This window comes from Mytilus trossulus, chromosome 3, assembly GCF_036588685.1.
Source record: "Mytilus trossulus isolate FHL-02 chromosome 3, PNRI_Mtr1.1.1.hap1, whole genome shotgun sequence".
NCBI classification, from domain to species: domain Eukaryota; kingdom Metazoa; phylum Mollusca; class Bivalvia; order Mytilida; family Mytilidae; genus Mytilus; species Mytilus trossulus.
Window position 1 is genome coordinate 39605066 of NC_086375.1, and position 72089 is coordinate 39677154.

Below are 72089 nucleotides of genomic sequence, written 5' to 3' on the forward strand. Positions count from 1 at the left end.
GATAATATTTACGATAGTTAATTTAAAATAAATTCAGGTTATTTTAATGTTATATAGTTTTCGAAATATTTATGTCTGATCTTTAACAGTGCTGTCTTTAACATTGAGTCTCTTTTTATTTGCTTCTCAAAAGTCTGTTTTCAGTGTAAAATTAAATGTAATTGTTGTCTTTTTGACACATTGCCACTTCTATTCTCAATTTTATCTTAAATGTTATTTTCTAAATATGGAAAGAGAACATTCATATAGCTTTTTGATATACATGTATCCCATCACTGCATATTTTAGCCAACAGAGTATATATTCTTCAGATGATTTCTGAACAGGTATGAGAGTTCAACGGGAATACAGTTACAATGTATGCAGTTTTGCAATATTTTATTAAATATTGCCAGCCAACGGCATCTGTAAAAACGAAAACATGAACGTTATTATACTTTTCATGTTGTCACGACAGGGAAATCTTAGAAAGCTGATGAGGCTCCATGAAAGAGAAATAAACATGAAAACACATGAAGATGTTAATCTGGTAATAGAAGTGTAACATTAATTATTCATAATTTCTTGTTATTTGAATAAAAGGGTTGCTAGTTTGTTGTTTATGGAATATTTGCAATTGATATAAGTTTTTCATATAAAAAAGATGTGGCATGATTGCCAATGAGACAACTCTCCACAAGAGACCAAAATGACACAGAAATTAACAATATATATATAGGTCATCATGTCTAGATTACGACAACTAGCGATATACTCCCATGAATGATCAGTCTTATTTATTATGAACAATGAATTCAATATATTTTTGCGGTTAATATTTTATAATACTTGAATCCTTAGTCTACATAATTACAATTAGGCCTATTTCACATATATTTCATATTGTATACTTGTCAAAAAGGGAATTTTGATAAAGTGTGTCGGATTTGGTTTCGCCGTATCTTTAGAAATATACCCAGACTTCAATGATTGGGAATTTTTGATTATTTTGATTTTTATCTGCCCATCTTGCTTTCTTTGTTTACACTAACGGTTTTTAAAACTTAATCAATAAAGAATTGAATGGTTCTTGCTGAAAATAATGAAATAAGGTATATACAATCTTCGTCTTTTGTTTTAAAATAAGGTGGTTTATTTAACGCCATTCAAATTATCATTGCATTTTATAAGGAATTAAATTGACTTGAAATATCAAATATCTACTCCTCGGTTTAAGATTTCGTTTTTCAGGTGGTTTTGCCTTTCACAAGGTATATATTGAAAGCAACTGTCATGCCATTTTGGGTTTAATTTAGTTATAAAATTGAACATTTCAAAAGAGAAACAAAACTTTAGATTGTAATGATTGGATTGGTTTTCTGTGTGGTTTGAATGTCATAATTTCCGGGGATCTTAAAATAAAAAAGTGTGTGTTAAAAATATATAAAAATTCTGATAGTTCGTATATAAACGCATTCAACAAGTGCGCTTGTCTTTCTTTGAAACGTTGTGACGTTAGTCAAGATTTTCTCGCATCGGTGTTGCATGTCTCAGTTAAAAACAACAGCTCCTATCATGCAATTATACTGCACTTAATTATGAATAATTATTTTAAACAAATCTGACATTGGTTATCATATATATGAGTGTTGCTCATTGTTGTAGGTTGCATTTCTGTAAATATTTTTTCTATGAATATTCTTGATCTCCCCAAAAGAGTAGTTGTTTGAGAAACAGCTGTATTTACAAAGTGCAACCTGTAAGCCAAACATCACCTAAAGTATATATACATCATTATCCTTTCGTCTTTGGCAGATGGTTTTCTAATTGACGGGTGCTTCATGTGGAGCAGATCTGCTTACCACTCCGGAGAACAGGTAAGTCATAATTTTCTGTATTTGAAATCTTGTTCTCGTTTTTGCTCAACCTTTGTTTTTTTCTGTGTTTGGTTTGTTTTGTATACATCTGTCAGTCACTTAGTCAACTTTTGTTTTGCCATGTCGTTGTTAGTTTGTTTTTCGACATATGACTTTGAATTTCCATTAAATAGGTAAAGTTAATTATATCATATCTCTTATGTTGTATACTTGGTTTATATTTAAATATTAAAAAAAACACTACACATTGTTTATAAATATATTTTATTCTTTATAATAAATACAATTGTCATTTTATAATAAATACAATGTTGTAACAACGCTTCATATTCTTACAAAATAGTTCAGTAGCACTAGTAAATGCATTTTTATTCCATTATCCCAATTTGGAAGAAATTAGTCATGTTTGCTTTAAAAGAAAGTTACATACAGTCTACAAACAAATTTTATTAGATTGCTGCCTTTCAGGAGTAAAAGTTTGATAAATCCGTATTTTAACAGAAAATGAATGAATGTGTTCATGTTTCCATGATGAATAAGACTTTAGATATAATTTATATCAACAATTGAAAGACTGTTAATTTCTGTAGCTTTTGCATCTTTTTAAACACATCAGAATTTTTTTATATGAATTGACATACTGCATTGTTTTAATACAAAAACCATCATTACACAGAGTTGATAGCATATTGAAAACTCTGAATTTGCCGGTCTGTTACATTTCGATAGCTTTACACATATTGTAATGGGCCGACCATTTCAGATACAGACATAATTATTCAGTTTAACAACTATAATCGTCATGTAAAGTACTGATAACAAATTTCAAAAATATGCTTTACCATTTCTTCAGTATACAACAAACATACTTTTTTCCAAATCAGAATTTCTTAACGTAGCTATTACTTGGCAGTAAATTTGATTAAATGCAAACATATAAGTGTAAGTAAATTGCTTCATCCAACTCGGATGAGGTCTATAAGAAAATAATACAGACATGACAGAGATATATGTTTGATGGTTTTCGTGCAGGAGTGCAACATATATACCATTATTGCCGTCTTCAGAATAGGTCAGAAACCTAGAGTTATTCTATCTTTTTTACTTTAAAGTTTTATTCCAAAACCATTCATACTATATCATTTTATTTTTTTGTAGTAATGTATACAATATACAATAATACTAAAATGTCATTAAATAAGATGGAATGTACGTGTATATATATGAACAAATACATGCTAAGTAAGAAATGGAGAAGGTATAGATACATTCGCAATGTGGACACTACCACTAGTATCGAAATGAAATAAATAAGAAGTATTCCAAAACTTCGCTTAACTAGGCCGTTTCTTCTGAATTATATAAGTATAATGTGTCTTGAAACATGAGAAAGATACTATGTCTGTTGGGCCACGGAAGGAAGCTTTTTTGTCCCATCTAAAATTTGACTCTCATTCTTTTTATTCATCTATCGCCTGGAAACAATGTGTTTGTCCTGAGAATTTGGTGTTGAAGCCAATTATGTGATAGTCTTTGAGAAATTTTTATGTTAACTCTAAGCGTTTTAGAGCTTCGCTTATTTAAAAGATAGTTGTTTTTGTTGACGTACGTTCGTGTCTTTTGTTTGCTGCTTAGATACTATTTTAGAGACTTCAGTTCCTACTCATATTCCTTCTTAATTGTTCGTACTTTAACGAGCATATTGTATGGCAACAAATGATAATGTACATTATGAAACATACGTAAGGAGTGTCAACACTCTGTTCTTCAGGTTGATGTTGTTTGAAGAAACAATGTATTTAATTAAAGTGTACATAAATAATTGTATTGGGAAATGAAGTTCAGGTATTTCAGGATCTTTTGTGATGTATTGTGCATTCTGGGTTAAGTGGGTAATTTAAATGCAGTATCTAATTTTCTTGACTTTGGTACACTTTGATCAAATGGAATACTTAATGATATAGAGTGATGAAAATGGGGTGCAAACAAAATTTGATTCTTTGAGGTGACGAAATTACTGGCAATGTTTTAGGTTTAATCTGCTGTGTCATACATAAAAACCCGATAAGTGGACTGTTTTGTCTGACGTGTCAGACTTGTCTGAATTTGAGGATTTTCTGGAATTGTCCGAATTTGAGGATTTCCTGGAATTGTCCGAACTATCAGAACGTTTCCTGTTAATGTCCAACGATTTTTCTAGCACAGGTGTCGGACAACCAGTCACTTCTAATATAATTGTATTTCCATCATGGTCCATTGTTTCCCATCGAGTATCTGATAATGGTTTACACACATTTGGAAACAACGGCACAATATGTCCTACTTCCGGTACTCGGAACTGTAATTTCACACAATATGGAGGTCGTGGTTTAGTTTCACCTCCTAATTTCTTTAATGCAAATTGAATGTCATAATGAATGTGAGTATGAACTGTGAACAAACAGAAATCGTTTCGATGCAAATCCGGTTCTGATCCGATTATCAATTTATAAAACCGCACCATATCGTTCCAATTATCTTCACTAGTGAACACAACCATCCGTATATGTTCTTTCCCATAATGCACTTGTCTGACAGCCCAAAGAGGTAGATCGTCTGATGTGTAATAAAAGTCCTGACTATTATAAGGGTAGGGGTTTACCCTTCCCCTCGCAACTTGTTCTGAATGATGAAATTTCCAAGGTGACCTTTCAAAATGTCGTTTTGCACCTTGAATACGTTCACAACCTAACATTCCTTCTTCGTGTAAAAACACCATTATAGAAATACTTGGTATATGTGATGTATAAACATCTAAATGATTTTCAGTGTTTCCGTTTGTATCTGTCATTTCCGCAACTTTGACCACATGGAGATCTGGGTCAATCCAATCAATAACTGGTTGGTATATGTCCATCATTGGGTAAATCTCGTGAGAGTCTGTGAGACAATGGATTGTCAGTCGATACGGATCACTGAGCATTATTGAATCTGTATCTGAGGTTCCCGACAAACTAACACTTTCTGCCTCAGTCTCTGAACGCATTGAGCTAATAGAGGATATGCTGCTGCCTAAAAAACATGAATTTGGATGTGTAAAATATATAAGAAAAGCTGTGTTTTTAATTGTTTAAATGCCCAACATTCTTACTTTCTTCCCTTCTTAAATTGAGTGTCGTGTCACACGGTGTGTATAAGTCGCTTTTTCCTTGTTGCAAACATACGGCTATGTGCAATTGTCAGTATAAACTAGTGATGCCCTCTTAAAACAATAAATATAATATATCGTGCAGTACAACAAACATTCATTTTATATGAAACTATATGATATATTATACTCTCTCTCTCGGAAAAATAAATAAAAAAATAAATTTAAAACCAGCGTATTTACCATATTATGATGAACAATGATGAGAACTGTCAATGACATGTCTATTTCATTGTATCTTTAGTTTTCAACCTATCTTTAAATATTCCATTGTGTGCTTTCACGAGTTAAGAAAGGACTTCGAACATATTCACATATTACTCTTTTTTAAATTGAAAGTAATAAGAAACTAGTCAAACCGAAAAGTTCAAAGAGAGCCATTGTTTGGTTTAAAAATAAAACTTTAATTATCTTCTTATGTAAACATTATTATATTTTTCGTCGTAGAGCCTATTTGAAACAAGATTGAAAAGATTAGCTTTAAGATGTTATCTTTGACGATTTGTATTTTCTTTTTAACCTGACCGAAAGAGGTGTTGATTGTTGACAAATAGAAATACAACAAAAGACATGAGTAGATCGGTACCCGTAGATCATAGCTTTATGGCAGATAATTGGATAGTCATCATTAGAACTACTGAACTCGCCGTCTTGTAATAAAAGTCTTTGTCCAATGGAATTAGTATTTTGCCTTTGTCAATTTGTGTATACGGATTATCTCTGAAGAAAGAGAATCGTTTTCTTTAAGTTTTACCACAAAATTAAGTATAGACATCTGGCAATCCGTAGATTTAAAATAATTAATAAGACGAGGTTTCATGAAACAAAACAACAGTAAAGTCATGGTTCAAAATGAATGTTCGTTTTATTGATAATTCGAAGATCTATACTAAAATGTAAGGTCACAATTACTAACAGTACAAAGGATAAGACAAAAAATAGAAATTACTAACCTTTTCGATTCCTCGTATTAAAATATTTTCCTTTATGTTTTTCAGATATTTTTAGTCATTAGAACACCACAAAAACAGTAGTGAAAGAAGCAGAAGTGCCATATGTTTCATAGTTTTCTATAAAAACAGCAGCACACCACTTGAATATCTTTATTTCTCATAATGTGTAAACTGACCATGCATATAATGTATAAAACAAATAGAGACGGCTAAAGAAAATATTATTGAAAGCCTATTTATAAAACTCATGTTGGTAAATTCAGTAAATATTTTTCTTATTTTTATTTTACTGCATTTTTGTCAGTTTCTTTTTTATCTATTTTTTTGCATTGAAAGACTACGTTTCGTCGAAAAACTTACATTTACGCGTTTAGCTGCATTTTCGCTAGAATCTTTTAAAAAAATATATGCATTTTATTAGATTTTTCACGGTTTATAATATTATAGTACTTGAGAATATACACCATTATAAATTTATACATACCGTCATTTGAGGAGTTTGATGCAGACGCCGATAAGCTTCCTCGACGTGATCTGAAATTAAGCAAAATATTAATAATCAAGAGATAAGAAAAAAAAGAAGAAAAAGAATGGTATTTAAAGTGGAGAAATAATGTTTAAAGATGGATCCATTAACAAAATATACGCTTTAATAGCTCATTACCAATCTATCAGCATAATTTGAAATTTGAAAGTAAAGTGTAGAATGTAGATATTAACTATGAAACAGCTCATTTTTCCTGCGATTCGGTAATTGTAACAGAATCGAATCACTTTGTTCCATTCAAGAGTTATATATCTCAATAGTACGCTATATTTTTTCCCTACTACATTGATAGTAAATTTGACAACGACATTATTTGCGTTTCGATCTTTAATACCAGCAGGTGCGCGGCAAACAATAACTATAACATATAACTGAATAAATGGAATACAATGCTAAATCTGGTGATAAATATCGATGTAAAAAGAAGAAAAGATTAAAAATATTTGCTCTATAATTGTTTCTTATCAATATCTAACCCAATTTCCCTTTTTGCCAGGTGGGAAATTCTTGATTTTTTTCATCGGTGTTTATTTTACACTTTATTATTAAATATTTATATTACTCTAATTAAAACCTGTTTCAACAAAACCAGAATTGAAATTTAAGTAAGCATTGTATGAAATTGTCAACGTTCGTTTATTCAATAGTCCGTTTTGTTTATTTCAAATAGAATTTTTATTATGGGATATCAATAGATCTAAGGTTACGACTATGGTCGGTCATAAAAATTTATTTCATGGTATCAAATCACCTTAACAAAGTAGCATAGTATTCATCAGAATCCGTCTGAAAACACGATAGCTTGTTTTGGTATTTCAGTGATTGTGCTTTGTGTGGTCTTATCATTTTATTAAAGAGTAAATATAATAGTTGATATCGATTATAAAAGATTCGCAAACATTTGTATTTTGTTATATTATTCGGAAATAGTTTGTGTTTTATTCTTTTCATATAGCGTATTTTATTTTGCTCTTTCTCGACTTGTCGTGAACAGTCATTCTGTTGATATGAAATACCAAAATTCCTTATAAGAAATGGACGTCTGGAAATACTTTAAACTATACGACCAACAAACCATGCTCGAACAACATTCGATATGGAGTATTTGCACATTCTATTAAAGATCTAGACCTTGTTTTCTGGTATTTTCAAATCCAAGATGCAGGAAGACACCCTATCTACCTTAACACGACAAACTCTTAATAATTTTATTGCCAACTGTCTACTTCAATGATTGACATACTTAAAATATATCACCAGTGTTTGAAAACAATTTGCAACGTTTGCAAACCGTAATCCTTTATTTGGACCATAGTGATTTACATTTTTATGGCCATAAAACACCTGTTACAAATTTAATTTCGTAATCATCCCACTTCTTTGTACCATTTCCTGTATATTTTAAATGTGCTTGATAATTTTCAAATAAAAACGGCGAATAAAAAAACTATGATTTATTTTGCCAAATTATAGCCATGAATAGTAATGTCATTTATATCACTGCATTGGGTAATCTTGTCAACGCACCACTGTTGTTTACAATGGAGAAGAAACCCCATATCTCGATCCAAACAAAGAACACACAGTCTTAACAGATAGCCGTTTGCTTCAAGAAAGAGAACACCAAGGAAAGTTCAACGCAATAAATCACATAGGCCGTAATCCCCAAATTATACCTTCTTTACTTAATACATTCACTTTCCTTTTACTTTTTACAATTGGGATATGGATTGTTGAAAACTTTGTTGAGCATTGAAAACAAAAATGATATTAGTTCGCGTGATTACTACCTATAGTTGTAAACATGTAATTTTGGTATTAAAACCATTAATTTACAAAACAAGGATTGTAATCACGCACATAAAAACTTGTATACCAGCCCACCTGCTTGTTCCTTTGATAGGGCTTATTAGATGTGCGTTTTCCCTTAAACGGTCTTAACTGGTCAGTTTACCAATCCATACTATTGACAACTTAAAAAAGAACAAGTCATGTATTCGACTAATTTGATATTTGTTTGCTTCCTTGCTGGCTATTATAAAATGAACATTCGCAAAGACATATTTTATTTGCTGATAACAGACCTCCACGATCCCAAAAGATGTATAAACCATAAGCCCCACGCCCCAAACTTTGAGAAAACCAAAGTTTATAAACATGAGAAACCTATTGCAGTGCCCACCAACTCGAGTTTTTAGCGCAGCCTTTATCAGACAGACTCACGATTAAACTATTGTGAAGGAAAGTACTTGAAAAGTATAGGGAGTTCAAAACTTAGAGATCATAAAACATGACAAACTAAATCGTCTAAAGTTAGTACTGTCTTCTTGGTTAAAGTCAAATCATGGAATTATCATTTCATTTTACTTCCATGGTCAAATTGCATGTAAAAAGATCACTAACAGCCAACTTTTTTTTTTGTTTAAATCATACTAGTAATTATAGAACTTTTAATAAGCGTACACCTGCATGCATTTAGTTTCCACTGTATATCTCCTTGTTAAATAAATTTAATTAAAAACAAAAGGAAACACAACAGAAGTCTCAACCATGCATGCAGGCACGTGATTAACTGGATACCTAAATCTTGTAGGAAGATCTACGTAAATCAAGATTAAAAATTACTTTGAAAGTGAATTGAAAGAAACACTTGAATTTTAAAGTTATATATTATGACTCATTTTTCTTTGTGTTAAACTGTAAGCAATTTAGACAACTTATTAACAAGAAAGATTCATATCTATCACGGAAAAGCAATAAAGTATAAACATATATACATTTTGAAAAGACCATATCATACGAACTCCTACCTTTAAAGCAGTTTTACGTTCATTATCCTTCATTTTCTCAATTCCATAATGACTTAAAATGTAAAACACACATGCAGTACACAACAGCCAGAAAACAAGTTAAATGTCCGAAATAGTTTGGTTAGGCGTTCAGTAAATAGTGAAACATGATGTCCAGTAATAGTTTGTCGTGTCACATACCTTGTTTAAAGAAATACTTGTACAATACAGGTCAAACTTCCATTAAGTGCTCTTCTGACATCTTAACATCATATTACTTTTAACTTCCGGAGTAAAGTAGAATAAAGGGACACTTCAGGTAAAATGGGTTAGTTTATTCATAATTTTCATATGTATAGAATATGAGAATTTAAATTGTGAAGTCAACCTTGGACCTATTTTTATTGTAATTCGGCACACTATGCAACGTATGGATTAAATATTGTTTACACAGGCCATTTTATAACTGTTACCCCCAAAACATGTTTATTCTTCGTAAATCCATACTACTAACTTATTTTATAGTCGTCTATTACAGGCTAAAATATATAAATACACTTGCTATTATATAATATATATTTATTTTGTTTAACATGTAGTAATACACATTGATTCAAATGTCAGTCGGGTGTATGCAGTATTCAGTGTCTTAAGCTCTGTTCAGTTAACCAGAATTATGATGGTCCTTACGAACTCAGTCTCTCACAAATACTTATGAGTCAATTACTTCGTATGTCCATTAGGTTACAGGATGTTTAAAAATACAATTGAAAAAAAATCTGACTGCTCTTTTTTCAAATCTTTCTCCTTGTAGTTATTTCTATCTTTTTAACAAGTGTTTTAATAGTCTGTCTTGTTATCTATAAGTTTCATTTAGAGCCATTTCAATGCACCAAGGGCGAATTTAAAAAAAAAAAACCGCTGTAACCATTGTAATTAAGTACTACTAGTACTTTAAATGATCCATTTCTAACCTTAAAGTAAACCAAGGCTGTCTCTCTCTATACGTTGTTGGAGTATTTGATATACATGTACTTTAATAGATTACGTAGTTGTAAATGATAATATTTGACAGTAGGTCTGTTTTCATACTTTGATCACCTGAATGGGATCACAGCAAGTTATCAATTACTGAAATAGGCTATTAAAAATTTCAATGGAACATTTGTACGATCCTGTCAATTTAATGACGTATCGACGTTTTTAAATTTCATTTTAAAAGTAATAATGAAATGTCATAACTCCGATTTGTTTGCTGGTTATGACAAACATTATTGCATTGTGCATATATCGATCATTAATCATTGTAACAATAAAACTTTCGTCTATACAAAACGTTATTGATAACTCAAACTGACACCGAACTGCAACTGCAATGCACATGATAACTTCTGTATTTAATATCAAATTTCATTTTTTTTTAACAATCAGAGGAATTGCACTTTTATACAGTCGCTATGTGGTCTGATATCGTTATGCGTTAGTCTTTAAAAAGCATTCATTTTGGAGGAATGATTTAATTTACGACGGAACCACACATGACAAATTAAAGGACACGATCATAGTAACATGAAAACCTTTAATACGAAAGGAAAATAATCTATTGAGGCTTGCTTCATTTGTTTTCCACGCCAATGCATATTGAAATAGAACATTTTTTTTGAAAAGGTAACGTACCCATGCAGTATAGCATAAAGACTGCAGTAAATAACCCTTTATTAGGTTATTAAGATAAATATTACACCGTTTATGATATTATACGGAATGGAATTTTACAATAGATTTATTATAGCAGAACATATTTATTCAAATTTATTGAAATGATGTGGTTTCTTGCATTTTTTCCCTTTTTCTCCTAGTTCTATTTCAATTCATTTTACCATTTCATGTCTTACTTTTTTTTCTTCTTACGATGCCCATGGAAAGAACAATTAAAGTATCAAAGCCCCAAAAGATTTAAGAAATGCTGTTTACAAACTCAAATGCTAGAAATTACTTTTCCTGTTAGAAATATAAATCTTTGAACTACCGGTAATTGGACTTCCTTAAGTGTTTAAAAAATACTTTTCTTCCTCTTTGAACACTCAAGATAAAAACCAAAGTGCTAAGGCACCAACAGTGATACTGTTTGCAAATTCTAATGCTGCACATTACTTTACGTTTGCTCTTTCAAAAAGTAAAATAATTAGACTTCCTGGAGTGTTTTAAAACATACAATTTCAATTTTACTCTTGACTAGAAGTAAATACAAAAAATACTAAAACCGAGAAAAAACTATTTATCAAATTTTCAACCTGTTGTGTTCAAGTGTCATGCCAATGTCAAGTGTCAACATATTAGGACCAGCATCTTTAAAATCTTAAACATTTTGATAAACTACCCCTGACAAATCAAATTAGAAAGTATTTAGAGTCATACATGTGTGTAATGATGGTCAAGGTATGAGTACCTTAATTGGTGGTCTATTGACTGGTCAGAGTTAAGATTTTGTACTATTAATACAGTCGCTTTGTGGCAGTTCATCTTAAGAAATATTTTCGTCGTAATCACCTTTTTGTTAGCTTTTGACCAATTATTCACCTATCCAACCGATTAATGAAGGAATTCCGCGCATTCATAGTTTGAACATGTCCGTAATATATAGAAAACGAACCGCTGTGGGTCTCATTAATACTTTAGTTACATGTATATGTGTACCAATTAGTAAGATAAATGTTACACTGACTGTTTATTAAAATGGCAATATCTATAAACGTACTTCATTTAGTTAACTTATGTTTTAGGTCATTCCGTGTATTGATGCTTGAATTCCATCTACATATTTAGTCCGATAATGTTTACATTTAATGGGAACATACTTGATAGATTGTCTTTAAATAATGTATGTCTTACAATTACGTTACAATTTTTTAGGAAAGATTATGTTGTATTCCACTATTTGTTTTCGTAAATTCGCTAAATGTAAATATATGCGACAGTAACCCTACCATTGGCGGTTAAAGTGTGGGTTCCAGGGTTGGACACCCTTTTTTGTTTGCTTGAAAGATAAATGCATTTGAATAGGGACATATGGTTGGATCCAACGTTTTATCTAGGGTTCGGACCATCTCCTTAATGACGATGGCTAGATAATCCCCTGCCTACCAAAGTTGAAACAATATAAAAATCAATAATGAACGGCTTTGAGACAACAGACACGAGTCTAAACCGTACAACATGCCAATATATAAGGCAAACTATCGGCGGTCTTTCTTTGTTAGCTATCTTTTAAATACACGCAAGTTACTACATAACATTTCTTGCTGGCCGAGATGAAACACCCAAAGGGAAAGTTGTATTGTTTCACATAGAATAAACGGTGCCTAACTGTCCATCCTTTTGATAAATTTCTACAGAAAATTCCCTTCTAACACATATAAAATCCTTTCTTCTTACCTTTCATATAGACACTTACTGGCGTCAAGTCACAAATACTTTTATTGATATCGGAAGTACAGAGTCGGATCTACTCAATAGTACTTGATGATAAAAATTGATTTAGTCCTTCTCAAGTGGGCTTATTTACAACACCTTCTTTGCAAATTTATCTAAGATGATAATAATGATTATAAAAGGTTAATGATACCTAGTTCGCAGCTATCGTAAGAGTTGTTGACTTTGAAAATCAAGGCAAAATAAACAGAAATGTATGTATAGTATCAAAGAATATTTAACGCCTCACTTAAACATTCTGGCGCGACCTCAGACACACGTGACATAAACTTTCTTCATGAAAGGTGTGAAAGATTAAATAGTTCAAATAAACTATACTATTTGGACTATTTTTGAAATAGGCAAAGTACTTTTGCATATTGTTTGATACACAAAAATCGATCAGTTTATTCAATAGTGCTTTGCTATTGAAATTGTGTTTCGTACATGTATATGTTTAGTAAAAAGGTTTATAGGGGCCCTTTATAGCTTGTTGTTCGGTGTGAGCCAAGGCTCCGTGTTGAAGGCCGTACTTTAACCTATAATGGTTTAATTTTTGAATTGTTGTTTGGATGGAGAGTTGTCTCATTGGCACTCACACCACATCTTCCTATATCTATATTATGTTGTATGCTTATGTTTATGCATGGCTCTTAAACTCTGCATATATAGTTTTTCTATGTAGAAATAATTTTGTAGCATTACAACACATATGATTATTTTACTTCGGTATTAAATGCCAATAAATCGATTTCATTGTTCGTTTTTATTTTCCCTTAATCTGAAATATCGCATTCAATTGCTTTTTTGCGTGAACGAATGAAAAATTCAACGTAATTTAATTAAAAAACAAGACATCTGCAATTATTTTGGAATTGCAAGTCAAAAATTTCCCTGGTCATAATACATAAAAAGAAAACTGAAACAACCTACCATAACGATGTTATGCATGGAAACAAGTTGTAAACATCATTTAAGTTGTCCCTGCAGGCTGAGAGTTTCAATAGATTAAAATGACATGGAAATGTAATCTTCCGTCAAGAACCCTTTTTCAGAGTTGATATGGCACAATCTATTCGATTTTCACTACTCTATTCAGAACAAAAACAAAATTCCCTCAAACAAAAGAAGATCGATTCAAAGTTGCGATCGTAAACTAATCCAATTTTAGTAATCCAATTAAAACAGACAAAGAGAACAATACTTAGAAATTTTATGGGCGAGAATCAGATAAAACCCTGAATAGCTGATGCTGATCTCACTGAAGATCCATCTTTGAGTCCCATTATTTGTCAAGGTTTGTGAAAACATCAGAAAATAATGGAATTATTAACAATTATATTTAGATGAGTGAATTACAGTCTTTGATCTTATCGAAACATGTCTTTTTCTATTGAAAAAAGTTCGTAATTTCATAAAGCCGTCTGCTTTGCTATTGATCTGAAAGATCTAACATGCTATAAATTATTTTTTATAAACTGTATTTTTTTGGGCTTCCCTCATCCTCTCATTTTCTTTTCTGTTTTAATATGGCTTGTATATTGTATCTCTTAAGAAGTTCTTATCATAGTCCTATAAAAAAAACTAATCGCAAGACTATAAGCAAAGGTGAGTAATATATGTCAGAGCAAAAGATATGAAACAAAAAAACACGTTCGTTAAGAAGATATCAAAGTAAGCTTTAATTGAGAAAAATATCTGTAATCTGAACTTTGAACGTATGTAACGTACGTAATATCCTTATACCATGTTTGAGTAAATATTCAGAGTACGTAAAACATAAATTAACTGTGTTTGACCAAGAAAAGAAAATCATCATCATGTTAGAGATATGACTTCAAAAGTTTTAATAAAAACAAAATGTTATAAATTTCAAAAATGTTTGTAAGCCAAGTTTAAATCTCTAAATCTGTTAGACTAAACACAGTTGGACTTTTTTCAATATTGAGATATCTGATAAGTTACACCCTATCCTACATGTCAAAGGAATGTGATTAAAACAAAAGTGTCACTATTCCTTTAAAAATCAGTCGCTTTGTTCTTTTTTATGTCGTGATATGAAAGTCAATGGTTGTATGAACTAATTTGTATGAACTATACAGTAATATGACAGGTGGCTAACGTCCCAAACAGAAACTAATATCTTAAAGATCTAAACTTTTTAAACTCAAATATTTATATTCATTAGAAAAAAAGGTTTGGTACTTCCGTCCCTAACAATTTAACTGTCCGTCCATATTGAAAACACAGATTGCAACACGTTATATCTGTTTCCAAAAGAGTAAATTGGTACTGTTGAAAACTTACACTTTCAACAAATCTAAATATACAATATCTTCCATTGGTTTATTGGAATCAAGCAATACAACTCTCATTAACCGATTGTGATTTGCATCTTTTCATTTTTCAGTTAGTACTTATAAAAGAGATTATCTAATGCATATCTATTTTGAAGCCTCTATTGAAATATCTTTCAGTAAAAAAGCAGATGTTATATTGTACTATTGCTTATATATATATGAAACATATATATGCAGCAAAGACAAGGATGTGAACATTTACAATGCATATGTAACCGTAAACCGTCTTTTACAATGAGCGAAATACATACAGTATTGAAGGCTCATTGATGACTGCAACACATGAAATATTTGAAGAGTTACAGCCAACGACCTAAATTTCGTAAAAAAAAGATAGCAAAGTTAAGGATAGCTATGCACTGGTTAACTGCATGGTTTTGCATGGTATTATAAATTTGGAGTATAAGCAAGAGCTTTTTGTCAGCATCAAACGCTCCTTTCCCCTGTCATTGTGTCCCGCCGCATATGATGACAGATAAACCTGATGAATTTGAAATTAATAGGAAAATACGATTGTTTGCAACCATTGTGTGTTGAATAATAATTAATATTCGAATTATCAAAATGTTAATTTGCTTTGTTACAAAAGCAGAGGTTGTAATCGGAAATGAGTAAACCCTCGCGTTTGTTTCCTATCAGATTAATGTCACAACTGAGATTTGTTTTCAAAGAAATAAACGCAGTAATTACAGCGATGAGACGCCTTTTAAAAAATTATGGCAATCGTTTTAAAACTGAACGTTGTATGTTTTGTAAACAAGTTATGTTTCAATGTGAAAGGAAGTTCTATGTTTGCTCTAAAGAAGTCCTTGTTAGCATTGATGACATCAATATTTGCACAACGTTTACGACTTATTATTTAAACAAGACATTAAAGGAAGACTTAGTTGTAGTGTAAAGCAATAATATTGAAGATTATATTTATTGCTTAATTGGTGGAACTGTTTAACTGGTATATTTCCGCTTTCAATGTTGACGAGAAATAAAATGTCGGTTTTCTAAAATGAAGTTATGTCCCGGCCGTAATCTTTGAAATTTTTTTTATCAGTAAAAATAATTGTAGTTGGGTATTAAACTTGACAGCATATACAAATAAGACACCAAAGTGAAAAGAGATACAGAGAACTACATGTTTGGCCAATCATATGCAAGACACTGTGACATGCGCGGATCCAGAGGGGGGTTCCGGGGGTTGGAACCCTCTTTATTTTGAACGATCAATGCATTTGAATGGGGACATGTAATTGGAACCTCCCCTTTGTCCTGGGTTAGGACCCCCTTTAAAATGGCTGGATCCGCCCCTGTGTGAAGTATACTATTGTTAAAGTTACCCCGTGTCTAAGAAAGCTGTTATGTATTGTGTTGATGACCATATTTTATTTGGGCCTTGAGAGGTCTTTTAATTTTGCTTGTCTTTCCAACGTTGTTCAAGTATATCTCATGTCCTCTCCTAAACAGTATAAGACTTTTTTGTTTGGTGATCTATACTCTTAGTCAGATTTTTCGTACATCAAATGATAGATTAAACCGCACAATTAGTAACTCTCTCTTTCAGAAATATACAAACAGAAGGCCACCATGCACTCGCGATATAGTTATCATAATGTACTCAATAATTCGCGTGTTTCAAAGATCTATCACATCTCTTAAGATCAATCAATATTAACATTGATAAGTATACCATCAATCAAAGCAGACTGCCAATTAGAAATTTTATTAAACAGATGGATTACTGTCCATGCGTAATAAACACTTTTACATAAATCGAAGACACGTTTCAAATCACAAAATCTATAGAATTAGTTATTACAAATCCTTTGGTTGTTGTCATCAACTTTCAATAAATCAGGTATTGTGGGAAATAACTATAATAAAAGATCTCAATGTAGATACACAAAAGGGAAACTAGACTTACGAATGAAGAGCATAATGCGTTAATGATGTATACAAGGAACATGTACAGAACAGATGTATAAACGCACTCGAATGCGAAAACGATTAAGAATATAATACACAACGCTTTTAAGAACCCGAACTCGAGATCTTTTATCAACTCAACGGAAGATAACGACAAAACGAACTACATTCGAATAGTTACTAAGAATATATAGTGCTCCCAAATAGTTGGCATATCTTTTAATAATGTATAGACGGTACGATTTCTGCATTGTTGACGGTATAAAGTTGCTTACATCTACATTCTTTAGTCTCTGGTTAGTAATTATCTCATTTGCAATCATAAAACATCTTCTTTTGCGAGCTATTTTATGACCTTAATACAAAATACGAATTCACTAACTACATAGGTTCTTTTGTAAGTTAAGCATGCATGTTTCATACGGGTTGGTTAAAAGTATGCACTATCTAGCTGGTGATTGTTATAGGTTATATGACATCTAGAATAAGTGCAAACATTAATGTCAAAACAAGCTGTGGTCACGATAGCTATATTAAAACATTAGCTTATCAATACAAACGTTTCATGGGCTTTGATACTTTAAGTTATAGTTCAACTGATTCAAAAACTGTCAGAAACCGACAAAAAGCTTAAATCATCAGCCCACTATATGTCCGTACCAGATGGTGGTGAAGGGAAACTTTTCATGATGCGAGACATACTTCTGATGTTGTATTGATTGTCGAAGTCTTAGTATTGATGAAATGACAGTCATTAAGATCATGACTAGTTCATCCCTCATTATTAGCGGTTTTTTTTCTACTGTTAGCACTGGAGAATCTAGTACATATAGGTCCCTATAACATATACGCACATTATGCAGACTTTAAAATCCCAAATTTTGAAATAGGACTTGAAAAATAGAACAAGAGGTTTAACACTTCACATATACTCAATAAATACATGTAGATTGACTGATGTTTTAAATTGCTAATTGTCCAGTGGTAAATGTTGAAACATTTTTAAAAAGGCGATGATGAAAATTTTCTAAGCTTAAGTCTCTTTTTTCTACTGTTATGCTAGTTTGCTGTTGAGTGTTGAACAATTATTTCTCTTTCAACTTTGATTTAGTCGTTTTAAGATCTTTCTTTTTTACTTGTTTGAATTGGAAAATCCAAATCTTTGTCAGTTGAAATGATAACCATATACGTTCATATTTATCTCATCGTACTTTAATATTTAAATTTACATGCTTCAACAATAATTCAATTTATAATATTAAACATGTAAATACCTGTATTATACCTGCATTATACTTATCACTCTGTAAACATAAGCCGCTTATAAGTATTTACAGTGCTATTTGTATCAATAATCGGAGCTCAGGGGAAATTTACAAGAATAACCTTTTATGTATTTAATGCTTCTAACCTTCTTTAAGTATATTACGACTTAGTTTGTGTATTATCAGTTTTATTAGTCTTTGTTTGGGCAGTTACAAACACTTCATCATACTCTAGTCGTCTATTGAAAGTGTTTAGTCTGAAATATTGTTCTCCATACAAATTTAAGGAAGCGAAAAAAGTTCAAGTTCCTAAATACAAAACCATGTATTGTTATCTCTTATTAAATAGCTCATCTTGAGTGTTCTTCAATGAGGACATATCGGTTCCATCTGTTTTAAACATCTATCATTACTAGCAAAACAAAATGATTGTCCTTTCATGAAGTGGAAATAAAAAGAGTTGGGAGATCCTTCATTAGAAAAACTTACAATGCCATGGTAAAAACTGAAAAAAAACTACAAAAAGACAAACAGCAGTCTTTACATAGCACATCAGAAATAAAAATGTGAAACACTTGAGTGTCTTTTCATTTCAGAACGTGGCGTTTTGAATGATATTAGTTTAAAGTAGCAAGTCGACAAAAATGAATAGAAATAAAATGAAAGGTTGTTTGATTTTAATTGTCCTTCAATAAACCATTTACTAATATCTTATGTCATCCCTTCACAAAATGAGAATTTCAACATTTACATATGTATAGCATACATAAAGGTATCTCCTTGTACCACTGAAGGTGACATAACACAGTGCACAGGGACGTGATGTAATCAATGCATACATTGATGTTCTGTAATATATGTCTGCTCAACATGTAAGAGAAATTTTCAATTTCTGACATGTAAAACACGGTGAAAAGTGGCTTGTGTCAGACGTTATACGTGTTCCTATGCATTTTACAACTTGTTTCTTCAATTGGTAAAATTTCAGATGTATTTTTTTATCATTGCATGACATTTTTTGTACATTTTATCCAAATTTACTTCATTATTGAGCATAATCTCTTACAACCCTTGCTTTGACTTAAGTTGTATTTAGTGTAAATTTGGGCGTTCTGCGACATAAAAAGATATATTTGATGATTTTGTTTAAGGCATAAGGTGTAAAGATGGTGTTTTAACATCGTCAATACATGCAATTTCTAATGTTAATGCAAGTCATTCATTTTTTTCACATTTTCATATCGTTTTTAATCATCTAACTTCATTTCATATTAAGGTTATTTGGGATTTTCTTTTCAAATAAAAAAGCCTACAAGGTTCATGTTCGTATATAAAACATATTACAAGATGCTATATGCATCATCCTAAGACTTATTTGTGATATATTGCAAAGCACAGCTTGACAGAGGAGCAGGAACTATCCATTCAAATCTTTGATTGTACAATCAAAATTATTTTCCAGTACTACAGACTACAGAAAGCCGTCTTCGCTAAAAGCAGACAAACACACAAAGATAAACAACAACGAGCAACACATAGTGTAGAATCATTTGATATAGCTACAATGTGATGGTGTTAAACCCAGGCTGGTTGATCCTTTGCAAGATTGAATCCATGACTCTCAGCAAGGTTGAGACCAATTGCGATCAGGAAACCACTATGAAACCACTAGGGCTCATGAGATCTGGATAACTATTTACAAACTATAGCTGGGATATTTTTCTTCTTTTTTTAATTTAATATTCAGATAAGAATCTATACTAAGCTCCGCAACAATTTACTTTCGACATTAAGGAAGTTCAATATGAATATTTTATATCTCAAGGTTATTGGACTATATATGCTAGTGAAGCATACTAGTCTATATCGTAGATGTTTAAATTTTTATGTTTATTACTTTCCATTTCAATGAAACTAATACAATAAAACGCTTTTGAAATGCTGTAATTGATTTAAAACTATGGCTCAGATTGTAGAAAATTGCATTGTAACAGTATTAGTGTCATGTTTTTATTAAATAAGATTAATATGAGTTTACGTAAGTTTATATATTTATATATAATAGACTTAGGATATGTATACCAATTAGTAAACGAAACCTATAATCATCTTAGGGTTAGAGGCTACTAGGAAGGAGCGTAACTCCATATGAATCCGTCTACGAGTGTTTAAAAGTGGGCCTGGTACTGAGAGAGTATACATAATGTAAAATAAAATATAATTAATTTGGATTAAATGTGTGTCTGAATTTGAAAATTTAACAATTTAATGTAGTTTTCACACTCCCATAACGACATTCATGTGGAGATTGCCTTCAGCAAGCAATGATATTTTCATACAATTATAACAAGTGATGTGATCGTTGACCAGTCGTTTAACACATCCTACAATCCCTATTACAGACTGGTCTGAATACATTTGTGTGCTGTATCAGTATTGCTTCTCAAGTTAAAAGACACCAAAGCAGCTTCGGAATGATGATGTCACCAAAATTATATCAATTATAAATGCCATCCCTTCTTTTCTAGTTTAAATCTTATACGCCCAAACGATTTCAGTTGCTCAAAAATAATCAGAACTGAGATTGTTAAATATATACATGTGACAAGACTATTTGATACAGTTAGGTTGTTGAATTGTTGCTTGTCCACTCATTGCAAACCACGAATTTCAAAAAATTGTTAAGAACAATAACTTTAAATGAGGTATCCTTTGGTAATTTGACATTGCCTTTTCATATCTACTGAGAGTTTTATAGAAGTGTCACCTTTCGTAATAAGCAAACCACGTGTCTTTCATTATGACTCTGTTCATGTAAAACTGCTATGAAAATCGGATTCATACAAAATTGGCGCAACACTCTTCCTCCCTTACCAACCACCAAACTAATCATTGTCATAAGATTGCTGTAATGCAGTATGATATATATGATGGCCTTCAACCACAGAATTCACCATATTATATTTACATCAACTGCATAAATCGACTCAAACAGCTTACTTATATTTGGCACTTGAATTAAAAGCTGTATTTAATCAGTATATATAAATAATCAAAATCATTTCGAAGCAGCTTTACATCGTCTTATCGTTCAATACACAAAATATAAACAAGTTCTTGTTATATTCATTGTTGGTGTTAGCTTTTATATGCTATTCAGTCTTTTCTTAAGTATTTAACTTTATTGAGAGCTTCTCACCATAGATTGTATTTATAATGAGTATTTTAAAAAGTCATTTTCTTAAGGATCATTCTAATGCATTGAGAAAACCAGATTTCGTATGTAAACAAAATTTGAATGTGTTAAGAGAGTAGTATGGAAATTAAAAATGTGTCAAATTGAAGTGTAGAAACTTAATTTCATGGTCTATTTCTAATTCAAATCTAAAAGTATTTTCAGAATATATGCCACAGGATACAAACAATGCTTATAATTGAAAAGTACTCAAAATATCAGCAGGGTTTCCTGCAATAGATATAACTTCATACTCAGTGAAACATTTTCATCAAACCTACTGAACTGTGGTCTTTTTTATATAATTATATATTATCCTTAAGTAAAAGGTTCAAATTTGAAATGATACAGGTGCAATCATTGATAGCAATGACGAAGCACCAAGAAACTGGTTTGGGGTTTTGTCAAATGTGTACTTAAAATATATTCGACCATCTCTTGTTTGTAAGAATAGGTAAAATGTGACTACCAGCAGCATAGGGGTAATTATATATGCACCATTGTATGTTTGCACCTGAATGTTCGATCGTTTCACATATACGTACTAAACTGTATAATTATACCAAAAAGAAGTATGAGGTCTACAACATTATGTGCACAACATAGTTTTAAACGATATGATCAAACATCCATCGTATGTACTGATTGGACGATTTTGAAGCCAAATCTCTGAACCCCTTATCTATCTTGATTTCCAACAAATAGTGTTTCTATGAGGAACGGAAGCAGCAAGCTGTCTTAGATTTCAATAATTGATAAAACCTCGGTCACACCTTACCGGATAGCTCGAACGGACGCCTAACGGATAACTTTTTTTCAATCTGTTGATGTCCGCTAGACGTCCGTTCTTATCCGTTAGGCGTCCGTCCATATCCGTTGCGTGTCCGTTAAGCGTCCGTTTTATCCGTTGACGTCCGTTCTGTCCGGTGGAAAATTTTGAGCATGTTCATGAACGGACGTCCAACGGATAAATGTCTGTTGAATGTCCGTTAGACGTCCGTTAGGCGTCCGTTTTGTACGGTACTCGTCCGTTTTGTATCCGTTACGTGTCCGTTATGCATCCGTTGGAGATCCGGTAGACCAATTCACCAACGAACGTCTACCGGACGCCTAACGGACGCCTAACGGATAAAACGGATGTGAAACGGACATTAACGGACGAATAACGGATAAAACGGATGTGAAACGGACATTAACGGACGAATAACGGATAAAACGGATGCCTACCGATAGTTTATTCTCATAAAACCATGCAAGTACAAAGGTTACAGAGAAGTTGAAAAATAATATACATAAAAAACAAAATATGCATTAGAAATGCATAAAATTCAAAAATACTAGATGTAAAACGGACAAATGCCAATTGAAATTTCGCGTCAGAAATGCCAATATATGGTATGTTAGATTTTCTTGAGTGTCATGACTATTTATTATTCGTGATTGATCTTGGAGTAAGAGCACGTCTTCGCTACCAAACAGCTTTTATTCATGCCATACTCAACTTAAATGTAGCAAATATAAACCTTATAGCTGTCGAAAGGAGAAGACAAAGGAGATGGTGGACACGACCATGGCTTAGTCCTGAAAGACGACGCAGTTTTGGTGTATATGACCAACTAATGACCGAACTTAGGCGGGAGGATCGGCATTCCTTTGTACACTTCCTTCGAATGCCCACAGAGATGTTCGACGAGATATTGCAGCGGGTTGGGCCTCGCAAAGCCAAGCAGAATACCTTTTACAGAAATCCGCTGGAACCAGGACTCAAGTTAGCAATTACACTTAGACACCTTGCTTCTGGAGCAAAATATCGTAGCATGCAGTATGGATGGAGAGTTCCGCATAACACCACATCCGTTTTCACACCAGAGGTACATAATATAAACAAATTCAGAAGATCAACTTAAACTCTATAAGACTGAATTACTACACTGCTTCTACCTTGATTTTTTTTAATCAGAGGAGCTCTATATGTGCACACATATCATGCTAAACAAGACGCAATACAAAATAAAATCAACTAAACGAGTTAACTCAAAAAGTGACCCTCGTGTGAAGAAACGTAAAAAAAACCGGATAAATTGTTCAATTTGTTTGGTACGTGTGACCTTGATAACTGTCCTACTGACCAGACTTTCCCAGAAGCAAATATTATAACATATATACTAGATACCATGTCCATCTGACGCGCCTTTAATTTTCAGATGGTTTATTTCTTTTAATTTTCAGATGGTTTATTGCCTTTAATTTTTAGATGGTTTATTGCCTTTAATTTTCAGATTATTTTGTTCATCCGTTTTATCCGTTACGCGTCCGTTAGGTATCCGTTTTATCCGGTACTCTTCCGTTGGATGTACGTTCGACTTCCGTTCTGTCCGGTATGTATCCGTTTCACGTACGTTCAATGTCCGTTGTGTGTCCGTTAGGCATTCGTTACATGTCCGTTAGTACACCAACGGACTCCCAACGGATACAAATTTTGTCAACGGATAACTTTTTTTTATCCGTTAGGCGTCCGTTCGAGCTATCCGGTAAGGTGTGACCGAGGCTTAAAAGTCTCGCTAGAAGACAAGTATTACGTACAGGAACAAACTGGATGGCACTATGCGACATTCCGAACACGCGAGTTGTAAGCATTTTTCAGATGCCAACAACTTAGTCTGTTTTCAATAACAGTTTGCTCATGTATTCACAGTTCAAACAATTGATTGATATTTAAGAGTTTTCGTGAAAAGAGACAAATTGACTTCATGTGCAGAATTCAATTGTAAATGTCAATCTTGAAATACAATGTGACAGGCTGTTACTGGATAAGACACAGAACAACAGATTAATGATTAATTGTGGTCAGTTGTCCACCTTTCGGTTATTGTTAAAACCTGTCTGAAGACGTTGACCGACCAGATTCCAGAAGGATGGCGTTCACCTTCTTCACGCCTCTGTGTCCGAACAATAGTCCGGCATATTGTGGTTTTATGACTAAAATACATTTACAAAACAGGGTGTGGAGTTAGGTATCGAATATCAGGATTTAAAGTGTGAACGAGGCGAAATTTTAAAAGGATGATCTTAAACAAATGCCAATGTGAAAATAAAGCCGATCTTTTGTATTTTAAGTAAATGAAACATTTGAATAAAATGATATTTATATCAATGATTTCATAGCACTGTTTTCTTTCATAAGTGTGTTCTTATTAGATAAAATATACGCTCTAAATTATCAGGTAGTTCATCTTTAAATGTCAATTGGAAATCTTAGGTTTGTTATCGCTTCCTTAGTCATTGTTGGTAAATTCAAAAAAAGAAAATATGTAAAGATATTGAGTACGTTCTGAGATGTATAGTAGAAGAGATGGATACGATGTTTTTTTTTTATTGTAACCATCGCTCTTTATTATGGATTCATAGTTACAAGCAAAAGATCAGAAACCATAACCCCGATATGGTAACATAAATATGTCAAAAATGAATAAAAGAAAGCATTACTTTAAACAGAAATTGTCAATGATACTTGAAAGACCTGCTCACTTTTATCTTAATCTGAAATTTTATACTAATATAAAAATCGGGGATTTTTTCCAGTACGTCATTTGAGAAGTATGCAAATTCTTATCTTTCTTTGAGTACCATCACACTTACAAGTATCTATAAAGTCTGTAGATGTTATAGCTTTATAAGTATTTCATTGTGAAGTAGATCGTTTATATAAGTATACATGTTTTTCGTTAAATTTATTATAATCATAAATATTTATGTCTTTTCAAAGATATCACGGAATCCACTTGTACAGTTGATATATTTGACGCTTACGACTACGACAATTTATGACAAATAATATATATATATATATACCAATTTACATAGGGGTAATTTGAATTTCGTTAACATATAGGAACAGACAAGATCACGCATCGGTTCAAATCTAGAAAGATTTTCTCTTGTAAAATAAACATTTATGATTTGGTGCTCTTGCATTATTCAGATGTGTGTAATTCAGTCTTCGAGTTCAACTTGACACGGTCATCACTTGACGTTTGCATAAAAGTTATACACATAGACACTTAACAGAACTGAATGAATATAATGTCCCTTCTTTACATTTTACATTTAAAACTGGAGTAAAAAACTTGAGTATAAATGTACACTTTTTTGACATATTTCAAGAGGGACTATCGAAATTGATTTTGTGTCAAAATTGTAAGGCAATTCATCGTAGGATATCGTTTTTATTACATGTCCTTACAAAAGTGGAATGAACTCTAGTCCATCAGCAAATTGATCCATTTAAGCACATTGATCTGAACAAAAAATAGTTCCTATATATTGATCATAATTTAAAACCATACTTAACAAGATTGATTCTGGATTATATGGATACTTTTTTTCTTTTGAATGTCAATTCTATTAAATAATTAGCATTGTACTGAATGTTTAGTGCATGGATATTTTACATCAGTTATATGAAAGCAGATCAGCAACACAAGCCTTGTGGAGATATATAATGCTAAGAGCATAACAGCAGAAATTTAACAACGGAGATTAAGATGGGTTAGGCCTTGTACTGAGAATGCCACAACACTGCACACATAAAACAGCTCTATATTAAATACCACCAGAAAAAAAGAAACCAGGGAGGCCTAGAATCACCTGGAGAAGAACTGTAACAGCAGAATAAGAGGCAACGGGTACTCCTGGGCCAAGCCCAGTACATGGCCATGGACAGAGAGAAGTGGGGGCAGTTTGGTGTGGCCTTATGTCCCACTGGGGATGAAGAGGATAAGTAAGTAAGTAACATGAAAGCATACCTGTGACCAACTAAGCTCTTATCGTGTCAATTCAGTTATAATACGTAACAAAACAAATTAACCTTAACACATATGAAGATATTACCAACTAATAAAACAAAAACAAAAGGAATGGTTTGTTTATGAACTTTTAAAATTGCAGTACAAGAGGACAGTTTTAGACAAATTATCCCCAATGTACATGAAATATTTGCCACTGCATGGTTGTTAATCAAGCAAAACTCATCAATTAACACAATGTGATATTTTCACATATAAACATTTATGTTTTTCTTATTCGTCTACCTAGTTTCATAGATTGATACGATAGCGAATAATTATCGGTATTTATTTCAGATTTTCCCCAGCATACCGAAATTAAACTATTGTAAATTACTATATACTTGAAAATATATACAACTCTCTTTGGTTTCATTTATTTCATAAATTGTAAACTTGTCAAGTTGAAACTTTATCAGATTGAACTTTAATTATTTGTTAAACCTATATAAGATTTAAAACTTTTCGATATACTTATCATATAAGAACTTGAGAGGACTTGATTGATATTTACTTATAGATAATTTGAATTTTTATCTTACAATCTCGCTTCTTTTCAAATTATTAGGTTTTATTGCAAAAGTTAATCAACTATGCTGCACAAAGTTTTAATAGGATTGAATTGTAATGGATAACAAATAATGAAATTTTGTAACAGAACCCTGCTCATTGTTTAAATCTAAGGCCATTAGCTTTGTTTAAAATCTAGGTACATTATGCAAATTCGTGTCGCTTTCATGTATCAAATTTTCTCGGTTTTGAATGTCTTTTCTATTGGGTGTTTATATTGTTGTTCGTCGTTTCGCCATATCTCGCCCTTATTCAAGATAGTGAAATCAAATTTTATGCTCTCCTGCTTTTAAGGTAATAAATTTCTTAAATTTGCAATAACAAATGACCATTTGAAAAAAGAAAATAACAATTTTAGATCAAAATGATATGATGACTTTTTGCACCTGGTATGAATTACTCTAATCACCGGCGATCTCAATATTAAACCGCTCATAAATTTGATGGAAAACGGGTCATTTGACATTTTACTACAACAAAACTACTTTTTAGTCAATAAAGTTGTTTATGAGATTATAGTGAGTACCTATCATACATGCTATGGTGTAGGTCATACAAATCAAAATGCCATTATAACACGAACGTTATTGCACTAAATGATGCGAAAAGAGTACTGCACTATATAAGATATGCAGAGAGCTCCAAAGATTACCTAATACAAATAGTTTATTCAAACGAAATACAGTGGTTATATACATGTAGTCCTGCTATCAATAATGGATAGATAAATAAATGGAAAGCGCCGTAAAATTTAATGTTTTCTCCTACAAAAAAAGAAGATCTGGTATGATTACCAATGAGACAACTCTCCACAAGAGACGGAAATTAACAACTATAAGTCATCTTTAGGCTTTCAACAATGAGAAAAACCCATACTGTACACCCTCATAGTCTGCATGAAATGTCTCCTTGTCCTCCGAACTAAAGCCAAAACAGAAAAAAAGACAGACATATTGCACTAATGAAAATATTTTTTTCAAATACCAACGTCATCATCCCAAAACAATTTTAGAAAAAAAGAAAAGTCAAAAAAACAGAAAAAAATGTACGGGAATGTAACAAGTAAGACTACAAGGTAAACAAAAGAATATCATGTTCGTTTTGGGATATTAATATATTTGCTTACACCACAAGCCTTAAACAACAGGCAAATTATATGACTAAACATAAATATTTAGAGAAAACAGTAGAGAAGTTCAAAAGGTTTATACTTTCATACCTTGCAACAATAGAGATATCTTTGCATTGAACAATTTCTCTCCTCATTTATCATGTGTAATTAGGTTCCCATGTGTAACATGGGATAACTCACAAGTCCTATGGGGGACTATTATGGCAACATAACTATCGTGTCGTTTGAAGTTAATTTGAGCCACTGCAAGGTTCATTTGAAACTAAAACAACAGTGTATATTTTCTAGACATTAAATGCATTTTAAGGTCAATTCCAATGGGAAAGTGAAACTCAGCATTATAATTCTTACATTTTAATAGATAAACTTATTTTTAAGATTAAAATGGTGATGAAAGGGTAAAGGAACGCTCAATTTTGCAATTAATAGTTTATGATGCATTCTCTAGTTTTACATTTTAGGGCAACCATTCATAAATTTGCTCTTATAATACACTTATAGTTTTGTTCATGGAAGGTAAACATTTTATCCTTAGTCTCTAAATAATATTTATTCGAGCGGTATTAGCTCCATTATTCGAATTAAAAATAGGCCATTTTGTTGTTACATTTAAGTATTTCGTACTTTAAGAAACGTTTATGTCCTTTTTATAACATTTATCTCTATAATCAAAGTAATTCCGAAATGAAAGCCAGGAAGTTGTAGGTTTGATAGATGTCTTCCAAGCGTATTATTAGGTCACACATTCAACGGTCCCATAAATTCGTAAATCTAAGTATTCTTTATTTTATTACACTAGGTTTTGACGACTCTTAAACATTCCATCATTTGATTAAAATTAAATTTAAATTGTTCATTTCGAATATGAATAAAATAGACATCAATTTAACCATTCTTTATATCTTCACCATTCGAGAAGACCTTTCAACATTGATCTATGTAGATGGACTTGTTATCATAACCATAAACCGAATTTATTTTACCACTTTGAGAGAATTCAGATATGTTTTTGATTTAAATAGATAAAGATGTCATTGTTTTCATGCTTGCCTGGTTTAATTTATCTAGGCTAATGACTTTTTCCTCCAATAATTCTTTGACAATTGTCGATCCATTGATGTTAAAGCAAAGGTGCAGAATTGGCCACTAATACTAAATGTAATTAAAATAAAAAGATTTTCCCACTATTTTAAGCTACTATGTACTACGTTTAACATATAAGACCGAAAGACTTCTAAGCACGCATGATTTCAAGGTGACATAGTAAGAAAGTAAAGAATTGTTTTAAAATTGAGTTACCGAACTTACATTTTAGAACGCAGTAGAACAAAATTTTTAAGATAGTTTTCAGTTTAAGCTGAAGCATGAGAACAATGACATATTTTTGCACTATCTTTTAAAAGCAGGATAGTGATTGTGCATTGGTACACCACCTATATTATTTTATGTATATCCATGATAATGGGCCACCTTAAACTGACCTCACAAAGTCATAGAATGAAAGCCGAAGACCCAAACACCATTTTTCTATCAATAAAACTATTTATAACTAGCCATAAATGTACACTTTCAATAACTATCTCAAATAATTGATTTGTAAATGTCCATAAAGTACTAGTTCAAAGAGGTAGGACCAATTCCCCCCTGATTTTATTTCACAGCAGGGCCTTTTTCAAAACTGATTATTTCAATCTTAACTTTAATTCTTAATATCATTGCTCAATTTGAGAAGTTGCAACATTAAGCTTTATTTCTCTTCAATCACAGAATATTCATCAGCCACAAAACGAGATGTTGACAGATTTAATCAATTCTTAGTAGTTATAACACACAAAAAACGAAGGACAACCGTAAAATGATGTTTTTTGTTGGAAGTTAAGCTATTTAGTGAATACGAGCAAGGAATTGTATATTTAAATATACAATCCCTTAATACGAGTAGTTCATTTTGATCAGCAACGTTCTTTGGTGTAAGGACTCTATATTTGTAACATGTGAGTGACTTATATGGAAAATTAGCCCTACCTCGTTGGCATTTCGCTTTGTGTTTATACTTATGCACACAGCGATTTAAAATGAGTATACACAATATCCAAAAAAAGTTGTTTTATATCTTTCAATTGTTAGAAAACTGTGGTTTCAATTAATTTCTATGAGCAATTAAAAGATTGTATATCGAACAAGGAACTACGGACTGCTTCTACGGCAATACAAAAATGCAAATCTTAAAAAGGAAAATAAACTGAAGTTGTATACAAAGAATTCGGTATAACAGTAATTAGCCATTTAATGACATATTAGGAAGCTAATTGCACGAGATTAATATCTTTCCGATCAAAAACATCAATGTTTAATTACATTCTTCAAAAGCCTTATGTACTCAAACACTTGTTAGACACGGAATGATTTGACATTTTCAATACCAAGGAATTATATGTTGAAATGATTAAAAATATGGTCATTGATGATTCAATACTTTTGTTGTCGATTTTCCATAGGTACTACCAAACTAGCTTCGGATACTGACATAATGATTCCTAATGCTGGCTGCATATATTCTATCGACGAAGTACTAGCAGTGGCGGATCCAGAATTTATGTAAGGGGGCCTGCTGACTGACCTAAAAGGATGGCCGCTCCAGTCACGCTTCAGTGATTCCCTCTATAATCAACCAGTTTTTCCCCCATGAAAGGTGGGACCGGGCTACCCAGTCCCCTCCTGGATCCGCCTATGATTAGATTGGGTAATATTGGCAGGCTACTACTAAACCAAATAAGAGAGTAACTACCCGACGAATATCGAAAGATACTACTGGTCCACTATAAACCAGGCTAAGTAAACAGTGATAAACATATACAAAGTTATGGTGTGAATAATCTCTAGGTTTTTCATGTACAGATACAAATATTAGTGTCTAAGTGGACTGATAAAAAGGGCGATTCACAGATTTTGTGTCAATAAAGATATATACCGCGGGGCTACTGGTGGACACTTCAATAGGTGATACGATCCAGTTTATCGAATTAAAGTTTAATCAAGTGGACCAATTGATAAACAAGCCTAAAGATATATAAAATATAGATATAATTAAATGCGAATTATCTTTAATCATGTAGACTTTATTTTATAGATTTGTCCTTTTAAACAAGGACACCTTACATTTATTGTTTAAATTAAACCCAAATAACAAAAAAACGAACAAGGATGAATAAATAAATAAATAAAAATGAACAAGTTACATTTAATTTTTAAATAGTTCACTAAATGTTCCATTGGGTCTGTTGTTTTGCAACAATGCAACTATAGTGCAGCCGAAACCTAAACAATAAACGTACGCGCGCCTGGTGCCAGGTAAACTCCAAGATGTCTGAATCGCACTGCCAATCTCCGCACTTGTTAGTCCGCGCGGACAATACACGTATACAACTTAAGTTTGCCCTTAACTGGTAAATGATTCAACATGAGAGATATATAATTAGTGTAAATAAAGACTTCTAAACGTATTGTTAAAAATCGTTTAACGTAAACAAAATGACTAATATATCAAATTAAAATGTAAAATAAATGTAAAAGTTTATTGACGTGTAATTTATATGAACTTAATATATATATATATATACTTCGATGATTCATTTATATAAGCAAAGTTTACATAGAGAAAGATATATAGTTTTCTCGTTGGAAATGTTTTACATTTGTCATTTTGGGGCCTTTTATAGCTGCCTATGCGGTATAGGCTTTCGGCTCATTGTCGAAGGTCGTACGGTGACCTGTAGTTGTTTATGTCATTTGGTCTCTTGTGGAGAGTTGTCTCATTGGCAATCATACCACATCTTTTTTTAATATAATGTCACTTTTAAGAAGAAGGTTTATGTTTCGAAAATAGCCTCCTTGCTGATACTTTTTTTTCCAAAGTGAAATTAATCAATTCTTATTTATCATATATACAATAACGATGTACCACATATTGAAGATTTTCTAATGCAGTCTTATTGTTCCCCTCATTTAACTCTACTCTCAAAACATTAACGGATTACATCTTTCTTGTCAATTTAAAACATCCTTTTTTACTGACAATCGCACAAGAAGGATTTCCAAACAATCTGATTTAAAACAACATTTTTGATCCGGCTTTACTTAAATCATATAGACATTACACCTATTAACCAGCAATGAGTTGGCTAATAGACTTGGGGTAAAAGGAAAGATTGTACAAGTCAATTAGACAGCAAACCAACAACTGAAATATACACGAATAAACATCGATAGAATCGGTCTAAAAACTTGGACAAGTGTCAACATTGTATTACTATACAAGTTATCTATTGGTCGGAGTAAAGTATACAAGTTGAACATGCTATCCAAAGAATTCAACGGATAAACTAATTGAGTTAGAAGATTACGTATCTTATCATCAAGAATATGTCTGTAATACAATTGAGAATTTGGAGTTAGAGGACCATTTGTTTACAAAAAAAATTGCTGTAATCATTTATATGTAAATTACATTTGTTTCTGTTTTTGGTGGGTACATACCGCGTCCCGATTTAATCCTGACCTGTTAAGAACCAGAAAGTATGGTTGTATTCCTGAGTGAAATTTGTATTGGTTAAAAACAATAATTTTCAGTTTTATTACTTCAAACTTTAAAAGTTGTTTGAACTTAATATTTCCTTCTGTTAATCTGATTGATCGGAGTGTAGGAAATACGCTCTCTTTATTCCATCCAAATTATTTCAAGGTTTGTTAAGTTTATACCCTTTATACACGGGAACCATAAACCAACTACCTTTGTGAGACAAGTGTTCGATGATATTAGATATTTGAAAGCAAATGTAAATGTTTACAAACTACTCTTTGATTTTTGTTGAATTTGATAGCAATAAAATTTAATTTTTCTATCAAGTCAACAAAAGGAAACGGATTGTTTTACTTAAACCGATATCAAAGTTAAGAAGATCCTTAAGAAAGTGGTAAATGTTTTAGAGATTATAAGATGGGTTGATAGGCAAAAGTTCTATAAACAATACTAAAGTTTGTCCCGGTTGGGTCACGAAGTTGAATATGCCAGGTTGGCCTATACTTAAATGAGCAAACTAACACACCTGTGTCTACAAATAGCGCGTTTCTATATGGTGTATTTAATTTTGTAAACATTTGTTTTTACTATATATTTATTAAAAGTTTTATTGACCCTCTATTATAAACACTCTTGAAATGTAGTGTATTGGTACTTTTGATAAACAGATCAGAAGAATGGTAGAAATCAATACACAGTAAGTAGTATATATAAATACTATGAGTTCATCTGTATTTAATTTTGTAGCTTGATATTTTTAAAGAATTTTGACAATGGATACGAGGAATTGCATAATACGCGGAAAACGTACAGAAAGTTTAATTGTAACGAAAAACTAAAAGCGAACAAAAATGAAAAGACATCTAAAGGCTCGGTTTTTATTGTTTTTAGTTATTTGCGTCCTTACATATAGATTCATACTGTGGCCGATTATGGGCATCTTCAGAGGCAATACGATAAGTAGATATATAGAATCTCTAAGCTATATATATCTATGATATGCAAACATTTTTTAAACGAATCAATATTACAGGCAAACATAATTTAACATATGCAAGACGCCAACAGCACATGTATATTTATGAAATCTCATGTTAAAGCATATCTTTTTGAAGTGTTGCAGACTTAATTTAAATTCAGAAACGGCAAAGATTAAAATGTAAAACGTATTAATTAAATACAAATATAATAAGAAAATTATAAAACCTTAAACCTTTGAATAGATTAATAAGATTAATGAAATAAATATGATTGCAAATTAAGTAATCCGTTTTCTAAAAGTACCGTTAAAGAATAGATTTTTAATTTCGGCTTAAAGAACAAATGACTTTTTATATATATGTACAAATTTATCCATGCCAAATATCCTTGACAGATTTAGATTCTGTTATATATACACAACCAAGGCAGTTAAAACTCTTTCGTGTTTTGTCTGCCAAATTGCCCTTTAAGACTGTTCTTTTCGTTCGTTCTTTATTACGTTAACACTATAAATGAACGGAATTTCCGGACGAACGGAATAACCGTATAGCATCATATATATCCCCTTCAAACTAAATTATAATAAAAGTTATAAAATCTTTTGACGACATACCTATAATCCCAGACTGGGAACTTGCTGTGAGCAGTTCCTGATTTTCTTTTCTCGTAATTCCTCTTGACGTATTCTTCCATAGCACAAAAACCATGTAAATTAAATTATACATCCCATTTTAACACAAATTGTCGCTTATACTTCTCAACTGGATACTCTCATAGGAGTTAATTAATCTGCTGAGTTGATGAAATTGACAACAATCAAAGTCATAGATCGATTCTACAATTTTACATCAGGTAGATAGTATGGTGACATTATTCGACAGACGATATCATGTAAATTAGTTATGATATTGATAATTAAAACAAAGATGGATACACCACCTGTCCAGGTGCCATTTTATGAATTATCTAAATAATGAATGTTGTTAATATCACAATACTTATCACAACTTGTTAATTTCACACTTATTATCCTTAGAAATATATGTTATAAACACCAGATCCTTTTTCCAAGAATTATGTTTTCTCCCGTTTCATTCAAGCCTATTTTGTCCTGTTTTGATATTAGATAAATATTACTAGTAATTCCCAAGCAACAACCTTTTATAGATGAAATATACTTTTCTCAAGTTTCCAAATTTTGTTTTACATATTATTGCATTTTGATCCTTTGAAGGTAAAATATAACCTTCTCTATGCTTTGGTTTATAACGTGTGAGTGTGCTCAATTTAAATATCGAACTAAAATTTAAACTTCAATACTAAATTTTTACCTGTTTAATTTAAAGGTATTAATGTTCAAACGTCTATCATAGAATAACGGACCACACTTCGAACAAGGAAAAGTCGTTTTTACCTGTCGTCGATAAGGTGGGTTTTATAAGTTGTGTGCCAAGTTTTTATTGATTTGTAAAACTTTATTGCATTTATAGATAAATCTGAAGTTCACGAGTAGAATTAATAGATATGCAGATAAATATAAATTTGCATTTTGATATAGATTTATAACATACATTTGAATGCAGAGGAAAAAAGAAACAATCACGATATCCGGCGAACAGACTCCTCCACTCAAAACAGTCGAAGCAGTTCTGCGAACACTCGTGTCAGAGAAATAACCAAGACAGCCGGGAAGAAAAGTATCCTGGCATGTCAATAAAAAGAGTCAAAGCATGCAAGACGATCCAGCGAAGAGACTCGTGTCAGTCAAAACAATCAAGACATTTGCAGAGTTAGCTGAGATACGCGAGACAATTTCCGATCACAAAACATAACACACAATTTTTATTTTATTAACTGGGCTCCCGTCTATGACAATTGTAGCATATCCTTCAATCTGTATTCAAATAAGAAGACGTGGTGTCCTTGAGATAACACACCATCAGAGACCAAATGACGTAAAAGTGATTAACTCTCACCGTACATCGTCCATTGTCCATTGTCGTCGGTGTTCGCCTTCAATAACGAGCAAATCTCATACCACAAAGGCTTGTTACATGCACATACAGAATCACGGTGGCAGGGTAAAGCATGTTTTTTTCGGGGCTCCAACACTCTCCTATCCTCGGAAAGATGTGTATTAACACAGCATAAGAACAAACGGTTTGAAGTCGGTTCAAAAGGTCTAAACTCAATGAATGGATTTCTCCTTGAACTTCTGACTCTGGATTTCATTACATATATATATTATTTATATTAACGATCTTGCTGATATGATTTATTTTTATTTTGTTAAGTGGTATCACATGCTATTAATATATGGAGAATGACAAATATAAGATTTGAAATTAATAAAACTAAATCACACCTAATTCAACAAACAGTCCAATTTACCTTGAGATAACGATGGGATAGATAAACATTTGTGCACAATTTGAATTGTCGTGTACATTTTCCTTTTAAAGTGTTACATGTTCTTCAGTGTCATCTGTTCTCTAATGGAAACTTTTGTCATTGGCAATCAAATCCACATCTTCTTTTCTATTATCTCATCTGACACAAAGGACCACTGGGTGACTTTTCTCGTCACTTGCCGTTCATTATCCATTGTCATTCGTCATCCTCATTCTCGTCGTCCGTCTTCAACTTTCATTTTTTGCAAAGACTTCTTCGAAACTATTAGACTAAATCAAATCATCGTTATGCCGGGTATCTGTTATAAATAAAATTTGCGTACAATGGGACTGGGGTATAGAAAAAATGGGCACATCGACTTCTCCCGGGAAGTAAAATTGATGTTAAAAGAATGGGCATCTGTTCCATGGTGCATTCTGTATGAATACACCGCTATACGTGTGTATCATATGGGGGTATTTGGTAATACAGTGAGCAGCTATGGACCTCTTAACAAGTTGTTCTTATGAGTTCGTTTAATTCCAGATATCGTAGCATTCGCCCGACACGAGGCATTGAATAAAACCTCCAAATGCCGACCAGACGTGTCTACGTACTTGTACATCCCGCAATGTTTAAGGGCATACGATACAGTTTTGATCCCGTATTTACAATTTGATAAAAAAAAAAAAATCCATATAGACTATGCAATATTGAAGTTATACTCAGTCGAAGATTCTAGGTAAATAAATGGTTTGCTTAAGGCATTTTGTTAAATAATACTAATTTGTATGAAATGACTTTCCTCACAGAATGATAGTATGATAAATATGGGGGAGGGGAGATGAAGATGTGATTTCTCTTTATTTGATTCACATCTCGGATCAAAACCGCAATGCTGTTGATATTATATGGTCTGAACAAAATATCTATATGATTTGCAACAACTGTATACATAAGCAACTATATAATATAAAATTAATAAAGTTGTAAACATTTATCTTGAAGGCAATATTTAAACTGTCTTTACATTTTAAACGTTCTTTGTAAATGCAATAGTTAACAAAATATTATTGGAATTTGTGTCGGACGAAAAGTGCTAAGCTACATAAAAAGAAGAAAAAATGCATATTTTCAAGAACATTGTGCTTAATATACACGGTTTGGGTTTTGTTTATTGTTGAAGGCCAGACTTATATATTCGTTAACCTCTACATCATTTTGTCTCCGGTGGAGAGTTGTCTTATAGGCAATCATACAACATCTTTTTATCTTTACAAAAACGCAAGGTAGAAATAAATTAAATAAATGTGGAAAACAGTAGAGTGAGAAAGGTTGATTACTTTTATATCTTTACTCCCAAAACACTGAAAATGTGGCATGTGTTCTTCATCATCCAAAACATAGTTCTTGAAAAAATTGGGAGGTTGTTGATATAAGGTCGTATCTACGTCACAGAATTTTTCCGAAGTGCTGATCAAAGTGAAATATGCACAAAATATTTTGTCATATTCAAATCATAAAGAATAAAAAATGTTTTATAATAGCTCGTTTAATTCGACTTTACAGATACATATTAAAAATCAGTTTAAACTTTGTACACTATGAATTGTGCCATTTGTGCGTACTTTCCGTTTTGAATATCCTTGGAGTTCGGTATTTTTTGTTATTTTACTTTTCATACTTCTGCAAGATGTGCATCTTATTTATTTGTCACATATGTAAATTATGATTGTTTATATATTCGTAGTAAACAAAATATTGTACTACATTGGATTGCAATATGGTTTTCTTTACTGTAAAAGTCGGTGCTTAAAAATGTCATAATATAATAAAGTGATTAAAACTTCCTTAAATGATATGTGTTTTTACATTTTACATACAAATGAAATGTTTATGAATAAATTCACAATCACTTAGATTAAAAAGATATAATATGACAAGTGAATGGATGGTTTTGACATTTACGACGGTCTTTTGAACTGTGAATTATAAAAAAAAAAACCCCAAGAATATGTCTTAAGTACACGGATTCCCCATCTGCACTCTCATTTTCTATGTTCAGTGGACCGCGAAAAAGGGGTAAAATCTCTAATTTAGCATTAAAATTAAATAGATCATATCATAAGGAACATGTGTACTAAGTTTCAAGTTCATCACAAACTACCTCGACCAAAAACTTTAACCTGAAGCGGGACGAACGGACGACGAACGGACGCACAGACCAGAAAACATAATGCTCATAAATGGGACATACATATTTGTAGTTACATTTGCCCTAATAAAATGATATACCAGTATATGACCTTGTCATCATCTGAAGACGTCGGAGGTTTTCACTGCAGAATTGAGAGTAAGCAAAACAGTTTCAGGTCGTTGTTTGTGATAATCTATACTTTAACATTAGGTTGATTAACTAGAGCTTATGATTAAGTGTAAGCCAGAGAACCAAAAGGACTAAAATATGGTGACCTCTTTTATCTCTAAATTATCCATGACATAACAGAGATGTTTGACACTTACCTAAACACACCCTACGCAATTCCGTCCTCTTTTTTTTTAATTTGACATTTGAAATGCAATTTATCAGCGGAGCTTCAGGAGGAATCAGCAAAATGCTTATGGTATTGTTGGTTTTGTTTCATTCTTCAGAAGTTTGTGTTTTGATTTTTTTCTGAATAGTCGTTTGCTTGTTATTTCGTTTTTCTATTGACTACCTAAGTCTACCTAAGTATTTCCAAACGCAGGAGATCAGCTTGCTCCTCTATATTTGGCTCTATTTCACTGTCACTATCACTGTTGATTACTGTGCTACCTCCGATCATGAAGTTGTAATCTACTGTGTAGTCATAAATCATAGGATGTTCTTTCCAATATTTATCTAGTCTTCGTTCGAATGTTTTAACGTTTTTGGCAGTTACGATTGTCTCCGGGAAACTGTTCCAGACTTCCACTATTCTGTTGGTAAAATAATACTTTCTAACATCCAGCTTACTCCTGTTCTTGACTAACTTCAATGAATGTCCTCTTGTTGTTGAACCACTACTTAGTGTTAAAATACCACTTGATGCCCTTTCATCATAGATGTGATTGAGAATCGTGTACGTCTCGTTCATGTCGCCCTTTAGTCTACGATATCTAAGTGTTGGTAATTTCAAGAGTCTTAATCTGTCTTCGTATGATAGATCTTTCAAGTTAGGAAGCATTTTCGTAGCACGTCTTTGTACGTTTTCAACTGATTCAATATCATTTTTCTTATACGGACTCCAAACACTGCTGGCATACTCAAGATGGGGTCTAGCTAGTGTTTTGAATAGTAGACAGAAACTCTTGTAGTCTAAATACTTAAATGACCTTCGGATTAGTCCTACTAGTTGGTTGGCTTTGTTAACCTGTGTTTTTATATGCTTGTCAAATTTAAGCTTAGAATCTAGCTATGTTTACACCTACATCTTTCTCACATTCCACAGTTTCAAGAGTTGTTTCTACACCATCATATGTTGACATCTTGTATCTTCCATTGTTATGTATCTGTATTGTAAGGTCGTATGTGTTTTGTAGTTAAGTCGTGAGAGTTGTGTCCCTTTGTATGATGATGATGCGTATTTGTCATGTGATGTTATCTGTCTCTTTGAAATAAACGTGCTATGGAAATGGATGTGTTTTTATTGCTCTTTAGCAAATATAACTTTAGCGGCATGGGGAGGCAAGTATATGTCCCCCATGTACGTAATATGGTGGAGGACTTAAAAACGACCCATTTATATGTGTATTTTATGTGAGCTGTCCCCAAGATGAAGAACAAACTTTTTTAAAAAGTCTAAACCACGAGGCTTGCGGCGCCATTATTATAAATTTGACCACGTTGAAATCTTGGACTTTAAGTTTAGTGGACTAGCAGTACCATTGCATTTGACACTGGAACCGATTTTTGGATTTATTTTTAATTTGGATTTAGTTGATATTCAGAAAACACCATTGGATTTTCGACAACAAAAGCTTACGGTAAAATTCAAGGAACTGTTGTTAAACTACGTAACATTGTACATATGCATATTAATATCAAAAGTATTCGCAATTGTTTATTGTCATCTGAACTTTAATTTTCATTTTAACTGTTGGACGCGATCGAAATTTCTACTCAAACAATTAAATTTTAAACGCAATTTGGCGTTGGTCAGTCTGACACCAAGAAATGCAGCTGTGTATGTTTAAGTGTGTAGAAAACCGTAGCATGTGTCATGTGACGTCCCGGCCTTTCATCTTACAGTACTTCGAAATGATAATTGCTTGTAATTGGCATTATCTTTAGACTAATCGGCTTGATCTATATATGTGTATTTTATGATTTAGCAGAGGAAATGTGTTGCAGTTTTGAACTATTAAAATGATACTACAGACGGTACGTGTGAGATTTATCTCATCGTACGCTACCCAGTAACAAGGAAAACACCGACTTATTTCGAACATTAATTATGAATTCAATTTTGTCTCAGAAGGATTTTTTTTTTTTTTATTAATACATATATTTCTGTTATCAGTTGGACTGATTTGATAGCGGATTGTCAGTAGCGGTGAGATAATAGTCATAAATAAAACCTAGGTTGATATTGACATTTCTGGAGCTATTCATTTGTTTCATCTTTATTTTATTTTGTGAGTGTGATGTATGAGAGATTGTACACGTTAGAGAGGGAGAATTAGTCGTATTTTCTTTTGACTGCATATGTAACTTATGAAGTGTTTTTTTGATGTAATATTTACTATTTGTAAGAGTTAAAGGTCTCTGATGATTATCGATCAATTTGTTATATACAGCTACATTTATGACAGTATTCTAGTATTTTCCATTTAGATTGAGTAAATGTATTAAATGCATATTTTTTTATGTTGAATGAACGTAATGCGTGCATAAGGTCCTAAGGGGGAGATCGAGATGCCAGACGTTCGGATTTTTCTGCATTGTTGATACTGGTGTGTATGGATGCTAGATTGAGAACTGGTCAGCCACGAATATTTCATTTAATATAAATGTATTTACAAAGATTATTTGGAAAATTGTTACTGATTTGAGTCTTAATATACGGAAGTGATTATACAGTTTGAATTTATATAGTGGAATTTTTCTTCTTCTTGCAATTGTATAAGGATAAAACACATACACCATTTTTATAAAATTTGGGAAATTTTATTTTTGGGGGCGGGATGTTATGTATCTGTATTGTAAGGTCGTATGTGTTTTGTAGTTAAGTCGTGAGAGTTGTGTCCCTTTGTATGATGATGATGCGTATTTGTCATGTGATGTTATCTGTCTCTTTGAAATAAACGTGCTATGGAAATGGATGTGTTTTTATTGCTCTTTAGCAAATATAACTTTAGCGGCATGGGGAGGCAAGTATATGTCCCCCATGTACGTAATACCATCTTGGTTCTTAGTTTGTTTCGTTGATATTGGCAGTACTTTGCATTTATCAGGGTGGAACCGTAACAGCCATTTCTCACTCCATCTAAATAACTTATCTATGTCTTGTTGAACTATGTCTATATCTTTTGGGGTTTGTATATCTCTATATAATTTTGTATCGTCTGCGAACATAAACACCTCAGATTCCACACATAAGGGTAAATCATTTATAAAAAGAACAAACAGTAATGGTCCGGGAACTGACCCTTGTGGTATGCCACTAGTTACATTATGCCACTGTGAAAAATTTCCACTAACTTGTACTCTTTGCTTTCTACTATGTAAGAAGCTCTGGACCCAGTTACATGTTTGGTTACTAATTCCATACGATCTTAGCTTGTTAATTAAACGCTTATGTGGAACCTTATCGAAGGCCTTCATAAAATCTGTGTAGATAGCATCAATAGATCCTCCATTATCTAGAATTTCAGTCCAATGGTCTAGTACTTTTAACAGTTGTAATCCTGTTGAACGTCCCCCGATAAATCCAAATTGTCTATCACTAAATAGGCCGTAGTTATTCATATGGTCAACAATTCTTTTTCTTATTAATTTTTCCATGATCTTACATATAATACTTGTAAGGCTAACTGGTCTGTAGTTCGACGCAAGCTTTTTATCTCCCTTTTTAAACAACGCTGTTATCTGACCAATTTTCCAACCTTCTGGTACAATACCGGATGAAAATGAACTATTAAAAATGACCATGATGCTTTGTGTCTAATCTTCGACTCGACGATCGAGTCAATTTTTTTTTAGCCAGAAACTTCTTTGTTGTGTGGGTTTTTTTTTCTTAGAAAGAGAAAAAATATACCAAAGTGACTTTCAAACTAATACTGTCGAAAATAAACTATGAATAACCATCAAAATTGCCTTTCATTTTTAAAAATTATCAGTATATGATGTTTAGAGCTTTGATAATGGAGCTGTTGAATGAGTACGCATTCTTTTCCAGTGCTATAGCTATATAATACACATTTTGAATAGACAAGATATAAAACCGTGATTGTTATTTTTGCAATCTAAAACAATATACAAGATCTCCAATTAGCAGTTTCGGAGAAACACTTGACTGTTCCAATATATACTAATGAATATGAAGTATCTTCGGTGGTAATGTAAAAAGGAGCATGAATATGCTAAAATACGTAGTTTTATGAAATTTGAATAAATTGCCTATATATAACATAATTTATCCTTTTCTCATTTAGAATTAAAAGTGAAAATCAATCGCTATATATGCCTTAGATGTCTTCCAAACTTTTCTTTGATTATTAACGTTAACTTCAAAGTAACAAGAGAGAAAATATCTTAAATATGTAGACTTGTATAAGAAAAGGGAGACATTTATTTAAAACATGTCATAGAACAGTTTATTCAGTGTAGTCGGATAAAAAATAAATTGCTCTTGATTGCATTGTTTGATATCTTGTAAAAAAATTTCTATCAAATGCTAATATCAAATTTGTTTCTGAATATATGAATTGTATGAATAAATATTAATATTTAATTGATTCTTATAAGACTGTAATTAAATTCAAATGAAACCAATGTTTAAACTCAAGCTGAGATGCACTATTCTAGTTGGTTTATCGATAGCGATGAAATATTTTGTATACTTTGCACAATGATTTCACACTTATTGCAAATAGTTTATTATATCTAAACATATTAGATTTTTTTTATTTTAATATTTTAAACTTTGATCAAAATTTCAAATATCTAAAATTTGAAAACTTTTAAAAATTTTGAATTGATAAGTGTTACACCGACCCCTTCTCTCCTTGATTGCCGTTGCTTTGTTTAGTTGGAATCGTCTATAAGAGAATTCAAAGAGAGAGAGCGAGCTGTTGGGCTGAGGTTTAGTATTATAAAGAGCATACAACTGTTTGCTAAATACCCCATTTTATCTATATTTTTGGTTAATATGAGTTATGCTTATGCTTTTTAAGAGAAACACTTTAATTCTATAAATCATGAGACGATTTTTTTTCGTTGTTTATTTGTTAATGTCGAAATGTGTCAAATATTTACGTACTTGCGTGATCTGCATTACATATTCTACAAAATGAAGATCTTATTATCATAAGTATACGTCATAACTGGATGAAATTGTTTAGATTCTGTTTCCTTTGAAGTGGCTTAATCGACGTTTAGATATGCTCCACATATATACATGAATTTAAAATGCATAGATTATCAATGAAATTCTTTCAAATATAATTAGGTGCCTAATATACAAATAATGTCTGATTTTATTCAGTTTAATATGTCATTATACATAATATATGACGCAAATTTTTTGAAAATGCACTGAGGGAATTAAACGTACCGTATATGTACGAATTAAAAATTCAGGCTTAGTTTTGAAAATAGCCCGAATGTAACACCGTTTTAGATTCGTCTCTAATTTAAACGTTCTACTTTATAATGTTATATTTTTTTGGAAATCGAAAAACAAACTTGACAAAATGCTAGCATACCATTTTGAAGACAAAATATAAAGAGATGTACTGAAACTAAATTAATTTGGTTTCGAAATACACATTCCGTGCGGACATTTTTTGGCACGCGCGACCAAACACTTTTGAACGCTGATTTAACCCGAACCCTTTCTTCATCATCATCGTGACTTTATAGAATATAAATCTCCATTTAAAGATCTTTAAAGCATGTTTTATCTCTCTAACAAAAGTGTAAATACATGTTTCAAGTTCAATTAAGGGTAGATATGATGAAGATTAAAATTTGTTTTATTATTTAAACAATGAAAAACCACATGTTTTTGAAAATGTTTCAAAGGAAGACTTCGTTTGAGATAAACTGACAGACATCTTTATAATAATCCAAGGAAGGTATCTAATCAGATGTTTTGGCAGTAAACAATAAGAAAAACCCAAGTAAACAACACTTACAAGATTGTTAAGATTCCTTTCAAATATTTTACGTAAGGTTGCCCACACTTTGTTTTTGTATGATTATGATAAACTGAGGCCTGCTTTAACTGAGCCAAGACCGCATATCAATTTTCAAATTTTTACAAAATTATATCACTTGAGGGTATGCATTGTATGATGTTATCATGAATGCCAAATGTTTTGGTTTTGATTTTTTTTGAAAATTATCAAAGAAATAAAATACCTTCAATAAAACCGTTGAACAGTAATATTTAGGAATATCACAGGATTATCTGGGATGTACCTGTTATGTGATTCTCTAATTAATCATTGATATATTTGCCTTAAAATTATACAGATAATGGTAAAATTACATAAGAAAACTGTTTTCAGAAAGACTACAATGTTTTACCTTTATTGAAATTATGAACAGTTCTGGCATTGCATATTATTGTGTTATCAGGAACTGTTTAAAACATTGCTTATATATTACATTTTAAGCAGGATTTAGTTCATGCCAACAAATTCAGAACTTTCGACGAGCTGCTTTCATTACCCGCAAAGACCTGTTGGTGACCTTCTGCTGTTGTTTTTTTCTATGGTCGGGTTGTTGTCTCTTTGATACATTCCCCATTTCCATTCTAAACTTTATGATACAGTATAATAGAATTTATGTAATATACATAAATTCGGTTATTCTAGTGGAAAGTTTTAATATCGTCCGTTGCAGTGCTTTCCTTTATAAATGCATATATAGTCGATAAGCTGTATAGTGGTGACGTCAATTTGACGTTAGCGTTCTTTTCAACTTTGAGCTGCAAGTGAACAAACGTGTAATTACAATACAGAGAGAAGTATTTTGAAAATATCAAGTTGAATTACTATAGTGGATATTAAAGTTGGTATTTTATATATGTATAATAGGCAAAGAGATATAATGGATAATACAAAAAATTGTTTTAATTAAAAAATTGTAAAATAGTTAGAAATTGTTGAATTTCGAAACGGCGTGGCCGCCACGTGGTGCCGAATATGAAATAAAGAAAAAATATTTAATCACAATACGACTTAAGTTAAAGAAATGATATTTTTGTGGTGACTTTATATTTGGTGAATATTTCACCCAGTGATTCTGCTGCGGAAGTAATTATTTCGTAGAACACGACATACTATCAATTCAACAAAAACGATAATACATCGTTTGAACGGCTACAGCTTTAAGATATATTGTCATTGATTAAAGACTTTTTGTTACACACACAAACAAACGAATAAATTTGAAATAAGTAAATAAATAAAATTAATAAAAATAAATTAATAAATAAATATAATTGTGAGTTTCAGTATGTTGAGAAGAGGTACCAGGAAGCGTACAGCATCAGCGAGAGCTGGAGTAAGAAGGACCCCGGTGGTGTCGAAGGGAGTTTCGTCACGGGCGTCAGTACAATCATCTATGACGGTTACAAGGCCTGAGGCTATCTATACTACTTCTGGACATGACGGCGCTGCCATACCAACAACTGCAACATTATCAACGACAAGAATGTTGATGCCAACATTTTCCAGCAATCAGGACAACTCCGTCCACATTCCGGACATGTTATCATGGCAACCAAGACCAGCAATAGACCCCCAGCCAACTGTTGATAACACACAGTTTGTGTCACAAACAGGTAATGTGACCAATAATGATTATGTACAAATTCCCAATAGAATTGAAAGTGTTCATGAGAACCTAGGCATAAATGTAACACAGTCAATTAAAGAAAAAATATTGAAAGGGGAATTCATAGATTTAGCTTGTCTATTAAATAATTCAGTCAACACGGGTTCTGACAAACAAAAGTTGACATGGGCTCAAGGGGAATTCATTTTACAACCCATTTCTCAACAATCAAAAATTACAAATATTGAAAAGTGGACAGATGCTTTCATCATTTTTATTTATATTTATTGTGCTGTGCACGTAAACCGATTTAAGGAATTGTTAAAATACATGCACACAATACGCCTTGGGGCTCAAAGAAACCAAGGTATGGGTTGGAAAAATTACGATGAGCAATATAGACTAAGAAAAGCTCATGAACCATCCAGTTTATGGAGTAATATAGACAATGAGCTTTGGTTGTTATATATGCAACCAGTGAATACTATCTCAAATGTGTCCTTAAATGTATCTAATAGTAATATTCAAGACAGTAGTGGTCATGGGAACAAATGCTATAGTTATAACTATGAGGGAAGCTGTTGGAAAACACCTTGCTTTTATAGCCATTTGTGTTTAAGGTGTAATGGTTCACATCCAATTATAAACTGTCAAAGACAACTGGGAAATGTGAGACCACATGTTGGTAATACACAATATAACACAGGCTCTCAGTTTCAGTTTCGGGCACCCGGGGCTCAGTATAGAGCAGGGCCCCAGTTTCAATTTCGCCCAAGGAGCGCCGAGTCAAGAGTCAGATTTTCCCCAAGAAATGCCACACAGTTCACACAAGCAAGATCTAGACCAAATATCAGAACTATGGCGACTTGGTAGTCCAAATAATTATGACGTCTTGAAAGGCTATTATATTTTTTTTTTCTTTGACGCCTTACTTCGACGTCATAATGCTGAAGACGCCATTTTCGGTTGGACTTTGAGAGCATATTTTGCTCTCAACTTTGAGACCCAATTTAGCCATCAAATTCTCAAAGAAGGCTAAAACAAAATGCATATATAAAAATTCTTACCTTTTATGTGTTTGTTTTACGAAAAGATTTCCAATTAATCCCTACAGAAATAATAATATAAGTAACAATTCCATCCGAGGCGGGAACATGTCGACTGCATTTTTTTAAACGTTTGTCGGATTTCTTTTTAGGAGATTATAAAATAATTTTTACACCAAACTCGGTAAAACCCGAATTTCCGGAACCATTGTTTTACATTATCCGGAAATTCAGGTTGGTCAAAATGTACCGAGTTTGGTTCAAAAATATATTTTATACACCTTAAATGAAGCATCTTGAGGAGAAATCAGCTAAACGTTTTTATAAAGCAGTAAATTCCCTATCAAAGTCCAACTGAATATATGAGTTTGGCGTTATGACGTTGATGTAAGGCGTCAAAGAAAAAAATATAATAGCCTTTCAAGACGTCATAATTATTTGGACTAGCGACTTGGTAGAACCCCTATTAAGATTGGTGTTTTGAAAAATATGCTGAGGGCATATCCGCATGCAGGTGTAGCAAAAGAATTATATGAAGGATTTTTATGTGGTTTTCGTTTGAAATATTCAGGTCCGAGAATTTCTTTTATTTCCAAAAATTTACAGTCGGCAAATTGTCATAAAGTTGAAACGTTGGATAAGTTAGATCAGGAGGTAAAAGCGGGTAGGATGGCTGGTCCTTTTTTAGAAAAGCCGATTTCTACTCTTAGGACTTCTCCTATCGGTCTAGTACCAAAAGAGAAAGGTTGGAGGTTAATATCTCATTTATCATATCCGGAAGGTTCCGGGGTCAACGATTTTATTGATCGCGATGAATGTTCCGTTCAATATGCATCTTTTGATGAAGTTATACAAATGGTCAGCTCACTCGGAAAGTCTGCATTGATTGGGGTACGGGACATAAAGTCCGCTTTTCGTTTGCTGCCAGTGCACCCATCAGATTTTGAATTGTTAGGGATTTATTTTGATGAAAAGTTCTTTGTAAATAAAAGTATGGCTATGGGATGTTCAATTTCATGTAATTTATTCAATAAGTTTTCGACCTTTTTACACTGGTTAGTAGTTGAACGGAGTGGAGTGAAATCACTTGTGCATTATTTGGATGATTTTTTATTTGGAGGCCCTGAGGATACACCGGTATGTCAAATGATGCTAGACATTTTTTCAGATATTTGTGAGGAACTAGGTGTTCCGATTGCTTCGGAAAAATCAGTTGGACCTGTAACATCTTTGAAATTTTTAGGATTGGTCATTGACACTGTTGAAATGGTTGTCAGAATACCACAAGACAAATTGTTAAAGCTAAAGTCTTTACTTGAACCGATTTTGTTGAATAAAAAGATTACACACAAGGACTTAGAATCAGTAGTGGGTTTGATGGCTTTCTGTTCAAGGGCGATTACTTCGTCTAGGGCTTTCCTTCGCAGGTTTTATGATGTCATAGGGTCTATAAAAAATAAAAAGCCTTTTTATTCAATTAGAATAAATAATGATCTCAGAGAAGATGCAAAAATTTGGCTGATTTTTCTGGAACATTTTAACGGAGATTGTTATCTATCAGAAAACACTTGGATAACAAATGAAACGTTGCATTTGTACACTGACAGCTGTGGTAACTCTGATTTAGGTTGTGGTGCATATTTTGATGGTAAATGGGCACAATATAAATGGCCGGAAGCATGGTCAAATATGCCAATCATGAGGGACATTACTTTTTTAGAGTTAGTTCCAATTGTTTTAGCTATGTTTATATGGGCTTCAAATTTCCAAAATCGAAAGATTTTATTTCGAATTGACAATATGGCATTAGTTAGCATTATCAATAAAAGAACTGCCAAGTCGAAGCGTGTGATGGCATTTATTCGCCCCCTTGTTCTTTTTACAATGCAGCACAATATTCAGTTTAAAGCACAACATATTGATGGTTGTAAAAATGAAATTGCAGACTCGATTTCTCGTTTTCAGTTGAAGAGATTCCGGGAACTAGCACCCGGGGCCGAGTCGGTTCCAGAAAACAACCCAGAAGAGTTCAGAGATTTGATATTGAGTTTGAAACAAACAGATTAATTAATTGTTCGCTTGCTCCTAATACAATTCAAGCTTATCAACGAGCTTTAAATGCTTTGGCTAAATTTAGGGATAGTTTTGATTTAGATCATAGTTTTCCAATACCATTGAACCACATTACTCAGTTCATTGCATACATGTCTTGCTTGGACATGGCTCCATCTACGGTGAAATGTTATATTTCAGCCATCAGTTTTTATAATAAGATTAATAATTACGAAGATATGTCTCAATTATTTGTTGTAAGGAAAATGATTGATGGAATGGCAAGGTCAAAGTTAAAGAGACCTGACAGTAGATTACCTATTACTATAGATCTGTTAAAAAATATTATAAAAATTTTGCCCGCATTTTGTAGCTCCAGATATGAAGCTGTCTTATTTTCTAGTGCTTTTTCAATGGGATTTATTGCATTTCTGCGAGTTGGTGAAATGACAACTGCATGTGACAGGGAAGGGTCTAATCATGCCATTAAAATTGAAAATGTGGAGGTTACTAATCATAATATAAAAATATACTTGGCGTCTTCAAAAACAGACCAGCTAGGTCGAGGGACTTCAATTTTTGTGGCCCGACAATCAGATGTTGGAATTTGTCCGGTAAAATTACTGCAAGAATATTTAAAGATTCGACCTCGAATTAGTGGTCAATTATATTGCCACTTTAATGGCTCTCCAATGACTCGATATCAGTTTTCAGGAATTCTAAAACAAGCCCTGGGGTATATTGGTTTTGATCAATCAAAGTATGGGACGCACTCATTTAGAATCGGTAGTGCTACTTCAGCAACTATGCTTGGTTTTTCTGACGAGCAAATTAAAGTAATGGGTCGTTGGAGTTCTGATACTTTCAAAAGTTATATACGAATACCACAATTTTGAATAAATTTCGTTGAATTTGATGGTCAATTTAGTATATTTCATGTCAATACATACATGTATTAAATTGTAGGCCAAGAAGTGTCAGTATGGATAGTAGGCTCATCTTTGATAAGAAATGCATTTGTACACGCAAGAAGTAGAACAGGTGGTGTAAATTTAGGTCTCCATAGAATAGGAGTCAAAATTTGGTGGCAAGGGTATGGTGGCATGGGTTTAAAAGATTTGGAATCGACAATAAAAAGACTGATGAAATATGAAAAAGCGCCGAAATATCTTGTCCTTCATATTGCTGGAAATGATTTGGGGAAGACAAAATTAGGATTTTTAAGGAATGAAATCAAGGCCACCTTGGAGAAGGTACAAAGTTATCTACCGAATAGTTCGATTGTATGGTCTCAGATTTTACCCAGAACAAATTGGCGTCATTCAAAAAGTCAGGATAGCATGATGGCATGCAGAATAAGAATAAATAGTGCCATTGCTTCATTCGTGTTAAAGAATGGGGGACATTATATAAAGTATCCAGATATTCTTCCTAATAGTACTTTTTTAAAGGAAGATGGTGTTCATTTGACTGATCTAGGAAATGACATATTTCTAAATAATTTGCAAGGTGCGCTTGAAATGTTTATTTGTTCTGGTTCTTATACATATCCAGATACATTTGGTACTAGTATGTGTATATCTTAAATAATTTTAAAACAGTATTGGCCACAGTCCTATCGCAGCTTCATCCCCACTTTAGTGGCGGTTGATCCGGTACGGTTGAGTTTGACTATACCGTACCTAATCAATTTGGCAACTTCGCTGCGTGTGATAAACTACAGTTACAGTTGTCTATATTTTAGTGACATTAAAAGTACATTTTGTGGATCGCTGTATCCCAGGATCCAACAGCTAAGTTAGTTGATCGCTGTATCCCAGGATCATACATCTATCTATCTATATATATCTATCTAGTATCTGTAGGTTGCCAGAGGTAACCAAAAAATGATCTATACATCTATGAATCTATACATCTATGAATCTATCTAGTTGAACAATTTATATCGTTGAATCTATATGTGTACATATTTAAATTTGTGTTAATAATAAAAAGCTGTGGTCAATACTGCCAATAAATCTTAGTTTTACAAGCCATCTCGAATAATAGAATTTATGTAATATACATAAATTCGGTTATTCTAGTGGAAAGTTTTAATATCGTCCGTTGCAGTGCTTTCCTTTATAAATGCATATATAGTCGATAAGCTGTATAGTGGTGACGTCAATTTGACGTTAGCGTTCTTTTCAACTTTGAGCTGCAAGTGAACAAACGTGTAATTACAATACAGAGAGAAGTATTTTGAAAATACCCACCCTCCCTCCACCATATATAGTTAAATCATGTAGTTTTGTTTGGGTACTGCTCTTTTGTTCTTTTTATTTTCAGGTACATGTATATACGAGTAGTTAGAGTTCCAGTATGAAAAATTCTCCTCCATTGATGATTTGCCATGTGATGTCAAAAATTGCAGTAGTCAGTTAGATGTTGGTTGTATAGAAACATTTGATCGTTAAAAAGTGAAAAATGTGTTGGCAACTTCGCTGCGTGTGATAAACTACAGTTACAGTTGTCTATATTTTAGTGACATTAAAAGTACATTTTGTGGATCGCTGTATCCCAGGATCCAACAGCTAAGTTAGTTGATCGCTGTATCCCAGGATCATACATCTATCTATCTATATATATCTATCTAGTATCTGTAGGTTGCCAGAGGTAACCAAAAAATGATCTATACATCTATGAATCTATACATCTATGAATCTATCTAGTTGAACAATTTATATCGTTGAATCTATATGTGTACATATTTAAATTTGTGTTAATAATAAAAAGCTGTGGTCAATACTGCCAATAAATCTTAGTTTTACAAGCCATCTCGAATAATGTTCTCTGCTTTTTTATCCGTATGTTACCGTTGTTTTAGAGAGATACTCCTTCTCCAAATTTAAAAGTCCTACGTCTATTCATTAGTTCTTCCGAGGCTTATCAAAATGTAAACTACTTACTGATGGTGGGGATCATCGTGATAAACCATAAGGAAATGATGCAATAATAGTAAAAACCAGAATTTTGGTTTAGGGGTCTAAAATATAATATCCCCTGAGTAAATAATATGAACCAAGTAGGTATGTTTATACCCCTCAAAACGAACTAAGCTTCAAACTCTCTCAACAGCAGAAATTACCTTTCATATTTGTGTACCTTTATTCACATGACTGTATTCCTATACATCTTTTATCTGGAATTTCCATGTAGAACGTATTTATTTATCTTTTGGCTTCGAGATTGCTTTAAAATGAGTTTAGAAAATCGCTTAAAAGCTACATCAAAATGTCTTGTTTTCTTTCATTGACATATCATGTTTTCATCAGACATCATTTTTAAAGGAATTAATTATGCTCTTTTGCCAAAAGGAGGCAGTAGATACTTAAGGGGCTATGAAAAATCACACGTGGAACAAAAACTGATAATTTATCATGTAAAAAAAACATTAACAGCCTACAAAACACTACATCAAACAATTATGACCAATCAACGCGAACCTAACAAATATCATGGATGGGTAATTTCATGTGCTCCAGAAAGCTAAAGTTACCCGGCTCCACTTGTGGCACTGGTTATGTTCCTCGATAGAGTAAAGAAGTCTCATTAGGTGATTTCGCAATCAGTGAGGAAAGAGGACGGGATTGCATCAATACATCTGGAAACAATGCATGATATTCCGGATTTTGCGTTTCCTATCAGTATGTCCTTGCTAGGTGGGTGTCACTAGTGGATCAAACATGAACCATTTACTCTTCCGAGCCACCTAGTATAAAAAAGAAGATGTGGTTTGATTGCCAATGAGACAACTATCAACAAAAGACCAAAATGACACAGGCATTAACAATTATAGGTCACCGTAGTTTCACCAAGCTTTTGAATGGTTTCGTTGTCCTTAATTTCAAGTTTTCTGTGTTTGTTCTGGGGACCGTTGTTTGTCAATTCACTTTTTTTTTAATTTCAACCATGGCGATGTCTGTCCTATATCGATGTGGGTTGTGCTTATTTCCACTCGACACGATTTTATTTTTCAATGAAATCGTTTTAGCGTTAGATCATGTGTTCTAACCGTTTACAAAGAATGAACGGATACATTTCATTCTGTTGCTTCCATGTGAAAGGGAGATGTTTATTAATTATTTCCACAATGAACAACTATGATTCTTAAAAAAAACATCTAAAAGAGGGTTAATTACATGAGCATACAATTGGCTTCTTCAAAATAACAGATACGGATAGAAACAAACAAGTAAACATCTCTACGGATGATTCAATCATGTCAATACTCTCAAATACTTTAGGAAGGGCTACTTATATAGTGGATATAATTCAAATTGAGGTTATGAGGAATGTAGTTCATCTCTTGTTTTGGTAGTGCTTAGCCCTAAGCCAAAAATACTTGAACGAGATTTAACATTTTCAAAACAACAATAACGACGGGAGAGATAAAAACAATATTAAAGGTCATTTTTGTACTTTTATTCCTAATTGTAGATCGAAGTTCTAGTTTCACTTTCTTAATAAATAAAAAACCAACAACCATACAAGAGAAATCTATAACAAAATGAATACAAATAGTTTAATACAAAAATAATAAAAACCACAATCCCTGAATGATAAGTTGTATGTGGGACTATTTTATTAGTACCACATTAACTGTAAAAACGGTGCATAGCTAGCCCGACAATGCTCCTCACTATTAAAAAATAAAATCACAAAAATACTGAACTTAGAGGAAAATCAATGCGGAAAGTCCATATTCACATGGCAAAATCAAATAACAAAACGTATGGACAAACGCATGCATGAAAACAGAACCACACGATTACTCTCAGAACATGTCAATTGTATAAACAGACATATCCAAAGCCTGACAACATCTTTTAAATGTTAAACTGTTTAAGTCCATCAAAGTTTTATTATATGTAAGTATGTAGATTTTCAACTAAATTTAGTTACATATTTTGCATATTTGACCAGATACACCTGTTGGAAACTTCTCAACAAGGGTATTTAAGTCAGTAAAAGAAAGATAACTGTAAAAGGGAAAACCAATATTTTATCATTCTTTATCTAGATGTTATTGTTCCGATAGGTAAATAAAAATAAATAAATCAAGTCCCTTTTCAGCAAAAATTTAAAAATAAAATCTATTTGCTATTTTACTGGATACACCTCCGATTTAAATAGAGTTTGTTATTTGGTGGTATTTTTTCAGTCTATATTGAATATCTTGTTCAATGATGCTCGATTACACTTCGTTGTAAAAAAAAAAGAAGGAAAAATTATTGCGATACTCGTCGCTGCAATTGTAGAAAACATGGTTTAGAATGTAACATTTCGTGTAGCGAATGTTGTGATCAGAGCTGTATGAATTCAATGCATAAAAAACTCTATGTTTGACTCGCGTGAAGAGATAAAGCATGTTTTCGAGCTCTTTTTCATGTAAAAGTACAATTTTGTGTTACTGTGGAAACGTGATTTAAGAACCATAAAATTTAGAAAAACAAGATCACCAAACAAAACCTTTAATAACGATTTGAATTTTATGATGCACTAAAGTACTGCAGTGTGCTTGGCACCAAGACCATAATGGTCATCCACTGGTTAGTTAGAAAAACTCGTTACAAATTTCAGTTTAACTAGGGCTTAACACTTTTTTTAAGTTTTTTTCTAGTTTGAGATCATTTTATTTTGGTGAAGATATCTTAGTAAGTTGTACAAAGAAAGATAACTCCAGACTGTTTTCGTCTTGGCTTACAATGAAATGGTTTTGGGTTTTTCTAGAAGCACTAAACAGACTTAATGATTGTCATTTGAAAAACGTCCAGTGGCAAATAGTTCGTGCTTATTTAGGGTGAAAATAAATAAACACTAAATATAATAAGTCAGTTGACTCGGATTTAGGGAGGGAACTGTGACTGTCACTTGATAGAATGTATGTTGGATATGGATCTCTCAATGAGGTGTTGCCAGGATTATTTAACACGCCATGAGTGTGACACAAATCACACAAATAGACATATCTCTAACATGGCTTTTCAAAAAGGAGCAATAAAGAAATGACTTTAATTCTATATCGAAGCTATTCCTTGGCATCACTCAGAGTGAAGGAAACGTAATTGCCCATCGACATCTTGCAAAGCAATTTTGTTTGAATTTGGTTTGAAGTTATTGATAGTTAGTCGTAAAGTTAACAGAACAGTCCAAAGAAAGACATGTTACCCAAGTCTGAAACATTCTGACTTTGAACCTGCCAGGCTATGCTTGTAACATGAATAGTGGAGAAGCAGTCAATTCCAATTTTCATGACTTTGGTTTGGCAAGCTGGGGATCCATCTTTCAATCTCACATACTTTGGATCAGTACTAGTCCTCATATTTTCTTTTGGCAGTATTAAAACACAAACTCTTAGTTCATTAAATCCATTTACTAACAAGGTTTAATATATACCTATTAGTTTAACAATGATATTTCTTCATACATGAAGACAAAACAAATATAATAATGGCTGCACAGCAAGATATAATTAACATGTACAAATTAGAATAAGCAATAAGCAATTACACAACATATCTAAATAACTATAGATTTGTAAGAATATTTAGAATTCATCTGGTGTAAAAATATAGTTGTAAAGAAAACTAAATATGAAAACACTTTGTTTAAAAATACATTGGATTTTTTAAGACAAATATCTGTCAAAATCAAATTAATAAACATATAAATAACTGTTATAGAATCATTTTCAAAACAGTGTGGTCCTGGCCATTGATTGACGACCTAAATTATCCCATTGACTGGGACAGATTAGGTGAAAGTTTGTCTGTAACGACACTGCTCACTTCTTACTTAATATAGAATTTAAACAATGGGGTCACCAAAGGTTCTTAACGCCTTTAATTATAAAATAATTCAAAAATTATTCAGGAATAACCATTATGTTTTGATTTATATTATTGATATAAATCAACACATCATATTATTCTGGATTCGTTTTTCGAATTGCTTTATTTAGGTGTTGAGAACCTTTGGTGACCACACAGATTCAGTGTCTTTAACAAGTACATAGTGAGCAGTGATTGTTACCGACAAACGTTCACCTAATCTGTCCCAGTCAATGGGATAATTTAGGTCGTCAATCAATGGCCAGGACCACACTGTTTTGAATATGATTCTATATTTGAAAGGTACATCTAGTGCTACAAAAGTTAGTGAACAAGTGATAATTTTCTTCTCAAATTAAAAAATTCTAAGACATTATACATATAGTCTATGTTTGTCTCTTGAACACTTTACTTTTATCATGATAACAAATAGAAATACATGTATGATGTGACAAGATGGTTTATGTCATTTACATGAGGTTCTCAAATTAAAAGAAATTGCAACTTTTAAGTTCAAATAAAAAAATAATTATGTCACTTCATTTATATTACAAAAAGGTAAATCATGGTTTTATAAATGCAATGTTGGAGGGCTTTAATCTAACTGTTAAGAAATTGGATGGAATCTGAATGCAGTATTCAAATATATATTGATATGTCTTGTGAAGCAGACTTGAGACTTATTAGAATCATATGCAAAACAGTGTGGCTGTGGCCATTGATTGACGTCCTAAATTATCCCATTGACTAAGACAGATTGTGTGAACGTTTGTCTGTAACGACCACTGCTCACTATGTACTTGTTAAAGACACTTAAACTGTGGGGTTACCAAAGGTTCTCAATACCTAAATAAAGTAATTCGAAAAATTAATCATGAATAAATTAACACGATGTTATGATTTATATCAATAATATAAATCAAAACATAAAGGTTATTCCTGATTAATTTTTCGGATTATTTCATTATTAAAGGCGTTTAAGAACCTTTGGTGACCCTACAGTTTAAATTCTATAATAAGTAAGTAGTGAGCAGTGTCGTTACAGACAAAAGTTCACATAATCTGTCCCAGTCATTGAATGAATTAAGGACGTCAATCAATGGCCACAGCCACACTGTTTTGAATATGATTCTAGTGATAGATTTGAAAAATTCAAAGGATAATCAAAGCTACTTCTTCATATAATAGATTTGATTTTTTTTGTCAGGTTGTACTATATATGGAACTTCAAAACTGCATTTAGTGAGTTGCAGTCTTTTAGAGTATAAATAATTAAATAAATTAAAAATATAAATTTTCCTTAATAATTTATGAAGTAAAAATATTTACAGTCAAATATGTGAAACAGGAATGCTTTAGAATCTTGTATATACAATTTTCTTTGATATGGTCATGTAACCATTTTCTACAAGCAAATAAATATCATGTTTGCTGTCAGCCTTGTCCATACTCACAGCTAGAATAAGTTACAAAATGTAGCTCTAATGGAAAAGTATTTACTGATTCTTCAATTTTCAATATTCATTTTTTATAGAGAATGAGGGTGTTGAAGTCAATGGCTGTTTTTATTCTTTTCCACAAAATTATTTGAATGCTTTAGTAATAAAACTATTAAAAACTTTAAATAACTAAAATGAACTAATTGGAAACTATTTTTTTCTTAATTTTGTTCATGTAATTAGGAAACTATGTGTTACTTAGAAATACAAGACATCTACCTATATAATAGGGATGAAAAAACACTAATCTTTGACTAGTCCTGAATGGAGTATTCTTCAAATTGATAAGTTTTAAGCTATATGCAATATGCTTTCCATAAAACTTAGTTAAGTTATTCTTTTTTACTATAAATGTGGGAATTTTGTTTTTTGTTTTTATAAATTTGTCATATCATTTCCTATTGTTTGACAAAAGCTATAATTTTAATATGAAATAATTGTATGAAAAAATGTTTCCATATATAAACATTATTTTTCTTGTAAAAGTAAGAAATGTAATCTGCTGTGACCTCAATTTTTTTTAGAAAACAATCCAGTAAATCAAGGATTTCAGTCTATTATTTCAATTGCAGCCTCATCATCATCAAAAGTTAAATCAATAGTTTCCCCATTTATTAAGATTGGGCAAAACACTTCTTGTTTAATGAAGTTTGGTCCTCCAGTGTACTGGTGGTCTGAACTTCCAACCATGTGATCAGAACTTCCTGTCACATGATTGACACTGTCTACCACATGTTCAACATGCTCTGAACTTCCCACCATGTGATCAGCGCTTCCAATCACATTTTCAACGTTCTCTGTTTTAATTTCTGTAGAAACATAAGAATTTGTGTTATTACCAGATCTTTTTCTTAAAATGTTTGGTCTTGAATGTAAAGCTCTAGATCTATTATCAAGAAGTCCCTGTGGGAATGGTATAGGCACTATACTAACATTTATATCTTGAAGAGTTTGTGCTGTTACATATTTTACTGATAGTCTACTGGTTACAGAATGTACATTCCAAAAATCCACATTTCTGAAGCTGTTTTTCATCCCAACAACCCTTCCAGCTTTAGTTGTTGACATGAGGTAACTACCTATAAAGAAATGACAGGTTATTCATTCTGTAAATATCTTCCTTTCCAGTACAATAAGAAAAACACAAATTTTTCAACTAGGAAAGGTTCCTATTAAAATACTCCTGGATATAGTATAGCATAAGTGCCATTGTCTGTTGAAAAATAAATTTTGAAATGAAATTTAAAGATCTCTACAATTTCATATTCTTTTTCAAAAGTATAAGAAGCGTTTAGTTTTGAAAGTGTTGGGGACATCGTACCATTGCCACCAGTGATTTTGTTATAGCTCTTTTATTGGTCTTTTTAACTGTATAATATTTTTAATCAACATGAATATCATTAAGAAAGTCAATTTCACCAACCCCTCTTCCATTGACTATAAAGCCTTGGTCACACCTTACGGGATAGCTCAAACAGACGCCTAACTTATAACTTTTTTTCCAATCTGTTCATGTCTGTTAGACATCCGTTCTTATTCCTTAGTCATCTGTCCATATCCTTTGCATGTTTGTTAGGCGTACATTTTATCTGTCGATGTCCGTTCTGTCTGGTGGAATTTTTTTTAACTTTGAACGGTCGTCCAACGGATAAAATGTCCGTTGGATGTCCGTTTTGTGCGGTTCTCGTCCATTTTGTTTCCGTTTTGTATCCGTCACGTGTCCGTTATACATATTAATGCGATTTACATGTATTATTATTGTCGCCTTTAATTTTTTCGTATATTTTACTTATCCGTTTTATGCGGTACTCGTCCGACCGTTGGTTGTACGTTCCACGACTGTTCTGTCGGGTACGTCTCTGTTTCTTGTCCGTTGCATATCCATTTTTCGTTAGGCGTCCGTTTTAGTTGGTTAGTACATTAACGGACTCCCAACGGATAACAATTTTGTGAACGGACAACTTTTATTTATCCATTAGTCGTCCGTTCGTGTTATCCGGTTAGGTGTGACCGAGGCTTATTAATAGCTTTTTTTTTTTAACCTGGGCATTTGTTGCAGTCTGTTCCCCTGTTTGATTCTAATATAACCACAGTCCTTGTTAGTATTTTTTCCACAATACCATTGACATACTTGTACTTTTTAAATGGATTGACATTTATTTTTCAGTAACTTTTATAATTGGTCTAATTTAACCTTAAGCTTACCACCAGTAACTCTGCCACAGTCCTTTTTATTAGCCTGGTCATATTCAAGTTTCTTGTTACGTATCCTTTTCTGTGTTGTTTTTAAGGTTGCATAGCAACTCTGTACCTCAATGATTCCAACTTTGGAAGATATATTCCCATCTATTCTGTCAAACTGAAAAAAAAGAATTATGAATTTAATAAGTCATAAAACAACATGCATGACATATATATATATAGAATTTCACATATGAGACAATATTTATTTGAGGCCACACCAATTTAATTTCTTGTTCTAAAGATTTTTGGACTCCAAAATTTGGGGCGAGCGAGCGATTAGAAAATTTTAATAAAAAAATATTTAATTTGCAAATTTTTGAGGCGAAGCTTGAAAAGTAGAGGCGAGCAATCATAATTTTTTTTTGTAAACATAAAATAGTAGGTTTTGACAATATTAAAACTTGATTTATCACTTGTAATTTGACATTCCTATAATTTCTGAAGTATTGTTACCCTATTCACCAAGAAATAATTAAATCTGGTCTATGAATGACAATGAGACAATTCTCCATCCAAGTCATATTCAGATTGGGGGCAACCCTTCATGTTATAAATTTATCCCTACTGTTTTATGAGGGATCAATTATTGAATATAAGTTATAATATATTTGCTTGTACGAAAGGGCTCATATTTTCTCAAAGAACTATATATCTATCTGGTATTAATTGGTCAAAACATGTCCAAGAAAGTTCTGAAATATTCCTGGACTTTAACCATGTTAACACATTTACTTTAACAGTTTAATAATTATTCACAATAAGTGGACCCCTCTTTTAAAAAAAGTTGTTTTAAATAGGATGTAACTCTCCTCTTTTTGAGTACAAAATTCTAAGTTTTCAAAGGTTTTTTGTATTAGAACTAAACAAATCCTTGGTCATGTTGGTCTTTCTATTTTCTTTTCTACATCAGTAAAATGACCCCTTGTCTGAGGGTGGGTTGTTCTCAACCTGATAATAGTAAACACAGGTCAAAGTATGGCCTTTTACACAGGGCTTTGATACAGACCAAACACCAAGCTAAAAAGGACCCCAAAATTATTAGCCTACACAATTCGAACAGGAAAACCAACGATCTAATTTATATATCCGAACTGGGAAATACCAATGAACAACATCAACAAACGATGCTGAACGACAGGCCCCTGAATCATTAAGGACAGGTGCATAAACATGCAGCGGCTATGGATAGTTTTGTTTCACCAGCATACAATATAATTGCAGTTGAAGGCAAATTCTTCAGAAGTTCTTTGTACTTTATTCTATAAACAACAAACATTTGTTGATAGGGAATATAAGTAAGGGGGGAAAGAAACCATTTTTTTGTTCTTAAAAGGTATTTCCGCTGTTCTAAATTTATATCGGAGCACTCCCGCTTTGGATAAATAGGTTTCATGCTAAAACAAATATTCTCACAAAAATTTACAGTGTGATGGGGTGCTTTTATGTTTAAAATCGTTATATTGGCGTTAAAAAAATGAGTTTGATCTTTGCAAGTAATTTTTTGTGCAGTCATTACTTTGAATAAGATTTAAAATTTTTATGCAAAGAAACAGTATATTTTTAGAGGGATTGATAAGATATTGACTCCTGAATGGTCCAAAACAACCAGTTTTGACCCCACAGTTTAAATGTCTATCGTTGGTACGTCGTGAACAGTGGTCGTTACAGACAAAAGTTCACGTTAATTGTCCCAGTCAATGAATGAATTTAATCTGTCAATCAATAGCCACAGCCACACTGTTTTGAATTTCTATCTAAGCTTGGTTAAAACCAATTACTATAAAGTATCATCACATAATTTTAATATCAAACTGTCAAACTTTTTATCTTTCTCATGTTAAGTTTATATGAAAGCCATTAAATAAAAACATATATATGAAACACATTTTGAATAATATTTTCTGAAACAGCAATAAATGTAGCATAAAAGGAATGAGATTTTTTTTTATTTGTGCTCTAATCTTTCTTTTGTCCAGGACAATTTGTGCATACCAGCACATGTAGTTGAAAAATGAAAAAAAAACAGATTAATGTTGGCAACATAAAATGATCCAGTTAAAAAATAAACAAAAGGACACACATGACATAGGTCTCTAATACCTCAAGAATATAAAATTGATAAAAACTGTCCAAACTGCTTTATGAACATAAATATAATTCTGCACGGGACGTTTGCGCTTTTACATAGGACATTTGTGCTTTTTTTTGTGGACACTTGTGCTTCAAAACATAGGACATTTGTGCTTTTCAAAAATGGACATTTGCACTTTTTATATAGGACATTTGCGCATTTACAATTTTTGATATTTATGTACAGCTAAAGTAAAGAAATAAAATCAATTACTGTCATCACAATTACAGGTCAGTTTTAGCTTGATATTTGAAGCCGAATGAGTGAACAAATTTTCATCTTGTTGTCTGTCCTGATCAATTGGTATTTAGCCCACATCTCAAATAAATGATCGAGTACAGCTCCATGAAAGGTCTCCAATTATTAGGGTTTGGTCGAAACGATATAAGAATCCATCAAGACATATACAGTTTTTTCCTTTACTAGTTTCTATCACTTTAAAATCCATGCTCAAGAATGTGTAAATTTGTACTAACTAATGACAAATGTATAAGTTAAATTTATTTATGTAATAATTACTTCCCATCAAGATTCCAGGTAGTCGACTAAAGGTAAAAAGCGCAAATGTCCGGTCCATCTAATACAGGTGAATCAAAATTAAAAGCGCAAATGTCCATAGTATTTGAAGCGCAAATGTCCTATCGTTTTACAGGTAAAAAAGTGCAAACGTCCTGTGCCCATATACTTGTTATTACATAAGCCCTAAGGTATCTAGCTAAAATAATTAACAATAAATATTTACCTCATTTTTGGCAAATCTTGGTAAAGAAAACAAAAATTCTCTAACAAGGGTACCGTCTCTGCTTTTTTTTGTGGACACTTGTGCTTCAAAACATAGGACATTTGTGCTTTTCAAAAATGGACATTTGCACTTTTTATATAGGACATTTGCGCATTTACAATTTTTGATATTTATGTACAGCTAAAGTAAAGAAATAAAATCAATTACTGTCATCACAATTACAGGTCAGTTTTAGCTTGATATTTGAAGCCGAATGAGTGAACAAATTTTCATCTTGTTGTCTGTCCTGATCAATTGGTATTTAGCCCACATCTCAAATAAATGATCGAGTACAGCTCCATGAAAGGTCTCCAATTATTAGGGTTTGGTCGAAATGATATAAGAATCCATCAAGACATATACAGTTTTTTCCTTTACTAGTTTCTATCACTTTAAAATCCATGCTCAAGAATGTGTAAATTTGTACTAACTAATGACAAATGTATAAGTTAAATTTATTTATGTAATAATTACTTCCCATCAAGATTCCAGGTAGTCGACTAAAGGTAAAAAGCGCAAATGTCCGGTCCATCTAATACAGGTGAATCAAAATTAAAAGCGCAAATGTCCATAGTATTTGAAGCGCAAATGTCCTATCGTTTTACAGGTAAAAAAGTGCAAACGTCCTGTGCCCATATACTTGTTATTACATAAGCCCTAAGGTATCTAGCTAAAATAATTAACAATAAATATTTACCTCATTTTTGGCAAATCTTGGTAAAGAAAACAAAAATTCTCTAACAAGGGTACCGTCTCTAAAACCTTTAATTACCCTGTAAATAAAAAAGCATAGTATAAAATTAAAGTGTTGGGTGTTGGTTTTTTTTCAATAGCTACTAATCTGGTGCATGAAAGATAGACAAAAAAATATTAAGCTTTTAATACTTATGCTTGGTTTTTTTTTAAATTCAATGTTCAAAAAATAAAGACAATAGTTTCATTTTACCCTATGATTTATTCTTAGTCTTGATGGCCATGTTAGGTAGCCAGGAGAATCAGTGGAACCAGATTATAAACTAGACACCCTAAGGATGATTGTGGACAATATTGGTTCAATTATAACCCAGTTATTTCAGAGAAGATTTTTGAAAAACTTAACAGACAGTAACAGTTGACAGGAATCAAGTGATGGAAAAAGCTCACAAGGCCCTTTTATTAAACAAATCACTTTTTACGGCTTGTGAGCAAAGGGTAAAATTTGCTTCCATTGCTGAGTCTTGCAATGTGAACTTGGAATTAAACATTGAATTGTAACGCTGATTATGTTACATGATGACAACCCAATGAATGACTGTTAGATGTATAAATCTACTTTCCCTTGTAGTATTCAATGTCTTTAAAATGTTCTTTTATAATATCATGAGTATTCTCACAATTCAAACATTTTGTAAAAAAGACCAGTTTCAACTTTTGGTAACTGAAATATTCTATAATTAGTAATAGTGATCGTCTTATAAATAAATAACTACTACTTAATTTTACTGACTCAAATCTACATCTTTATGCCATGAACATTTATTTTTTTGTTATTCTAACCTTTTTGTTCCAGGAGTGACACTTTTACTTGTGACCTTTTGACCATCAACATATACTCTATAGTAACAGGCCTGACTACTTGGTTCTGTTTCTATACATACGGAAAATGGTGTAACTGGCCAACTCTGTAATTACAATTCAAGTCTCATTCAATATTGCATTAAACTTTATATTTGATGATTTTCATGGGTTTTTTTTAAATTTTAAATACAATGTAGGTAAAATAAATGTGTCATTTAAACCATGCATACATTTGTATATTAATTGTTGCCAGGCACTGACTAATGGTCAGATCGAAATGCAAATTAATTTTCAAGTGAAATAAGAGGATCAGATCTAGAGCACTACAAGTAATAATCTTTAGAATAAAACACCTAATTAACAATGAAATTGATAAGTATTTGATATTTTAGTAATTATATTACTCATTGATTGTTCATACTGAATTTCTTAGTTATGACACTAACCTGGACTTCTGTCTCGCCATTTACAGTTTCCTTAGCTTGTTGCTTGTAACTGTGAGGTGTAAAAAAGCTACTTTCTACAAATACAATGCCATCCTTTTCATATTCAGGTAATAGCGTGTCACCAACAAGTATACTTAAACGGAAGTCTGCATTTGATGGCATTTCAACATTTACTGTAGGCTGTTCTCATGGCCAAGACCTTTTAAAAAATAAAAAAATAAAAAAATGTATGTCTGTAAATCTTTTGATTAAAATTTAATATATTTGGTCATATATTTAAATCATGGTGGGTGCTTTATTCCAAGTTCAAACTGCATGTTCACCCCATCTTCAACATAGCTCTGTGCATGAGCAGATTCAACAGCATATATCATGTGTATTGTTTAGTTAACATGGTTAAGAAGATGTTAGCAGACTACTTCAAGTCAATTACAATCAATGCTTTTAACCTTCTCAGTAAGTTCTGCACCCCATAATGATTAATGGACTTTCTTTTTTTCTGTTACTTGACTACCTGTACATTTTTCAATTTTTACCTAGGGTTTCAAATGAATAAAAAATTGAATTCCCCATTTCCCCATTTTTTTTTCAAAAGTGAATTTATAATCAACTGATTAACTTTTTTTGACATGTATGATGGAATATTCATGTACATTTCTTTTGATTTATACATCCTGCACAGCCAATCAGACGACTAACTTTACCAAGGGTTTTTAACTGGTGAAACAGGCCAGTCCAATGATGAACATATACATGTACCCATGACAATGAAATAATTATACATGTACAATACATGTAGCTTTGGATTAAAATTGTCATTTTAAAAACCATATATTTCTACAATACAATAGTAAGGATTTTCTCCTCTAAGGACATGATTAAAATTTGTCTACTATATAACATGACTATCATTCCTTTTTTAAAGTTCGATTAAAATGTTGCCTTGCCCTAGCGTTTTATGATATAATTGTGAATATGAATAATTGAGATTTGGGTAATATGTCATTTGTATGTCAGTTAGGCAGCTACCAATAAACAATAAAAGTCAGGAAACCTAAAATTGTTGACCTCAGAATCCAGTTTTCTATATATTTAGGATCAGTGTAAATGTATTTGTCAATGTCAAAACATAATATTTGTATAAATATACTTTATCATGTTTATTGTGTAACTTTTTTTTCTTTCTCATGTTTCTCTCACTTTATTTATAAAATTAATCAGAACCAAATTATTGCAACCATTTGTACAAAATTTAACTTAATTATTCTGCGTGTCATCAGGGTGTTTAATGATAATGAAGTGTTGGAGCATGAATGTATTGAAATAGGATAGACGAATCCAGGGGAGGGGGCCCTTTCGTGGCAAAAATTTGGTTGCTTAAATAGGGATCACTGTGTGACTGGAGCGGGTCCCCCTTAGGTCAGTCAGCACCCCCCTTACAAGAAGTTCTGGATCCAATACTGTATAATATACATGTATGTAGTCAGCAGGATTTTATTTGGTATGAGACAGTGTGTAAGTCTGTCTAATTTTGTGATTGTAATGAGTTGATATGAAATTTTATAAAATAAAACAAGGTGTGTGTCCTGTTCTTCTCGACTTCTGTATGCAATGTCTCTTCATTTTAGGTGATTTATCATATCACTAACATTTGAGATGTTTCTGTATCGATAAGTGACAAATCTAGCAGTCCTTCTTTTGACATTGGGTGCACTTGTTTCTACTAAGCCGGTCATGCGCCGGTCATGTGTACGGCGTATGCCTATTCGTGCGAGAAACAAGTGAAACGGCTTATATACCAGCAAATCTAACATGGCTGCCCAAGGACCATTACTACCAGCTATAATAGGTTATGGCCTATTCAAGCTGTTTTAGGACGATGAAGAAGGAAAATTGCAACTATATTTTTCACAGACTGAATTGTGATATTTTTATTAAACGTTCACAACTTAACCCTAGTTTTTCATGGGGTTCGTGTTGTTTATTCTTTAGTTTTCTATGTTGTGTCATGTGTACTATTGTTTTTCTGTTTTTCTGTTTGTCTTTTTCATTTTTAACCATGGCGTTGTCAGTTAGTTTTAGATTTATGAGTTTGACTGTCCTTTTGGTATCTTTCGTCCTTCTTTTAACAAAAACGTTCTCAAGAGCGAGAAAGCATTTATACGTTGATAAATTATTAACAATTAACAACAGGATAAATATGATAATAATAATAACAATAAATAATTTATTTATAAAGGTTGACTACAATTAGTTACGAAATATGAAAATTTTTATTAAAGAAAGCTCAATTATGAACATTAATACTTATCTTCCCTTAAACCTCGGCAATTCTAGTACAGTATATAAATACAAATGTTAGTTTGTTTAGTTAGGTTTTATGCCGTTTGTACCGCATTTTGGCTTTTTCGCAATGATTTCCAATAGTTTTAAATTCCAAAATTCGGTTCTTACAACAGTCGGCCATGTTTTTCGCCGCTTAGCCGGTCAAATCAAACCGGCTCGAGTGGCGTAACAGGCATGCGCAGAACTGAAGTTTTTAACAAACAAGTGTCATGCCGGTTTGCCGACGGCTAACGGTGTAAGCCGTTTGCTAGAAGCAAGTCCCACCATTGTTTTTAGGGTTTCATATGGATAGCAAACTCGGCAAATAGTATCAAATCCCTGACAGTCATATGCATGTGCATAATTTTTCATTCTGGTAAGCAGGAACAGATACAGTGTCAGTGGTAACATGGGTAAGGCAGGACATTTTTGTGAAGCATATTATTTTGATTCATGAAACACAATTACATGTACAAGTAGATATATTTGCCCAGTTACTTAAATTTTGTAAATTTGTTTAGTATGGTCAATTACCAGTCATTAAGGTCCATTTCTGATCATTTGAAACTATTTTTATGTATTTTCTTTTCAGCGAGGATATTTTTTTAAAACAGGAAGTAAGTTATGGATAATAAGTTAATCCCGCATCCGAACAAATCTTGTACATTTTCCGGAAAATAAAATTTTCCTATACTTTATAAAAAAGTTTCAAATTAGATGTTAGTATTTTGCATCGTCTGTTTGTACAATATAGTGCTTAATTTCAGGTGCAGGAATTAACGGATTTTGAAAGGGGACCAGAACCGCCATCGTTTGGAGTGATATTTAACAGACTCTTTAATATACCCAAGTCTACATACTGTCACATCATGTCCGTGACTTGTCAAATATATGTAATGTAGCACAAGGATTTGTATACAAATTCTTGTGTAGCATCCCTCTTGAATTCCCGGCCGGAATCCGACTCTGAATTTGTGCATAAATCGTTAAGTATAGTATGCTCAGTCATATCCTGTAGTAAACTTGGAATATTCCAACTTAAAACTATTCATTCAGTGGCGGATCCTGAATTTTCAATTAGGGGGGGGGTCGCTGACTGACCTTAGGGGGGCTCCTGTCGTGCTTCAGAGATTCCTATTATAATCAACCATTTTCCCCACGAAATTAAGGGATCCCGGATCCGCCTATGTCATTTTATAAGAAATGGATGTAGAGATCTGTGGTCACGGGAGTGACATATTATTTTAATAAGACAGACCTGTAAACTATATATTTTATGATAACCTATACATTTGTACATTTCGTATGTATAAGCTAATAATTTAGGGAGACGGTCATTTTACCACAGAATACCACATTACACAACGACGGTGTAGACAAAGAATGTGCTTTTTCGATATTTTTTTCTTTTGATAAATTATTCTAAATTAATATTACCTTAGATTTTTTGTCTCTGTGTGTCCCCCCAAAAAATCGACAAAAAAATGAATCAGAATGACTTTGATTAAAGAAGCATGCATCGAGTACACCTCGTATTCTAAAAGTTGTATTTATACTTTTATAGTTGTGTATCATTTTTTATAAATTGAAAAATAAATGCAAAATAATACTTACATTTAAAAAAAATCCATGAACGTCCGTCGAAATAAAATCGTTTAGTAGGCAGGCTACTTAAAATTTCGCTCAGTTTTATTGAAAGATATTAATTTATCTCTTGTAGTGAATTCAGTAATATTGTTGTTTTTACTTCATTGTTTTAGTTTACTGCTGTATAGTCAAGCTTTTCTAATGGCTAAACCATGTACATTACACTACAGTAGAAATAAATTGAAGTATTTATTCATATGAAATATAATGACTATAATATCTTGCAGAACATAAAAGTTATGTTTCCAACGACTAACAAATGCATATATATACAAACTCATATTTATTCTGACACGTACCATTGGAGATAGCGAAAGTTTTATAACTTTCTTCTTATCCTCCGCGAGTCCTCAGTCCTACAGTGGTGAGAAGTTCGCAGGTCCAATAAAAAGGCACACTCGACTATTATTTATCACCCTTGGCATTACAACATCTCCCATTAGACTTCAAACAAGGGTCGGGCTTGGCGAAGGATGTATATATACCGTTTAATTTTGGAAACAGAAAAAAGACACAGAATAAAACCAGGCGTCTCCCGAACGAGAAACAAATTTTATGTATGGTATTTTGTTGGTCAAAAGCCGGTGAGAAACTTGAAGGTTGTTTTGATGCAATTTATTTATCGTCACATATCTGTACGTTAAAGAAACTTTGTAAAAGCACAAAGGCGTGCATTTGTAAGCTCTCCTAATGTTTTTTTCTAGTTTTCCTCAGCACTTAACGAAGCTCATGCATTCAGGTCTAACGCAATAAGGAATCAGTTTACGAAAAATAAAATGCATAAGAGAAACATAGATACAAATGCTTCAAAACGGAATCCGAGCTTTCATATATTGCTACAACAAACCTTTATGAAGTATTATATAATTCAATATATACATTATTAATAAGGTTTCTTTGCAAAAGCAGAATCGTACAATTATCATCTTATTAAAAATAGATCTGTGATTTCGCTATTCCCATAAATGATAGATCTAAAATTTCACTTTAATCGGATGGGGACAATAAGTATTATATTGATCATAATATTTGTGTATTATAATGCGGTTCCATGGGACTATCCTGTGTTTCTAATACAATATACTAAATTATATAGCCTTAATTATTAAGTGGACATAATTTTCTTCCAACGTTTGTAAAAGCGACAAACCAAGAAAACATGTGAATGCGTCATTCCGGTTCTTTTCATGACAACTTAATGCATTATGACCATCTTCGGGAAGCCCAATCCTTCACACATTAAAAGGTGAAAATTGATTTTCCAAACACCCAAAGGACAAACATTAAAAAAAGAGGAAATTTTATTCATAAACAACAGCATAGATGGACAATCAGGTGTTAGGCAGCTAAATAACGGAAGAAAGCTTCTACATTGTAAGTATATTGTTACGATCAATTATGTCATGTAATAAATAAATATATCACATTTTGAGAAACCATTGATAATGAGCCCTTTAAGTTTTACTATCATACATAATGATTTATAAATAGAATGGTTTTTTTTATGTATTCTGTTTAATTCGAAATTGATATTTATTAGGACTAAATTTGATAATGAAAAGTTATTTGGTATACTATGCAATTATCAAGATTTTCCTTTAAAAATCAAAATTCAAATCGCATAAATTTAACTTTAATGTTGCTAATATCTTATTTGACACATTTTAACTGGCATTGTAATTTGACCAGATGATTTTTATAAATATTTATTTTAAATATCGAAATGGAGAAGAAAAATTATGTAATATAGATATATTGATAAGGCCAAACAAAATGATATGTGTGTTTCTTATAACATCTTTGAAAAACATAGGGCAGGTAGGTGGTTTTTTTTTTATTCCATATTTTTTTTACATCGAGTCTATGGGAGGGACATTAACAGTGCTTTAAAAAAAATGACAACTAAACTTTAGGTTAGGCACATTTGAGCTTAAAAAATAAGAAGGGTAGGGTAATAGGAAACACACATCTTATTCTTATTTGGCCTAATATAGAGGCTTTCCACTCACTTTAATATTTTTCCAGGATATTGTTAGAAATGCATTCATCCAGACGGAGCTTATTCAAGTACATCCTGTTTGCGTTTGCTTTTTACGAAGCACAGTAAGTTTTTTTATGTTTAATTTGATATTGGATTGCTCTTTTGATTGTTGTTTGCTCAACGTCCAGTGGTAAATATTTCATACATGTTCTGGACGAATACATGATTAAAAAGGTTTTCAGAGGCGGCTTTATGGAATAGGAGAAAGTAAAAACATTGGCCAAAATATAGTTAATTTAAAGTGTTACATGTAATTGAGACCAACATATATTTTTGTCCGAATTTTACACTACATATAACAATATTGCAAAATGCCAAAGTCATGACTGAATTCTTGTCTTTTTTCTAATGCTTGTACATTGATTTTGTATTTGCATTGTAATATAGATCACATTTATTCGTTCAGTACATGTATGTTCACTAGTGCACTATGTCTTTTAATTGATTTCAGCCATATTAAGTTATATTTTATAGTGTGTCCGGCTTTTTATGTTGTGATGTTACATCATTTTTTCAGATAAGGGTGAAGGTTGGTACATATTAAAACGTTTAAACCCGCTGCATTTGTTTGCACCTGTCCCAGTCTATGGAAGGAGCGTATCGATAAAAACTTTTTTTATATCACATAGCGATATTGTCTAATATCAATTGTAAATATGCAGACATTCCATGCGGAAAATGTTGTTTTCGGCAACGAAAAATTAAGAAAATACTAACTTTAAAACTTATTGTTCAAATATAAACAACAATTGAGTCTAAATATACATGCAGAAGTTAGTTAGAAGCTATGTCCGTGTAAAATTTGAAGTGCTGTGTTTTTCTTATATAAATAAATAAACAATGCGATACTTTTAAAATATCAATGCGATACGTTTAAAATATCATAGCGGTGTTTTTGTTATATCAATATTAGTACCGATTAGTATTAATATAAGACTGTTGTACCCATATTTTGACAATTGTCCCTATTATGTCTGTTTTGTTCACGCGTCGTTGTAAATATGACAGAAGTTGATGAGACTGTAATACACGTGAGAGGTGAAGTGCTATAAAACCAGGTTCAATCCACCATTTTCAAAATTTGAAAATGCCAGTACAGAGTCAGAAATATGACAGTTGTTATCCATTCGTTTGTTTTATCATTTGATTTAACCATTTGATAAGGGACTTTCTAATTTGAATTTTCCTCGAAGTTCAGTATTTTTTTAAATTTTACTTCTTAGTAGTATTGTATGTAAATAAGCAGTTTTAAGACCATTGCTTAAATTCAAATTGTTTTTGGTAACATCTTACAAATTTCTCAATTGGTTTTGGAAGCAAAAATCTAATCAAATAAGAGTTTAA

General features: G+C 32.2%; 4 protein-coding genes across 10 annotated transcripts in view; 2 read left to right on the top strand and 2 right to left on the bottom strand.

Moving 5' to 3' along the window:
- Window positions 1-3202: 3202 nt before the first annotated feature.
- LOC134711453 (protein FAM124A-like) lies at window positions 3203-35067 on the bottom strand. 6 transcript variants are annotated; one of them, XM_063572049.1, is made up of 3 exons: window positions 34300-35067; window positions 6481-6530; window positions 3203-4907 (listed from the first exon to the last, which is right to left on the bottom strand). In XM_063572049.1, the coding sequence occupies exons 1-3, from the start codon at window positions 34377-34379 to the stop codon at window positions 3904-3906; spliced, it is 1134 nt and encodes a 377-aa protein (XP_063428119.1). In that variant the 5' UTR covers window positions 34380-35067; the 3' UTR covers window positions 3203-3903. The 6 variants fall into 6 exon arrangements, with proteins under 6 accessions (XP_063428119.1, XP_063428123.1, XP_063428121.1 ...); XM_063572053.1 differs by lacking the exon at window positions 34300-35067 and adding an exon at window positions 13737-13756; XM_063572051.1 differs by lacking the exon at window positions 34300-35067 and adding an exon at window positions 12768-12849.
- A 10040-nt stretch (window positions 35068-45107) lies between these two features.
- Window positions 45108-52022, top strand: LOC134711454 (uncharacterized). The gene is made up of 2 exons (XM_063572055.1): window positions 45108-46111; window positions 50169-52022. The coding sequence occupies exons 1-2, from the start codon at window positions 45784-45786 to the stop codon at window positions 50786-50788; spliced, it is 948 nt and encodes a 315-aa protein (XP_063428125.1). The 5' UTR covers window positions 45108-45783; the 3' UTR covers window positions 50789-52022.
- A 4064-nt stretch (window positions 52023-56086) lies between these two features.
- On the bottom strand, window positions 56087-69094 carry LOC134711457 (uncharacterized). 2 transcript variants are annotated; one of them, XM_063572057.1, is made up of 6 exons: window positions 69004-69094; window positions 64733-64931; window positions 64266-64390; window positions 63427-63502; window positions 59779-59932; window positions 56087-58652 (listed from the first exon to the last, which is right to left on the bottom strand). In XM_063572057.1, the coding sequence occupies exons 2-6, from the start codon at window positions 64892-64894 to the stop codon at window positions 58123-58125; spliced, it is 1047 nt and encodes a 348-aa protein (XP_063428127.1). In that variant the 5' UTR covers window positions 64895-64931; window positions 69004-69094; the 3' UTR covers window positions 56087-58122. The 2 variants fall into 2 exon arrangements, with proteins under 2 accessions (XP_063428127.1, XP_063428126.1); XM_063572056.1 differs by lacking the exon at window positions 69004-69094 and adding an exon at window positions 67592-67697 and having other exon boundaries at window positions 56089-58652.
- A 551-nt stretch (window positions 69095-69645) lies between these two features.
- LOC134709419 (uncharacterized) overlaps window positions 69646-72089 on the top strand; it is a 7462-nt gene continuing 5018 nt past the window's right edge. The window contains exons 1-2 of the mRNA XM_063569580.1: window positions 69646-70078; window positions 70730-70807. Of these exons, the coding sequence (XP_063425650.1) occupies window positions 70743-70807 (65 nt within the window). The 5' untranslated portion in view covers window positions 69646-70078; window positions 70730-70742. The remainder of the gene's footprint in view (window positions 70079-70729; window positions 70808-72089) is intronic.

Bases quoted from the DNA above. Each gene is read 5' to 3' on its own strand.
- LOC134711454 (XM_063572055.1), top strand. From the start codon at position 45,784: ATGTTGAGAAGAGGTACCAGGAAGCGTACAGCATCAGCGAGAGCTGGA. The intron at 46,112-50,168 runs GTAATGTGACCA...ATTAAATTGTAG, and splicing joins ACAGTTTGTGTCACAAACAG to GCCAAGAAGTGTCAGTATGG.
- LOC134711453 (XM_063572049.1), bottom strand. From the start codon at position 34,379: ATGGAAGAATACGTCAAGAGGAATTACGAGAAAAGAAAATCAGGAACT. The intron at 6,531-34,299 runs GTATGTCGTCAA...GCTTAATTTCAG, and splicing joins TTCCCAGTCTGGGATTATAG to ATCACGTCGAGGAAGCTTAT. The intron at 4,908-6,480 runs GTATGTATAAAT...CATGTTTTTTAG, and splicing joins ATCAAACTCCTCAAATGACG to GCAGCAGCATATCCTCTATT.
- LOC134711457 (XM_063572057.1), bottom strand. From the start codon at position 64,894: ATGCCATCAAATGCAGACTTCCGTTTAAGTATACTTGTTGGTGACACG. The intron at 64,391-64,732 runs GTTAGTGTCATA...TTGTAATTACAG, and splicing joins ATGGCGAGACAGAAGTCCAG to AGTTGGCCAGTTACACCATT. The intron at 59,933-63,426 runs GTAAATATTTAT...CTTTTTTTTCAG, and splicing joins CAAGATTTGCCAAAAATGAG to TTTGACAGAATAGATGGGAA.